Below are 72089 nucleotides of genomic sequence, written 5' to 3'. Positions count from 1 at the left end.
TGAACTGAAAAACTAGATATTAGGAATTTAAACTGGATATTAGGAATTAATTTACTGTGAGGGTGGGGAGGGACTGGAATGTATTTCCCGGAGTAGCTGTGGCTGCCCCTGGATCCCTGGAAGTGTCCAAGGTCAGGTTGGAGCAACCTGGGATAGTGGGAGTGTCCCTTCCCATGGAACTGGATGTTTAAGGTGTCTTCCAACCCAAGCCATTCCAGGATTCTGGAGCCCCTCTGCTCTGGAGCCAGGCTGGGAGAGCTGGGGGGGTTCACCTGGAGAAGAGAAGGCTCCAGGGAGAGCTGAGAGCCCCTGGCAGGGCCTGAAGGGGCTCCAGAAGAGCTGGAGAGGGACTGGGGACAAGGGATGGAGGGACAGGACACAGGGAATGGCTTTGAACTGAAAGAGGATAAATTGAAACTAGATATTAGGAATTAATTTACTATGAGGGTGGGGAGGCCCCAGAATGGATTTCCCAGAGAAGCTGTGGCTTTGCCTGGATCCCTGGAAGTGTCCAAGGCCAGGTTGGAGCAACCTGGGCTAGTGGGAGGTGTCCCTGCCCATGGCAGGGGGTGGCACTGGGTGATCTTTAAGGTCCCTTCCAACCCAACCCATTCCATGACCATTCTGTGATTCCAAACCCCACAGTTGAGTCATCAAAGGAAAAAAAAACACCCCAAACGAGCCTTTTTCTCTTCACATGGGGTGTGACAAGAGGACAAAGGAGGTGTTTGAGGGTGCAAAGCCCTCTAGACCAGAACTGAACAGCTGCTCATGGTCCCCACAGCCTGATGTCCTGAGCTGAGCTTTATCTGGACCTGGCCTAAGACAGAGCTTTGGACCAAACCAGCCCCAGTTGGGGGTTTGAGCTGTTTTCTAACTCTTTTCCCAGCACAGGCATGGTCAGCAGGGCCTTCATTTTCAGAAGGAGGGTCATGCAGCATTGCTTTTAACACCTGATCCCTTTGGAAACCTCTTTTAGACTCCAAAGAGAGGAGGCTCCTTCTCCCAAAGCCTCTGCCTAGACCTGCCATTCCCCAGAAATGTTCCTCAGCCCCAAAACTCCCTCAAGCCCCTTTTCTTTTCTCAGCCCCAAATCCTTCCTGCTCGTCAGCAACAGGCAAATAAAGCAAATAAATAATTCTTTTCCTCAGCACTGCTGAGCTTTGACATTTGAATTCAGGGTGTTTTGGTGTCTCTGAGCCCTCCCCTCCTCTCTGAGCTGCTCTGACCTCTCACAACCCTCCGGGAGCAAAAGATTTCAGGCGAGTTCTTGAGTCTTTGCAGCTTTCTCTGCTCCCAGTTTGAGCAGTAGCCAGGACAGCTGGCTCCAAATTTTATATCCAATAAATTCAATACCCCCTCCAAGCAGGTGTTCCCTTTCTGCTGATTCCCAGCCCCTGGAGCAACGAGGAGTTTGTTCATCACCTTCAGCACAAAATAAACCCTCCTCTTTACCCTGGGATTGATGATCCCTTTTCCCCCTCGGGGTTTTTTGTGATCAATGTTCAATCAGAGCTGGAATTGGCTCTTGCAGCACAGGATACAGGGAATTCAACAGATTTATCTGTCTGGATTGTAGAATTGGGGTTTTTTTTCAGCTCATGGAGAAGGACAAAGAACAATTGGCTTGTTGATGTCACCCCTGTGCTGTAACTCGTGGTTTACTCCACCTGCCATTCTCTACCCTCAAGGTGCCTTCATTTCAGTGCAGAGGAAAAATATCATTCCTAAAAAAAAATCCCCTTTTTTTTTTCCCCAGAGTAGGTTTCCAGCAGGTGAAATCAAGGAGGCAAAATCATCCTTTTACAAGCTGAGCATCTGGAAGAGTTTGCAGCCCCTTTATCCCACTTATACATGGAGGGAAGGAAGGGAAAAAGGGCCTGGATCCCTTTAATATTCAATTTTTACCCTTAAGCATCTCATTCACTGGAAATCCTTGGCAGCAAACAGATGAGAAATCAGGAGATAGGGGAGAAACTAATGGAATTTGCCTTCCTTGGATTGCACATAACATGCTCCTCTAATTAGCAGAGATAGGAATTAAAGTCATCCTTTGATAAGGTCAAATGGGCTCAGGGATTTTCTGCCTTATCTGGCAGGAAATCTTATCCAGCTTGATTGGAGCAGGAGATCAGGAATTAGGGAACATAATGAGATTGGGAAGTCTAGACTAAACATGTCAGAGAGTGTGGGCAGATGACAGGGAAGGGGGAGGGGTTGGAGCAAGGAGTGTTTAATGTGCCGTTATCCAAAGTCGGGGCCGGGATTTGGGGCTGTGGTTCAAAATATGGGATAATTCAGAGCCTGAACCCTGTTCCCCACTTGACTCCGGATCCATTCAGGGAGAGGTGGTTTTTATCCTCTGCCAGGGATTTTTAGGGGCCCTGATTCCCTATTTTTTGTTCCTGTGAAGAAGAAGGAGGAGGAGGAGGACGACGAGAAGGGGGAGGAGAAGAAGAAGAAGAAGAAGAAAAAGAAGAAGAAGAAGAGGAAGAAGAAGAAAGGAAGAAGAAGAAGAAAGGAAGAAGAAGAAGAAGAAGAAGAAAGGAAGAAGAAGAAAGGAAGAAGAAGAAGAAGAAGAAGACAGGAAGAAGAAAGGAAGAAGAAGAAAAGAAGAAGAAGAAGAAGAAGACAGGAAGAAGAAAGGAAGAAGAAGAAAAGAAGAAGAAGAAGAAGACAGGAAGAAGAAGAAGAAGAAGAAGAAGAAGAAGAAAAAGAAAAGAAGAAAAGAAGAAGAAGAAGAAAAGAAAAAGAAGAAAAGAAGAAGATAAAGAGGAAGAAAAGAAGAAAAAGAAGAAAAGAAAAAGAAGAAGAAGAAGAAGAAAAGAAAAAGAAGAAGAAGAAGAACAAAAGAAAAAGAAGAAAAGAAGAAGAAGAAGAAAAGAAGGAAAAGAAGCAGAAGAAGAAAAGAAGAAGAAGAAGAAAAGAAGAAGAAGAAGAAGAAGAAGAAGAAGAAGAAAAGAAGAAGAAAAGAAGAAGAAAAGAAGAAAAGAAGAAGAAGAAGAAAAGAAGAAGAAGAAGAAGAAGAAGAAGAAAAGAAGAAGAAGAAAAGAAGAAGAAAAGAAGAAAAGAAGAAGGAAAGAAGAAAAAGAAATAATAATAATTAACAATAATAATAATAATAATAATAATAATAATAATAATAATAATAATAATAATAATAATAATAATAATAATAATAATAATGGGGGTTTTGGTTTGCTTTTGGATTTGTTTGCTTTTTTTTTCCCCTGCAGTGTCCAACACACTTTTATGGCTCATCAACCCCGTGCTTGGAGCCATCCAGAATTCCCAGAGGATGCCAGTCCAGTGAAAACACACGATTCCTCTGCCCATTTCCAAAGGAATTTGCCACGAATTCCAGTTTATCCACAGGATTTGTGCTAAAAAAACCCCTGAGGATACTTAATAAAACCTTCACCACAAATATCTCCTTAGGATCTGGAGGTGAGACCCCTCCCAGGGGTTCCCAAACCACAACAGGACCTACATTTGCATCCAAACCAGACCAGAATTCCCAATATTTCCCACTGGCCTCCTGTCTTGGCTCCCCAAAATTAAACTGGACCTCTTCCTGTGGAAACTTCTCTTTCCCTGTCTTTTTATTATTATTTTTTGATGCTTAAAGAATAATTTTTCCCCCATTTTATCGATGTTGAAATGAGTGTTTTCTGGGAAAACAGGTTGGTTTGTGTCCTTAGTTAGAATCCAAAAGGATTTGTGTCCCTTGGGACTTTTAGTGGGATTTTTTTTTCTGGAATTCTGCCAGATCCAGTTTTTCCACATGGACATTTGAGGGCTGGTGGGGAGATGGGAAGAACCTGCAACTCTGGGACTAATTTGTGGGGATTTTTAATGAGAAAACATGTGAATAAATGAAATATATAATATAAAAATATATAAAATAAATAAATAAAATATTATATATATAATACATATAATATATATAATATAATATATAACATAACACATAATATATAATATATAATATATAATATATAATATATAATATATAATATATAATATATAATATATAATATATATAATACCCACATACCTCAGTTCTTTCCCTGACTGCTCAGCAGAGATAGAAAGAGTGGCCAAAAAGGTGATTTTTTAATGCAGAAATTGGGGTAAAATCTTCTGCTCTGGAGCAAAACTCCTGTGTCCATATTCCCACAGCTCCCCTGAGCTCACAATAGAATAATAATTTTAGATTAGTATTAGAATAATAGAAATATACCATAAATATAAAATACCATAAAATACATGATTTTTATAAAAATATAACATATAACACAAACCCCCCAATATCTTAAATAGATATTTATATAATATATACTATATATATAATATAAATAGAAAATATTTATAATATAAAATATGTTATATAAATATCATTACAAAATAAAATATTCACATAATATATTATATACAAAATAATATATATTGTGTAAAAATCCCTTTCCACTCCTCCTCTTCCTTGTTGTGTCTAATTCACGTTGGGGGGTGTGTGAAAAATATTCATCCTGAGAGAGCCAAAATATTTCACTTGTTCCAGCTCTGCTGCCAAACTCTCCTTTGCTCCAGAAGCTCGCTGGACCTAAAATCTGAGAATTTAAGGATATTTTCAACACATCTGTGGTGGTTGGTTTAATTTCAGGAGATGTCTTTTCTATAAAACATCATCTCAGGACACTTCTAAGCTTCTCCAACCCAAAGGGAGACTTTTGGGAATGTTTTGAGATGTTTTCAAGGAAGTTTTTGTGATTTTGAGGGTAATGTGTAATTTTGAGGGGTTTTTTTCTTTTATTGCACAGATAAATGTACAGAGAAAGGCAGGAATTTAAGGGGAAATAAAGAAATAAATGAAGGAGTAAGAGGAGGAGGAGAAGAAGAAGAAGAAGAAGAAGAAGAAGAAAAGAAGAAGAAAAGAAGAAATAAGGACCTCTGTGTCTGAGCTTCCAGGTTGCACTTTTGCTTCTTGGAAAATAATTTCCTTTTTCTCTCTTTTTGGGGTACAATCTCTTTTCTTTTTTTTTTTTTTTTTTTTTTTTTTCCCCAGCTTGTCCAAAGCAGAAGCAAAAGAAAGGGAAAAAGGGGGAAGGTGAAAGTCGCTTTCATGGCACGTTTTCACTGGTTTTTTCCCAGGAAAAAAATGGTCTCATCCTTAATTCCTGAAGAATAAGATGCTTTTATATCCTCAGCACTCCAGGAGCTGGGCTTGATGATCCACATGGGATATTCTGCTATAAATTTATTTATTTATTTATTTATTTATTTATTTATTTATTTATTTATTTATTTCAGATATATATATGAAATTCTACAGGATAAAGTCTTCGGGATTATTACAACCACAGCTCAAACAGCAGAACCAGAGCTGGATATTTGGTGCTAAAAACCCCAATCCAAGGGTTTAATTAAATTCTGGAACACGAAAAATTAGGGATAATCTCAGAATCAATATATGAATCCCTTGACACTCCCCTAATTCAGATGTAAGTTTTTTTGAGGAGCATTACTGGGGTCCAGTGAAATTCAATTTTCTTTGCTCTGAACCACCTAAGAAGTTTTTTTGCTGAACAGATCAGCTTTTTTATTGTCTTACACCTTAATTTTATTGTATTTCCCCTCAGCCTTTGCTCTGGACCATGGATGGCAACCCCTTCTCTTCCAAACATTGCACAAGGGAGAATTTATCTCTGCAGTTGTCTTGGGATTCCTTTTTATGACCTAATTTCTTGATCCTTCTGCACTTGAACCGATTCTCTTCTTTATTTTCTTTTTTGCTTTTTTTTTCTTTTCTTTTTCTTTTTCTTTTTCTTTTTCTTTTTCTTTTTCTTTTTCTTTTTCTTTTTCTTTTTCTTTTTCTTTTCTTTTTCTTTTTCTTTTTCTTTTTCTTTTTCTTTTTCTTTTTCTTTTTCTTTTTCTTTTTCTTTTTCTTTTTCTTTTTCTTTTTCTTTTTCTTTTCTTTTTCTTTTTCTTTTTCTTTTTCTTTTTCTTTTTCTTTTTCTTTTTCTTTTTCTTTTTCTTTTTCTTTTTCTTTTTCTTTTTCTTTGCTTTTTCTTTTTCTTTTCTTTTTCTTTTTCTTTTTCTTTTTCTTTTTCTTTTTCGTCTTCTTTTTCTTTTTCTTTTTCTTTTTCTTTTTCTTTTTCTTTTTCTTTTTCTTTTTCTTTTTCTTTTTCTTTTTCTTTTTCTTTTCTTTTTCTTTTTCTTTTTCTTTTTCTTTTTCTTTTTCTTTTTCTTTTTCTTTTTCTTTTTCTTTTTCTTTTTCTTTTTCTTTTTCTTTTTCTTTTTCTTTTTCTTTTTCTTTTCCTTTTTCTTTTTCTTTTTCTTTTCCTTTTCCTTTTTCTTTTTCTTTTTCTTTTTCTTTTTCTTTTTCTTTTTCTTTTTCTTTTTCTTTTTCTTTTTCTTTTTCTTTTTCTTTTTCTTTTTCTTTTTCTTTTTCTTTTTCTTTTTCTTTTTCTTTTTCTTTTTCTTTTTCTTTTTCTTTTTCTTTTTCTTTTTCGTCTTCTTTTTCTTTTTCTTTTTCATCTTCTTTTTCTTTTTCTTTTTCTTTTTCTTTTTCTTTTTCTTTTTCTTTTTTTCTTTTTCTTTTTTCTCACCTTTTTTTTACCTCTTCCTCCTTCTCATCTCCCTGTGCTGTTGCTCAGGAGAGGCTCTTTCTGTCAGTAAAACACCACATTCCTGCTGCACTTCTTGTGTTTTCCGAGAGTTATGAGGGAAGAAGTGAGGACTGTGGAAAATAATTTATTATTTTCTAATAAATTTTATAATAACTTATTATTTTAGCCCCTCAGCTGATGAAAGCAGATGGACAGCTGACTTGATTATCCCCTTCCCAGACACACAGGGATTGGCTGACAACTCATTTTAAGGTCTGGGTGGAAAAGAGACAAAACAAAACCCACTTCTAGAAGCTGAAGCCAGACGAGTTCAACAGGGAAACAAAAACTCCACATTTTTTTGGAGGGCAACTTGCCAACAGAGAGGAAACCCCTGGAAGAGGGGGAGGAATTTTTTCCAGTGTTTGTCATGTGGTTGAAATCTCAGATTAAGGAGCTTTTGAGATGTGTGGGTGTGACTGAGCTGCACCTTTATTCTGAATAATATAAATTAAATATCAGTTCTGAATTCCCACCGTGGGTTTTTGGCAAAATCCAGCTGCTTATCCACACATTTATGGGATGGCTTTGGAGGGGCTGGGGGAGACAGACACTCATTTTCTGAACCTCTGGGGGTGTCTGTGACACTCGGGCATCCCTCCCACAGCATCAGGTGTTAGACAGCAACTGGAGCCCAAAAGTCCTTGTTCTCACCAAAATATTCTGCTTTAGGTGGGAAGAGATGTTTTCTGAACTCCATTCAGGGCTTTGTTGTGCCTCGTGCCACCTGAGATGGTCTGAGATGTCCTACCTGTGTCCCACACCCTCCTGGTGCCACCTGAGGTGGTCTGAGATGTCCCAGCCGTGTCCCACACCCTGAGATGACCCTCCTGGCTGCCAGCTGAGGTGGTCTGAGATGTCCCACCCGTGCCAGGCTCTGAGATGACCCTCCTGGTGCCACCTGAGATGGTCTGAGATGTCCTACCTGTGTCCCACACCCTGAGATGACCCTCCTGGCTGCCACCTGAGGTGGTCTGAGATGTCCCACCCGTGCCAGGCTCTGAGATGACCCTCCTGGTGCCACCTGAGGTGGTCTGAGATGTCCCACCCGTGCCAGGCTCTGAGATGACCCTCCTGGCTGCCACTTGAGGTGGTCTGAGATGTCCCACCCGTGTCCCACACCCTCCTGGTGCCACCTGAGATGGTCTGAGATGTCCCACCCATGTCCCACACCCCGAGATGACCCTCCTGGCTGCCACCTGCCCCAGCATTTGCTGATGGATCTCCGTGCAAAAGCCCTTGGAATTTGGGATAAAGCATCTGTGTTTAGGCAATAAATTCCCCCTGGTGATGGAGCCTGGAGAGTTACTCAGCCAACCCGCTCCTCTCTGGAGCAGCATCTGGAAACCAGGCAAGGCTAAAATCAAACCAGACACCTCTATTTATTTTCCTAGGGAAGTTTTGGGATGAGAAGGGTGGGTTTGAGCAAAAGGAACTCCGGGAAAAAAACTCACCTGATTGAAAAAAACCACATGGAATTCTTATGAAAGGTTTTGCAGGAGAGGAGACAAGAAGATAATTATTCTTGTATCAAGAAAATCCAAGTAAGAGAATAAATTCCTGGGATGGGAGGATGCTGTGACTGTTTACACCTGTGGGAGGTCTGAATTTCAATCAATTTAAATCCCAAAGGTGGGATTAAGTCACTGTGTCTCTCTCAGGTCTTCAGGTTTCCCCTGGTCACCCTTTCCCAGGCCCACAGAGTTTTGTTGGACTGAAGGATTTCAGGCCTCAGCAAACAAAGCCACGTTTAAAGGCAGGGACAGGGAAGTTCAGGATTATAGGTGGATTATGGACAGTTATTCCAGCAGGGAAAAATGAGGCTCATGCACCAGGGAAAGCTGAAATCCCTCTGAAAAAGGGGGAAATAATTTCCAGCCCGTGGTACAGAGTGTGGATGTGAGAAGCAGTGCTTGCAACACCAGAGCTGGGTCTGCTTCCAGCCCTTGGGAAGTTTGATCCTTCACTGAAAGGATGAGATGGAAACACAAACTCCTTCCCAATGATTGTGCAGCCCTGGTTTCCTGGAATTCCAGAGTGGTTTGGGGTGGAAGGGATTAAAGGTCATCTCATTCCAACCCTCCTGCCACGGGCAGGGACACTTCCCACTAGCCCAGGTTGCTCCAACCTGGCCTTGGACACTTCCAGGGATCCAGGGGCAGCCACAGCTTCTCTGGGAAATCCATTCCAGTCCCTCCCCACCCTCCCAGGGAAGATTTGCTTTCTAATATCTCATTTAAACCTTCCCTCCCTCGGCCTGAAGCCCTCCCAGAAGGCTGTGCCATGTTATAACCACACCTTGTGCTGTGTTATAACCACACCTTGTGCCATGTTCTAACCCCACATTGCAGTACATTTTCTCTGGCTTCTGGAGGAAAAAAAAGGCATTTTAATTTATAAAGAAAAAAATCAGAATCTGAGTTCATGCCGATGAGATTTGCCAGTGACAGGAATTTTTTGAGTCTGAGCCATCACTGTTCTCACTCCAACATCCCAGTCTCGAGTTCCACCAGGAAATCCAACAAACCCTGATCCCAGTGATGGGAAAAAATAACTCCTGAACTTCAAAATGTGACCTCATCCCTTTTCTCCTGCTGTCTGCTGTGTCTTTCCCTTCTTTGCTAATTATTTAAATCCACTACAGAGTAAAATTCCAAAGGCTAGAGGAGCACAGATCTCCATCTCTTCAGTGAGGAGATGGAGAAATCCATGTTCTGGTGTGGAATTTTCCGTGGGGTCGTGCTCCAAGTTAATGACCCCTGGTGAGGAGGACTTGGCTTTATATCAACCCTGTGCTACTTTGAGCTTGCCCTTTTTTCCAGAGAGTGGGAAGTTCAGGTAGAAAAAGCACGTGGATTCCCACACACAAAAAAACCCCTATGGTATGATGCCCAAAACTCAGGAGGCTGAGGAAAAAGAGGTGGATTTTACCCCACCTCACTCTGAAATCCTAAAATCTAAAGAATATTTGAGGGTCATGTGGTCAGTTAGCAGCGAATAATGTGAAGGAGGTGCCTTTTTGACCTCTGAGAACTCTTTATGACCAAGAGGATTTTTCCTGGAGATACAGAAAACTCCTTCTAATGCTGTTTTCTGACCTATTTAGAAATATTTAGTGTCTCAAGGAATTCTAGTGGAAAAAATGAGAGTAGAACACAGGCCATATCTCATTCTTCTTCTTCTAATAGTCCAAATATTGGACTTTACTGCCCTTCTAGTAAAATCATGGAATCACAGAATCATCTAAGAGGGAAAAGAGCTTTCAGATCAAGCCCAACCACAAACCAAGCACTTCCAAAGCTACCTCCATAATGTCTCTTCATCCCAGAAAACAAATCTCCTGCTGGTATTACAGAATCATGGAATTGTTAAGGTTGGAAAAGACCTTTAAGGTCATCATGTCCCACCATCAACCAGCAGCACCTTGTTCACCACTAAACCACGTCCCCAAGAACCACATCCATATATTTTTGGAACACTTCCAGGGATGGTAATTCCATCACTTCCCTGAGCACCCTGTCCCAGTGCTTGACAACTCTTCCCACCAGGAAATTTTTCCTAATATCCAATCCAAACCTCCCCTGGATGAGGTTGTAGCTTGAGGCCTAAATGAAAATCTCACTCTATTTAACAAATATGTCATGAAAACCTTAGGTCAGGCCTAGAATCCTGCAGCTCCAAGGAGGGATAAAACTCCTCTGTATTTCCCAGAAATTTGCATAATATTCCACCCGAAGGCAATTTCTTCTTCCACCCACTAGATGGGAGCAAACCTTAATTTATGGGGAGGGTGGCAGAATCCCTGGAATATCTGCCGCCAACGTGTGTGGTCTCGTGGGCTCGACTTACCCTTTTTAGTGCTGTTTAACGAGGGAAATGTCGATCTTTGAGCAAATCAATTCTTGGCCATCATAAAAAGTGGAGCTTGGCCCAGGGCCAGGGGATCACTTCAGCCCAAGGAGGGGAAGGAGTGGAAACCTGGAGTGTGTTTTCCTCCAGACCAAACCAAATGTACCCGTTGGCTCGGGGAGTGGGGGGTTATTTTTAAGCCTTGACTAAGCATTGCAATTGCTTTTTTTTTTTTTTTTTTTGCAGGGAAAATATTTGGGATTCGGGTCTCTGGTTGTTCACTCATTAATTCCCCTGCCTTCACCTCCTTCTGAGCAGGAATGAAATCATCTGTCGTGGAAGGAGAAACAATTCCTAGCGTTTTATTCGGTGTAGAAATTCCAGCTTTCCAAGAATTGCCCGCGGAGAGGAATAAATTCCCCGTGGCAGCCGGGAGGAACATGAATCTGGGCAGTCACTGCTGACTAGAAACGGGTTGAGGAAGAAAAATGTCAATTCTTGAGTCATCAGGGCGAGAAATTCCAGCAGAACTCCCTGGTGGGACACGAGTCATGGGGATAACGAGGTGATGTTTGCAGAAAGGCTTCTTCAGAATCCAAAATGCCCAACGTGGGGAGAGCCCTGAAGGGCAGAGGCGGCTGAAATCCTGAGTGAGATGTTTTCCTGGAATCCAGTGTCTCAGCCAACCTATCCCATCCCACAGGGAAGGGGATTCCTGCTGGATCTTTAGCATTTGGCACCGTCATGGTAATTTTTGGGTTTCCCTCTCTCAGTTCTTAGAAGTTCTTCACGACATGTGATGACTCTTCTGGCCTCAGATTTTTCCAGGGGCCCCAGAGAGTGTTGATAAATCCCTGTGGAATTCTCCTGCTGGCTTTAAGGCAGCCTAAACCTGTTAAGTTTGATATTCAAGTGTCTAAAATAAGGGGATATCTGTGCCCCAGCTGATCACTGCTTGTGTGGGAAACAACTAATTTTGGCTATTTTCCTTTCTTTTAGTATTTCAGTGATAAATTAAGAGCTTTGCAGGTCTCTCTCCACTTGAGTGATGTTCTAATGTCTCACCCACACCGGATTAAATACTTTAATCTCAATACAAAGAAGCAGAAATTTACTCCTGTCTCATATTTTTTCTTTGGGTTTATTGTATTTCTTGAGTAGTTTGACTCAAATCATCAACAAATTAATTAGTTCAGAATCAGATACAAACCCCTGTGCTGTGACAACAAAAAGAACATGCATTAAAAAGACTGGACAAGTAGTTTGGGTTGGAAAGGACCTTAAAAATCATCTCATTCCAACCCCCTGCCATGGACAGGGACACCTTCCACCAGCCCAGGTTGCTCCAACCTGGCCTTGGACACTTCCAGGGATGGAAGAAGCATCCAAAGCTTCTCTGAGCAGCTTCTCTTTTCCCTGTTCATCTTCTGTTTCACTGAAATGAAAACCACAGGATGTTGTTTTTTTTTTTTTGGAAAACAGTTCCATACCAAACCAAAATTTTGGGAGGAGGGAAAAAAAAAAATTCACCGGCAAGAAAAATAATATATTTACAAGGAGACTTTAAAGTCTGGGATCTCAGCACAAATCAGGGAGGTAAAATCACTTCCATGCCCTAATATTTAACTGCTGAAGTGAACTCAGTTGCCTTCTTATTTTTTTTTTTTTTTGGTCTACTAGGAGAGTGTTTAGCATTTTTTATTGCTGAATATTCCATGACTTCCCTCTCCCTGCTTTCCTCCCAGTGCAGAACCCTGGGCTGATGTGTTGCACTGAATGACCTCAACTTGCTGAACAGCTTGGAAGTATCCCAGAAAATTGGAGATGCCCCTTCCCAGGCAGGGAGGAAGGAGCTGATGATGTGAGAGGCAACAGAAGGATTCACATCTGACCAGGATCAGGGGGCAGATGTCTCAGATTGTGCAAAAATACAATTTTGCAGGTGCAGGACAGAGAATTTTTATCCCAAATGAAACAGTAAATGCCAGTCCAGACTATTTTTAATGAAGATTGAGAGCTTTAAACCGAGATATGATTCTGCTTTATTTCATCTTTGGAAATGTCTTTTGGGTTGTTGGTATTTTTTTCCCCAAATATAATTTGGATTGGAAAATATAATATAATATATATAATATAAAATAAAATAAAATAAAATAAAATAATATAATATGATATAATATAATATAATATAATATAATATAATATAATATAATATAATATAAATTGGAGTGGGAAAAATGTAGAAATCACAGAATTACTGGTGAGACCATGGAATTATGGGATGCTAGAATGATTTGGATTGGAAGGGACTTCAAGGATCATCCAGTTCCAAGGGAAGGGACACCATCCACTAGACCAGGTTGGTCCAAGCCTCATCCAGCCTGGTCTTGACTATGTTCCATCAAATACTGAATAATTCAGTAATTGTGAACTGACTGGTAACTAATTGTGGCCTTCCAGGACCTGAAAGGAGCTACGGAATAATTCACATCAAACCTGAATAAATCCTAAAAGCGCAAATTTTAGTTCATATAAAAAAAACATTTTTATTAACAGCTTCACTTTACTTCCTCCTGATATTTAAAACCTCAGTGTTGGTAAAATCATCTTATCAGTGACACCAAACTCCAGCCACGTCATCACGATACCAAAAAAAAAACCAGCAAAAAAACCCAAAACTCGCTTTTCTTTCTTGTTTTAACGAGCAGAGCAAGGCAAAGGGCACCTAAAATAAACCAAGGAGACAGGAGCACTTCTTTTTTAATGAAAGCTTTGCCCAGGGCATGGCAGTGACAGCAGAGAGGGGTCATTAGCCCTGACCAAGAGCTGCCAGGAAGCACAGGGAGCCTGAAGTGAGGGAGCTTAAACTTGTCACAATTCTTCCAGCTAACAAGGGTCCAGAAAACAGTGGGATCTGCCTGGAGAAGCTCCTCCAGCAGCAACCTTGTCATTGACAGAGGCCAGAGCAGCTCTGCAGGACCCTCGGGAGGTTACGAGGTCTCTGGGCTGCTCCTTTAATTAGCCCGGAGATAATTGAGGAGGGTTTCCTGCTGCAGGTCATGGTGGGACAGGGCAGAGGCCTCGGAACGGCCCTGCAGAGGAGGGGGAGATGTTTCTGAGCCCCCAGAATGGCTGTGCTGACTCCAGGAGGAGGGTTGGGAGCCCAAAAGGAGCCCAGCTGTGCCCGGGGTTATTCGTAAGGGGGAGCAGGGGGTGGGAAAAAGGGATGAGGGAGGATGGAAGTGGAGTGAAGGTTATGAGGAATGGGATTTTAAGGTCCCTTCCAGCACAAACCATCCTGTGACTCTGTGAATGTGATGCAGGACCCACTGTGGTCCTGCCCTCCCCTTCCAGGACTGCTCAGCTGCACCGTGGAATATTTGCCCATCGCTCCCTTCCGAAGGGGAATAACCCCTTTGGGGGGGGGTCACATCCACCCACCCCCATTCAGAAGAGCCACACAGGGACTTTGATTTGATGTGGGGGCTGCAGAAACCCCAGAAGGTCTTCAAAAGCCAAAAAGAATGAATTCAAGCTAAAAGACTTTCATTTCTTTCTCTCTCTCTCCACTGTTGTCCCCTCACAGAGGAGTCCTGAGTGGCCCTGAAAGCCTCAGAGCTGGGACACAGCAAAGAAATGGCCTCTGTCTGCACCAGGGGAGGTTTAGGATGGATATTGGGAACATTTCCTCATGGAAAGGGTTGTCAAGCACTGGAATAGGCTGCCCAGGGCAGTGGTGGAGTCACTAATCCCAGAGGGGTTTAAAAGCCGTGTGGATGTGGCACTTGGGGACGTGGTTTAGGGGTGGGCTTGGGGGACAGTTGGACTTGATGACCTTAGAGGGCTTCCCCAACCTCAACAATCCCATGATTCTGTGAATAGATCCATCAAAACCTTGCTTGGAGCCCCTCACAGATTTGTGAACGCATTTTTGGGTAACTGGGCCCAGTAGAGTATTTTTTGGTCAATCATAAACTTCCCGAACTCTGTGGGTCATCTCAAGGGCTCTCCTGCCAAGTCAACAGGACTTCAAACCTAAAGAGAGCTGATATTTGTTTTACACCCCCCTTTTCCAATGAGATAAAGATTAGATAAGGATTAGACACATTCCAAATGATTAAGAAAGCTGATGAAGTCCCCTCTTGGGCAGAAAGATCAACAGAAGGAGTGAGATGCTTCTTGAACCCTGATTTGAGAGGTTGCAGAGGACAACACAGGGGAATGTGTTTCTCCATCCCTGGAAGTGTCCAAGGCCAGGTTGGACGGGGCTTGGAGCAACCTGGGATGGTGGAAGGTGTCCCTGCCCATGGCAGGGGGTGGAATGAGATGAGCTTCAAGGTCCCTTCCAACCCAAACCATTCTGGGATTCCATGAAGCTGAAATCCCTCCTCCTCCTCCTCCTCTGGGAAGTGGTAGCTCCCCAGAAAGAGGATTTACACCCATTTATTTTCCGTTCCATTTGCACTGTGGTGGGAACACACCTCTTGGGACAGCCCCTCAGGCTTCCCAGAACCTCTTAAATAAAATTATTTGTGAAGGATTAACCACAGGGAGTTGGTCTCCAACCCCACCGACCAACTGAGACTGTGGATTCTCCTTCCCTGGAAGCTGAAAAAAGGGAAAAAGGATCATTGTCCTTTGGGGACACGGGATGCTGGGCTAAACTGCCCTTTCCTCTGCCCCAGGACAGCTGTTCCTCCATCCATTCCCAGAACCAGAGGATTTTTAGCAGCTGCAGCAGCAGCAGCTCCTGGTTTTAACTCAGGAGGTTTCCAAGGGGGAGTTCTGCAGTTTGGGATGACAAGATGATCCCAGCCAGCCTTGGGATACATTTAAACCCCAGAGCAGCCTTAAGACAGATAAATCAATGACTAAATCAAAGAATCCTTGCCTCCACTAAAAATTGAATCAGAGAATTCAGAGTTTGATGAAGATTCTTATGTGAAAATGATGAATTGAAACCCTTTTTTTTTTTTGGTTTGTTTTTTTGGTTTATTTTTTTGGCAACTCTTTCCACAAGACACTCCAACTCCTGGAGTAACGAGGTTCTATCTCATAATCTGCGAGGGAAAACGTATTTTAAAAGTTGTTCTTAACAGTATTTTATAAAGTCTCATTCTTGGAAGGGGAGGATGAGCAAATAAAACATTTCCTGCACTTCCCTTTTGGTTTCCATTGCAGTGGATGCCTCAGGCTTGTTCCAGGGACTCCACGTGCAGCCACATAAGGAGTTGGGAGAGGAGTTTGGGGAAGGTGTTTCCAGACTCCTGGAGGAAATCCCTTGAGGATTGCTCCTGGTTTCCAGTGGGACATGATCTACCCTTCTACCTCTGCTCTGCTGCTGCTCTCCGGAGCGAATTCCGCAGCCATCCATCCCGTTATCCAGCACTGTGTCCAACTGTTTGGATAACCACGGGCTGGTTACCCCTCTGCACATCCATCTCCCACCTGGAAAAGGGGCAGAGGGGTTTGTCACCCCCTTGGGAACGTGTTATTCAGGGGTTGAAGTTGGGAAGCACTGTTAGGACTGGAGGAACTATCCCTAGGGATGGAGGAACTGTACCGGGAGGAAACACGGAGACAACTCGGATTGTTCAGCCTGGAGAGGAGAAGGGGTTGGGAGGAACTAATTGTGGCCTTGCAGGACCTGAAGGGAGCTACAGGAAAGATGGAGAGTGTTTACAAGGGCTTGGAGGGACAGGACACAGGGAATGGCTTCAAAGTGACATAGGACAGGGATAGATGGGATATTGGGAAGGAATTCCTGACTGGGAGGGTGGGGAGGGCCTGGACTGGATTTCCCAGAGAAGTTGTGGCTACCCCTGGATCCCTGGAAGTATCCAAGGCCAGGTTGGAGCAACCTGGGCTAGTGGAAGGTGTCCCTGCCCATGACAGGGGGTTGGAACAAGATGGTCTTAAAGGTCCCTTCCAACCCAAACCATTCCATAATTCCATGATTGAATGGAAACAACCCCTTTGGCCTCAGGTTGTGGGTTGTAGTTTGGAGCATAAATGACAACAAGGATCATCTCTGTCCTACCATTTACTCTCCAATTTTATCAGCACTACCTGCTATGAGCGGTCCTGAGGCAACATCAAGGTTTGTTCTCCTTCCATAAGAAAGATCCAAGCATGTTTGGGTTGTGCTGTCAGTGTTACCTGGTGTCCTACAGGAGCCTCCTCTTCCCAGGAAGGCTGTGAAGGGAGGCATTTGGATGGTGGAGAGGCTGTTTCTTCCCACAGGTGTAAACTCAGCCCCTTCTAGCTGGCAAAGAGAATATCTGATGGAAACATAGAAATGTGGAATATCCTGAGCTGGAAGGGATCCACAAAGATCCTCCAAGTGTGACTCCTGGCTCTCCACAGGACAATCCCAGGAATCTCATCTCAACATCCTTTGGGACTAGACAGCAAACATTGGGAAGGAAGAGGAAAGGAAACAGAGGTCAGGGATGAGGGAAGAACCTCTGGGTTCTACTGCAACAGGAACAAATCCACAAATGGGATGTTCAGGAAAGATTCTTCTGGTGACCTTTCATATGATCTGAGCACTGTGAGGAAGAGCTGGATGGGTGTGATGGACTTCCAGAATGGACTTCTTTACTTCCACCATCAAGTTTTTACAGTGAGAACAATCATTCACTGGGAAAACCTTCCCAGGAACAATTTAGAGTCCCCAGAACTGGAGGTTTTCAAGATTTGCTTGGGCAGGTTCCGAGATAATTGACCTGGGTTTGTGGAAGGGGGTTGGAACGAGATGATTGAAGGTCCCTTCCAACCCAGGCCATCCTATGATTCTATAATTCTCATCTAGACTTCCTTTTCCACAGAAGTTTGGACCAGATGATCTTTTGAAGTCCCTCTAACCTGGGTTGTTCAGTGAATTTACACTTCACCGAGGTGCTGAAATAACATCTGAGAATCAACATTAAGTGGAGAAGACGGACAAGGTTTGTATCTCCCTCCCTGTTTCCATGAATTCTGAGTCCTCTCCCCATTCCCGTTGTTTTTGCACTCGGGCTGGAGCTCCTTGTGGCAGGAATTACATTTTTATGATGTGAAAAGTGCTGTAAAGTGAGAGCAGCATTTTCTCCGTGGTGGGTGGAGACAGCAAAGAAAACATTTAGGAATCAGGAGGCTTCGGCTTTGGGGTTTTGCTTGTTTTTGTTTAGTGGTGTTTTGCTTTTGTTTTGGGTTTTTCTTTGTTTTGTTTTGTTTTTTTCTTTATTTTTTTTGGTTATTTTTATTTTGTTGCTTTGATTGGTTCATTTGTGGGTGTTGGGGTTTTTTGGTCTTTTTTTTTTTTGGTTGGTTCGGGTTGTTTTTTTTGTTTGTTTGGTTGGTTTTTTTAAAAAAATTTTATTATTATTTGTGTTTTGCTTTTGGTTTGGGTTTTTCTTCGGTTTTGTTTGGTTTGTTTTTTTCTTTATTAGTGTTGGACTGGACACACTTTGCGTGTGTGCGTGGAGATGTGCAAAACTGAGGTGTCTGCACGTGCCCAAATCCCTTTTTACTCTGGCTCAGCTCCACCGGCTTCATCCACACAACAAACTCCCCGAATCCCTGACATGTTATTCCCAGTTTTCCCAAGTAAGAACGAGCTGTGTGGTCCAACCAGAGCATAAAACAACACCTTGAGGGAACAGTAACGATGCTCTGACCTCAGCAAACCCAACTTTCTGGGTTTCTCAGGCCACATCCCCGTGACCCAAAGGTGGAAAATCCGGGATAACGCTTCGGGAGAACCCCCCCGTGTTTGGGTGAAGCAAAATGGGGGCCGTGACAGGTAAAAAAACCCACTTCATTAGTCCTTTCATTTGAAAAGCTCAGATCCCATTTGCATGTCTCTGGTTTCTATGGGCATCCTATTGAATTTGGAATTCCCTGGGCCCGTTTTAAAGGCTTGCTTTGCCTCCATAAAGCCACATCTGTTCCGGCTGGAAGTTCCCTGCTCTTGGCATGGGATTCAATTCCCAGTTTGCCACCTATACAGTCTGAACACACAAAGCTTTGAGGCTTTTGCTGTGGAGGGAGGGTTTTTTTTTCCCAGTTGTTTTCAGGAAGCAGCCCAGCATTCTCTTTCCTCTTCTCCTTTTCCTTCTTCTCCATCTCTCCCCAAATCCTCCCAATAACTTGACATGCCCCTGATCCCTTTCTGGATTGGCTGTGCCGTGAACAAACCCAGAATTTCCTCTCCCAGGTCCTTCCAGTTTATAACCAGGATACAAACAGAAAATATTTCATCATAGAATCATAGAATCAGCTGGGTTGGAAGGGACCTCCAAGATCATCCAGTCAAACCCTTGATCCAACCCCGCTGTGGTTCCCAGCCCATGGCACTGATGCCACATCCAGTCTCATCTTAAAAACCTCCAGGGATGGAGAATCCCCCACTTCCCTGGGCAACCCATTCCAATGGCAAAGAAATTCTTTCTAATGTCCCCTGTGTTTTCTGTTTGTTTGTTTGTTGTTTTTTGATTTTTTTTTTTAATGTTCTTTTTTTGGTGGATTTTTGTGGTTTTTTTTGTTTTCATCTCGCTTAGGTTTTGGGGTTTTCTGTTTAGTGGTGTTTTGCTTTTGTTTTGGGTTTTTCTTTGGTTTTGTTTGGTTTTTCCTTTATTGGTTTGTTTTTTGTTTTTGTTCTTTTTTTTGTTGCTTTGATTGGTTCATCTGTGGGTGTTGGGGGTTTTTTTTAGTCTTTTTTTGATTGGTTTGTTTTGGGTTTTTTTTGTTGTTGTTTGTTTGTTGTTGTTTAATTTTTTATTATTATTTGTGGGGTTTTTTGGAGGGATTTCTTTGGTTTTGTTTGGTTTGTTTTTTCTTTGTTTTTCATTTTTGTTCTTTTTTGGTTTTGCTTTGATTGGTTCATTTGTGAGTGTTGGGGTTTTTTCTGGTTTTTTTTTGGTTGGATTGGGGTTTTTTTGGTTTGTTTTTTTTGTTGGTTTGATTTGGTTCTTTCTTTGGTTTTGTTTGGTTTGCTTTTTCTTTATTTGTTTGTTTTTCATTTTTGTTCCTATTTTGTTTTTGCTTTGATTGGTTCATTTGTGGGTGTTGGAGTTTTTTGGTCCTTTTTTTTGGGCTGTTTTTTTTTTTGTTGTTGTTGTTGGGTTTTTTCTTTGGTTTTTTTTATTATTATTTGTGTTTTGCTTTTGTTTTGGGTTTTTCTTTGGTTTTGCTTGGTTCATTTTTTCTTTATTTGTTTGTTTTTCATTTTTGCTCTTTTTTCGTTGTTGCTTTGATTTGTTCATTTGTGGGTGTTGAGGGTTTTTTTGATTTTTTTTTGGTTGATTTGGGGTTTTTTTGTTTGTTTTTTGCTTGTTTGGTTTGGGTATTTTTATTTTTTTATTATTATTTGTGTTTTACTTTTGTTCTGGGTTTTTCTTTGGTTTTGTTTGGTTCATTTTTTCTTTATTTGTTTGTTTTTTGTTTCTGTTCTTTTTCTGTTGTTGTTCTGATTGGTTCATTTGTCTATGTTGGAGTTTTTTTGGTCCTTTTTTTTTATTGGTTTGGTTTGTTGGTTTCTTTTTTCTTTTTTAGTTGGTTGGTTTTTTTGTTTGGTTGGTTGTGGGGTTTTTTTTGTTTTCTTTGTGTGTTTTGTTGTTGTTGTTGTTGTTTGTTTTTGTTTTGGGTTTTTTTATTAATTTTTTTGTTGGTTTCGAGTTTAAATTTTTTTTATAATTATTTGTGGGTTTTTTTTTGATTTGGGTTGATTTTATTTTATCATTGTCCTGATCTCCATCAAATGTAGCTGCTCCAAACTGAGTGAACGTCAGCGTTTTCCATCAAATCCCTCACAAAGCAAATCCCTTCTGCCAAATAACATGATGATGGTGTGAAAATGGCATGAAATTGTGTCAGAAGGGATTTAGATTGGATGTCAGGAAAAAGTTCTTCCCCCAGAGGCTGGTTGGCACTGCCCAGGCTCCCCAGGGCAGTGGGCACAGCCCCAAGGCTGCCAGAGCTCCAGGAGGGTTTGGATGATCCTCTGGGGCACAGGGGGTGACCCTTGGAAATGTTCCTGTGCAGGGCTGAGGGTTGGACTGGATGATCCTTGTGGGTCCCTTCCAGCTCAGTGTAGTCTATGATATTTATTTTAAACACATCTCTTTTTTCCATCTAGAAATCATCTAAAACACATCTATTGATCTTCCAAAGGTGCTAGAAGATGTCCCAGTGCTTCCTACATAGAGCAGAATGATTTAAAAACTCACCTAAGTCGTGCTTGTTCATAATAGATGTTTCTCCCTAAGACACCCCACACATATTGCTCTATAAATACATATATATAAATATATATGCATAAATGCAGAGCATGTCACAAACACTCCATATTTATAAATATATATACATATTAAAAAAAATAAAAATATAGAGCATCACAAACACCCCATATTTATAAATATATATACATATAAAAAAACCCATATATATAAAAATAGAGAGCATGTCACAAACACTCCATACGTATAAATATATATATATAAAAAAAAAAAAAATATAGAGCATGTCACAAACACTCCATACGTATAAATATATATATATAATATATATAAATATAGAGCATGTCACAAACACTCCATATTTATAAATATATATATAAATAAAAATATAGAGCATGTCACAAACACTCCATATTTATAAATATATATATATATATATATATAAAAATATAAAGCATGTCACAGACTCTGCCACCTGCCCCCACGTGACTCAGTGCAGCCAAACCTGCCCAGACTTTTCAAAGGTCTCTCCTGCTTTGATCACCTGCCATTTTAACCAGGGAAAGGCAGTGCTGGTTTGATCCTGTTTTCCAGCTGAGCTGAGCCCAGGGCCGGCCTTGGATAAGTGTCTGAAGGAATGAAGGAAGCCCAAGTGCCTTCTTTGAACTGCTGCATTCCTACACCAGCCTGGCTCACCCGAGATCATCACCTTAGACCTGGGTTGACCTTCTCAGGAGCTTTCACCACTAAGCTGAGCTTCAACAAGCTTCAGTGAGGTTGTGGGGCTGTTTGGAGGTAGGACACAGAAAACTGATGTTTGAACAAGGAGAAGCACCCGCTGTACAAGGTCCTGTTTGCTTGCAAGAAGCCTCAGCAGCTCACCTGGCACTGGTGGCACCCAGAAATCATAGAATCATAGAATCAGAGAATCAGCTGGGTTGGAAGGGACCTCCAAGATCATCCAGTCCAACCCTTGATCCAACCCCGCCGTGGTTCCCAGCCCAGGGCACTGATGCCACTTTCACCACCAAGCTGACCTTCAACAAGCTTCAGTGAGGTCGTGGGGCTGTTTGGAGGCAGGATTGTTGGGCTGTCTGTGCAGGGCTAAGGGTTGGACTGGCTGATCCTTGGGGGATAATTCTGGGATTTGGGCTCAACAACGCCCCCGGGATGAGGACGCGACTCCAGAATTAGGAGGCGAGAGGTGTGGAAGTCCAGCAAGAGTTAACCCCGGTGCCTCCCTGCCCCTCCTCTTCGCTCCCTGCCTTCCACCCTCTCCAAATGCCGCCCCGTGTGTCCATTCCCAGCCCCCGGCGCTGACAGTTCGCGCCGCTGGCACGGGAATGTTTTCCCCTTCCCAGGGGCTCCTTATCTCCCTGCTTTTCACGGGAGCTCCTCGCAACCAGGCTTCCAGCTGGGTTTGGAAAACAAAACATCCCCGAGGTGCAGAAACAGGCCCACCCGTTTTAACGAGCCTGTTGTTTTGCAGGTATTGCCAAAACAAACAAACAAACAAAAAAAAAAAAGCCGAGGAATATTTTGTGTGCTGGGATCAGCGATGCAATAACGAGATGAAAAGTGTAGGGATGGGAATGTTTGTACATAAAACCATCCAAAACTTGGGAAGAGGCGAATAGGACATCATTAATTTTGCCTTTCTTTGAAAGAAGTTGCTCTAAGAGAGGAAGAAGTGCCTGTGATTGCCATTTCTCCCTTGGGACTGGAGTGCTGGGAGACAACCCCTGGCTGGAGGTTTGGTGGTTGCAACTCAAACCCACCTTGTTCCACCCGCCAAAAACTGACTCCAGGCCTCTGTGCTTCCCTTGCCATCACATTTAATGACTTTTCTGATACCTCCAGTGAGTGAAAACCTCTCCCTGCCCTGTCTGATGTGGCAGGGATGCTGTGGGGCTGCAGGGGAATGTGCAGCACAAGCGTGACCTTGAGCCTCAGCAGCTGGAGTTTCCTTCCTAAGAGAGTAAATAAAAGCAAAATCAAAGCTGGGAAAAAACAAAACAAACCAACCAACCCCACAGTTGTGCTTTTCTGCTCTTTACAGTCCCAGGATTTTGAAGCTTGAAGGCTTCTATGGTGAATATAGATGAGGGATGAGTGAGTGCCTGAAAAATAAGGTGTAGTTTCCCACTAAGGTGTAGTTTCCCACAGTTTTACCCTCAGAAACTCTTGCATTTTCATTGGAGACATCCTGAGGGAGAACCCAAGGGCCATTAGGATGCAAGGGAAGGACACAAAGCCGTGTCAGGGAAGGTTAGGTTGGGTATCAGGGACATGTTGTGCTCAAAACATGGTGAATACGGATGAGGGATGAGCGAGGGCCTGGAAGATGAGGTGTGGTTTCCCACAGCTTTTCCCCTCAGAAATTGTTGCATCTTTGTGGCAGGACAGTCCACCCTAACAGACCTAAAACCCAACACTGCACACTCTGCAGCCCATCCTGCCACTTCAGCTGCTGGCCCAGGTCACTGCCTTGGTGTTCATTCATGCTGAGACCATCCTGGTTCCCCAGATTCCCAACACACATCCATTTTTTGGCACTAGATGTGGCAGATAAGCTTGGCTGAGAGCTCATCAATCCCTGACTGCCAGTCCATCACTCCACAGCCACAACAGCCCAGTCCAAACTTCCATATGGAAGATTCTTCCACAGACTTCCTTGGAGTGTGGAGCCTCTCCCGGGAAGCAGGGACAACTCTTCAGGGTCACTGCCCAGGGACTGAGAGACAGAGAGAGACCTGCCCTCTGTGCCCTGGGGTGAGTGACAGCAATCTCTGCTTAATGAGTGACAGCAATCTCTGCTTAATGAGTTATCTCAACCTCTACTTGAGTTATAGTAATCTCTACTTAATAAATCATATCAATCTCTACTTAATGAGCTATATCAATCTCTACTTAATAAATTATATCAATCTCTACTTAATAAGTTATATCAATCTCTACTTAATAAATTATATCAATCTCTACTTAATAAGTTATATCAATCTCTACTTAAGGATTGTTTCTCTTGCTGCCTTCCCTACAGTTGCTTTAACAGAATTGTTTTGTTACAGTCCACTCTGTTACTGTGCTGTTTAATACTCTACTAGTAGGGGTTTTTTAGCTTTTACACCTTGTAGTAAACAATTCTGATGAGGATCCTCCATCTGATCACCTGTTTGTTAATTTGTGGTAATAAATCATTCATTTATATGAATCTTTCTGTTTTGCCATCGTTAAAACCTGCGGGACAAAGTGGTTTAATAGCTCTATAATTTCTTTAAATTTAAACTGCTAACACACTCTGGGGCTAAAATGGGATTCAGCTGCACCCAAATCCTTCCCTGAGGAGGAGTTTGGGAAGCCAGGAGGTCCTTCCTGCACCTCAAGACTTGCCAGCAAGGCTTTGTTTTTAAAACTTTATCTGAGCCTTCCACTCTCCCGTGCCAATCTTTCATGGGAGACATCCTCAGGGAGAACACAAGGGCCATTAGGATGCAAGGGAAGGGCACAAAACTGTGTCAGGGAGGGTTAGGGTGGATGTCAGGGACATGTTGAGTTCCAAAACATGTGGATATTCCACTAAAGAATATTTTTAGTGGTAAACGTGGTGGTGGTGCTGGGTTGGCTCTTGGACTTGATCTTGGAGAGCTTTTCCAACCTTAATGATTCTGTGATTCTTCATTGAAACAATGAAGGTTGTGCCCCACTACAAGGGGAAAAAGAAGGCAAGCACAGTCCAAAGTTAATTCATAAATTACCTGAAATAATTAAACTGAAATAATAAATAATTAACTGAAATAATTTGCCTGTAGGGGCGTTGAATCCTCCATCCTTAGAGGTTCAGAGAGTCCTGACTGAACAAAGCCCTGAACTCAGTGAACCCTTTTAAACTCCCCAACCCAACCTGACATAAATGGAGAAAATCATGGGTGGAAATGGGACTGAGGAGAATGGAGATTAGATGATGATTATTATCCTATAATATACACAATTTCAAAAAGATGCTCGTTTATATATGTTTATTTCCCCTTGCATTTATTTCTTTCAGATGTATAAAGAGACAAGGACAATCTGAGAATTAATTTGTGGGAACAAACCAAAAGATTTATTTCTGTATCTTTAGTTTACAGAATATATTAATAAACCACCAGTGGTTTAAAGATATGTGTATAATCAATAGCTGCTAGCTAATTAATTGAATAACAGACTTTTATTTTAGTAATAATTATTAATAAAAATAAATAAAATGTGAAATGTTTAAATAATTAATTTATTATCAGAATGTTGGAACTGCAGATTTTGGGGGGTTTTGAATATTTTTTTGTGACTTCTGATGAAACTTTCAGTGACTGGAAGATGCTGGACAAAAATTAAAGCTAATTTTTAATTGGATGGGATGGGTTGTCATTATCCCTGGAGTAAGACTTCGGTGCACTGAAGTTTCAAAGATCATCAAGTCCAACCATTAACCCAGGACTGGCAAGTCCACCCTAAGTCATGTCCCCAAGTGCCACATCTCCATGTTTTTCCAGGGATGGGGATTCCAGCACTTCCCATCCTCTTCCAAAGCCTGACCACCCTTTCTGTGATGAAATTTTCCCTCAAATCCAATCTAAACCTCCCCTTGGTGCAACTTGAAGCACCTCAGAGTTACCTCAGAGAGGAGACCAACTCAGTAGGCTACAACTTCTTTAAGGGACTTGTAGGGAGCAGATGGATCTCAATCCTCCATGGAAAACAACCACCTCCTTTAAGGGACTTGTAGGGAGCAGATGGACCTCAATCCTACCTGGAAAACAACCACCTCCTTTAAGGGACTTGTAGGGAGCAGATGGATCTCAATCCTATGTGGAAAATGTTGCAAAAAATTCCCAGCTGTTTTTTTTGCAGCTCTATTCCCAGTGATCCTGAGTGATAACACACTTGAGATCTGATTGATCCTCTAAAATCAGAGATTTTTGGATCAACAGACTAAGAAACTCTATGAGATTTTCCTCAATCCTGGATTTCAGGCCTGACCACTCTTTCCGTGATGAAATTTTCCCTCAAATCCAATCTAAACCTCCCCCTGGTGCAACTTGAAGCACTTCAGAGTTACCTCAGAGAGGAGACCAACTCAGTTGGCTACAACTTCTTTAAGGGACTTGTAGGGAGCAGATGGATCTCAATCCTACCTGGAAAACAACCACCCCCTTTAAGGGACTTGTAGGGAGTAGATGGATCTCAATCCTACCTGGAAAACACTGCAAAAAATTCCCAACTGTTTTGTTTGCAGCTCTATTCCCAGTGATCCTGAGTGATAAAACACCTGGGGCCTGATTGATCCTCTAAAATCAGAGATTTTTGGATTGAAAGAGTAAGAAACTCTATGAGATTTTCCTCAATCTTGGATTTCAGACCTGTCCACTCTTTCTATGATGAAATTTTCCCTCAAATCCAATCTAAACCTCCCCCTGGTGCAACTTGAAGCACTTCAGAGTTACCTCAGAGAGGAGACCAACTCAGTTGGCTACAACTTCTTTAAGGGACTTGTAGGGAGCAGATGGATCTCAATCCTACATGGAGAACGCTGCAAAAAATTCCCAACTATTTTGTTTGCAGCTCTATTCCCAGTAATCCTGAGTGATAACACACCTGGGGCCTGATTGATCTGCTAAAATCAGAGATTTTTGGCTTAACAGAGTAAGAAACTCTATGAGATTTTCCTCATCCTGGATCTCAGGCATTCAGGATCCAGCAATCCCAGGCAGGGATTGTCTGGTCTGAGTTACACCAGTGACCACAATTGCTCCTTCCAGTCCTCCCCCAGCTAAATCCTAAAATAAACAACAACTAATGATAAAGTCGAAGGAAGTCTTAACAAAAGGAAATCGAATCAAAGGAATTTCTTTTTTTTTTTTTTCTCTTGCCTTTTTTTTTTTTTTTTCCCCTCTCTTTTCATTTTCCTTTAACCACAAGAGAGAGGCAGCCAAGGAACTCTCAGTGCAAACAGAAGTTGGAAAAGGCCCTTCATCAACTCTGGAGGGGGAAGGAACCACTTCAGAAGGCTCCTTCAGACGACCTTCTGCAACCCAAGGGGCTGCACTGCTTCTCATTTAGGGAATTGCAGCTTCAATGGATGCTTGAGGTTCTTCCAAAAGCTTTTCCAGCCTCTTTATTCTGCTATTCCTTATTCCTTGAGGAGGTGAATAGATTAAGTTTTCAGTGCCCCCGTTTTACCTCTGTAGGCAGGGAATGGTTTATTCACCAAAAACCCAGACAGAATCAGATCCTTCTATGGTAAAATCCCAACTTTCAGTGGATTGGGAGGACCTTGAAGATCCACTTCCAACTCCCTGTCATGGGCAGGGACACCTTCCACTATCCCAGGCTGCTCAGAGCTCCATCCTGCATCAATTAAATCTATTTATGAGCCAAATCTGGGGCAGATATTCCTGTGGCAGCCCCTGGGCCTGACCAGGGCACCCTGACCAGGGTCAACATTATTTTTGGGGGGAGGTAGTTTCATCCTCTTCTCTCATATCCCCTTTCACTATCCCAGGTTTCTCAGAGCTCCATCCTGCATCAATTAAATCTCTTTGTGAGCCCAGCCCAGTGGAAACATTCCTTGGGCCTGACCAGGGCACCCATCTGGGTCAACACTATTTTTTGGGGGGTTATTTTCATTTTCTTCTCTCATTCTTCTTAACAGATACATAACTATCTGTGTTGGGAGTAGGGAACTGGAGCAGCCACTGGTGAGGGGAGACAGAATCAGCTCTTTCTGTGGTAAAATCCCAATTTACAGAGCATTTAAAGCTCCTCTCTGCATTCAAAGGCCTTGCCAAAGCCAAGCTCTGCTGCTCAGTCAGGTGCCTCTGTAGCCAGGGAATGGTTTATTCACCAAAAATAGATTAAGTTTTCAGTACCCCCATTTTACCCTTGTTGAAATCGGTAATAATTTGAATTTTAAAACCAAATCTGGGCAGAACTGGAGCCTTGCTGAGGAACTGAGGCTCAAAACTTTCCACTAAGTGATCTAAACCAACAAGATGTTAAAGCAAAACCACCTTTTGGACAGAGCAAAGCTCAGAGCCAACAGTCCTGATGCTTTTAAAGCAGAAATAACTGTTTGATGTGGCAGCACATGAAGATGCACTCACAGAAGGTACAGAGGGAGTTCAGTGTTCCCAGCACCAAAGGTTGAGCTTTTGTGTTCTCAAACTCACTGTAAAAGTCAATGGAAATGGAACAATTTGTCTTGGCAATCTGAGTGTCACTCACCCAGTTATTATTAGACTGAAAATCCAGTTGTTCTCATGAAGGGCATTAATATTGGAAATGAAAGTGTGAAAATCAGAGGTCAGAAACCTCCCCAGACAGCAAAAAATACGCAGAAAGGTTTGATATGACTGGCTCCTAATGGAGTTTTTGGAGAAATTGGGACTTTTTCCAGAAGCATTTGCTCAGTTGAGCTCATTGCAGGGTATGGGTAATCCTAAAATAAACATTGACAGTCCCTCATGTCCTAAGTTGAGTCAGATGCTCAAAACAAAAAAATAAAAATCAGTAGAAAAATAATTCTGTTTTCTATTTCTATGATTCTATTTTCTATTTCTGTGATTTCTATTTTCTATTTCTAATCTTGTCAAGTGGAAGGTTCTCTGCTCGTGGCGTGGGGGGTTGGAACTTGATGAGCTTTAAGGTCCCTTCCAGCCCCAAACCATTCTGTGATTTCATAATTCTAAATCACCAGCAACAGTAGGAACTCTTTTATTCGAATTTTGATTTTAAGACCTTTAGGGAATCATATTTTCGAGTGGTTCTTTAGTCCTGTAAGGAAGAAACATGGAAATTTGGAAAAAAACAAGTGGAAGTCTTGCACAATCACATGATTCTTGTAGCTGGAAGCTCAGGAAATAAAACACTAAACAGGGGACCTTGTAGCAAAAAACCCACAAGATTTACCACAACCACCAGGCTCACACTGGGATATATGTTGTGATAGCAGGATATTTTACAGCTCCTAACCAGAGGGAAAAAAACCCAAATCAAAATAACCAGAAAAGCTTCGCTCTGTTGGGCAAGTTCTGGTTCACCAAAAGGCAGGGCTTTAATTGCCCTCTTTATGTAAAAAAACACTGTTATTTCCCCTCCTATGCCCCTGAAAACTCCTTTTGCTTGTAACCCAAGGGCTAAAATATCATTTTGCACGTAACCTTTGCTTTGCAATTTACAGCAAAGGCCTTGGTTGGCTGCCAGTCCAATAATCCCCAACCCTGCAGACTGAAATGAAGACGTTAATATTGGTTTTTATGAAGCTGGTAATAAGGCAGAATGAAGCAGAGCTTAAAGCAAGTGCAGGTGGAGGAGATTTTATGCCAAAGAATTTAAGAATGTTTCTCAAGAGTGGCCATTCCCAGCTCCAGGCAAGACACTCGGAAAGTGCAAGGGGAATTCCTTCTTTTTGGGTGTTAATTTTGAGATTTAATCAGAGCCCTTCCTTTTTCACTGCAGGCACAGGATCCCAGGGTGGGGCAGGTTGGAAGGACCACAGTGGGGCATCTGGTGTCACCTCCCTGCTCCAGCAGGACCATCCCAGAGCACATGGGTTGTGTCCAGATGGTTCTGGAATATCCCCAGAGAGGGAGACTCCACATCCTCTCCAGATGATCTGTTCAGTGCTTGGTCTCTGCACATCTTCCTCAGGTTCAGGTGGAACTTCCTGGGCAATCCATGGGAGTTTGGTCCAGTTGAGCCTTGGGAAGATTAGTTTTCAGGAGTCTGGTATCCTGTGAGCTCCCTCCATGCTCTGTGTCATTCCTGAGGAAACTCCTGGAATTTTCATGGCTTCAATTTCGGGATATCCCTCAGAAAAAAAGCCAGCACAGACAGAAAGATCAGATCTAACAAATTCCTTCAGGCCTGTGAGGTGACTTTGGTGAGTAACCATTGCCTTTTGAGACAACCTGGGTATCATAAAATCATGGAATGCTTTGGGTTGGAAGGCACCTTAAAAATCATCTCATTCCAACACCTTCCTCTAGCCCAGGTTGCTCCAAGCCCTGTCCAACCTGGCCTTGGACACTTCCAGGGATCCAGGGGCAGCCACAGCTTCTCTGGACAACCTGTGCCAGGGCCTGCCCACCCTCACAACTAAGAACAAATCTCTCCCCTCTGTCTCACCTGCTTTCCAAAGTCACACTCCTTGCTGGGTCTGGAGTTACATCTGGCACATCTTTTCATGTGGGACAACTTCTTTTCACGGGGACAACTCAAAGGTTACTTCTTGATTTTTCCAGGTACCTGAATCTCCCTTTTGTTCTGTTGCCTGGGTATGAATTCCCATGGAATTCCTTTTGCTTAGTGCTGTTTTCTGGATTCGGGCTGTGGGTTCAGATGGCTGAATATTTTAGATGTCCAGGTGTAGGAGCTGCTCCTTCTGGCAGACTCTGAGCTTGGAGGGAACAGTCCAGCACATGAACACAGCTGGTGCCACATGAGAAGGCAAAATACAGGTGTCCCCCTGACCCCATTTCACATCCCAGACCCGTGTGGATGGCTGGGATATCCCCACAGCACCTCCAAAGCACCTGGTCCCTGCTGTTGTGCAAATAAATCCTGCCATGATCAGGGGATTCATCCCACCCTAAAGCTGATCCCTGCACTGGTGTGTTCTCCTGGGGTCTCTGAGACATTTCTGGTGACACAGGGTTCCAGTTGTCATCGTGGTGACATTTAGAGTGACAGGATCTGACATGGGAGCAATAGTAGATGCATATTCCCTCTGGAGACCAGTGGGATACCCTTCCCTGCCAGAAAGGGAGGACAGACCCATTCACATGCCTGAAGAGGGATCTGAGAGCCTTTTCCACAATTATCAGTGAAAAATGTCTCACACCACCTGTCTAAATCCTTTATGGATCAAGACAGAAAGTAGGATTAGTTGTAGATGACTCCAATTGGAGCCATATTCCTTCCTGGAGCCAGTGTGGCTATACCTGCTACAGTCACCTGAGTCTAATTCATCTCATCCCAAAGTAAATAATTCCTCCAAAGTGTCCCCACTTCTTTTAATTCAACAGAAAGGGAACCCAGGCTATGAGATTCACCTTAAGAAGTCTTCATTGCCTAAAGGTATTGGGGGAGTTTGATCTAGAGTTAACAAATCTAGATTTATACAACAAAAAAAAAATATAAAAGAAATCCAATTCTGGCTTATTTTTAGACTCTAGGTTCCATTTACATGATGGAATCCACATCCCTTTAGAAAGATATCATTTCAGAAATGTCCCAAATAACAGATCAGCTTTGCACATCTGTAGCTTTGTTGCCATCCCCATCTCATCAGAAAGTGTTGGGATATACAAGGTTTTCCCCTCTTTTAGGCTTTTAATCCAAGGTCTGACCTGAAAAAGCAATCCCAGGTGATCAGGGGCACAGCATTTAATTTATTCAGTTTATTCAGCATTTAATTCATTCAGTTGCTGATGGCCCACGAGGGAGTGAAACCCCGGCAGCACGTGCAGATACTCGAGTTCTGAAGGACCATCAGCCCCTCAACATGTGGGTGAAACCAAACCAGCTTTCAGCAAGTCTTCAGCTCAGAATTCCCAAGCTGTGGCAGCAAAATTTAGCTGCTCATCTGAGACAGTTTAAGGACGTTCTGATCCTTTATGTGGCAAATGAAACCACCAAAAAAAGGGCATTTCTCTTCTATCATATATTTTTCATGGGGTTCATACAGCCAAGATGAATCCCAGAAGTTTTGGCTCCCTTTTGAGTGCCCTCCCTCTGTTTCAGGGAGCACAGGGATGGCACAGAGAGGCTCCCTGAGGTCCCCCAGAGCTCTGTGATCCTCCCCTATCTGTGCCCTGACGCGCCGACGCCTCTTTTGGGTTATCTGCGGGTCATGGGAACCACGGCGAGTATTTAAAGCCCAGCAGGTCTCTGGGAAGCTGAGGGGAAGGAGTGAACCAAGGGGGGGATTGTCACAGCCCCCTAATCTCCACTGACAACGTTGATTTGAGCTGCTCTTTCCACTGCCCCACCACTGGCAGTGTGGTACCAGGTCAGGGTATTTATATCGCACTCCACACACTTCACGTGTCATGGAAAGAGGCTCCAACATCTCCTCGCCACCCCTCCTTCCTTGGCCTTGATTTTTTGCTTCTTTCCTCCCCCTCCTCCTTCTCCTCCTGGTTTCCCTCGACTCCTTTGAGCTCAGGATGGTTTTAAATAGAAACCCCCTCAGCACAGCACGGGATAAAAACTCTTCCAGAGGACGGAGAAGGAGCTTTCTAGAGCAATTTTTTTTTGTAGGGAATGCTTCAGGCCAAAGCAGGACACTTCTGTTTGTGAGCAATTTAATTTGGGAAATTCCTTCTAGGAAGAGCATGAGGTAGCACCACTGGGCAGGAACCAGCCAGAGTTTTGTCAGCAAGAGAATCACAGAGTTATCCAGGTTGGAAAAGCCCTCCAAGACCACTGAGTCCCCACCTTGTCACCCAGCCCTGTGCCCTGGGGTCATTTTCCCAAAATTTGAAAATAAATAACAAAACAAGGAGAACACTGATAAAACATTCCCCTTGGAGAGTGGTTTTCCTCGAGCCCAGCTGGGGAGAACCCAAATTTATAATGCTCTGGGTGCAGTGTGAAAACTGCCACGAAGCTGCATCCGGCTCTGCAGCGCTGGGTTTGGAAAATGTTGGGTTGGGATACCATGGGTAACATCCAAGCAATGTGGATATAAATGAAATGGTCTGGAGACAGAGAGAATATCCTGGCACTGATGTCTTCAATGTCCTGGGAAGGTCAGGAAAAGCATCATGGAAGTCACTGTATACCCAGAGCAGTCTTGCCTGTAGTTCCATCAGAGAACCATGGGATGGTTTGGGTTGGAAAGACCTTAAAGGTCATCCAGTTTCAATTGGTTTATTCACCAAAAAAACAGACAGCATCAGTTCTTTCTGTGGTAAAATCTGGGTTGGGAGGACCTTGAAGATCCACTTCCGACTCCCTGTCATGGGCAGGGACACCTTCCACTATCCCAGGTTGCTCAGAGCTCCATCCTGCATCAATTAAATCTATTTATGAGCCAAATCTGGGGCAGATATTCCTGTGGCAGCTCCTGGGTCTGACCAGGGCACCCATCTGGGTCAACACTATGTTTTGGGGGGTTATTTTCATTCTTTTGTCTTATTCTTCTTAACAGATACATAAATATCTGTGTTGGGAGTAGAGAATTGGAGCAGCCACTGGTGAGGGGAGACAGAATCAGCTCTTTCTGTGGTAAAATCCCAATTTACAGAGCATTTAAAGCTCCCCTCTGCACTCAAAGGCCTTGCCAAAGCCAAGCTGTGCTGCTCAGGGCCAGTCAGGTGTCTCTGTAGCCAGGAGATGGTTTATTCACCAAAAAACCAGACAGAATCAGTTCTTTCTGTGGTAAAATCCCAACTTTCAGTGGGTTGGGAGGACCTTAAAGATCCACTTCCAACTCCCTGCCATGGGCAGGGACACCTTCCACTATCCCAGGCTGCTCAGAGCTCCATCCTGCATCAATTAAATCTATTTATGAGCTCAATCCAGTGCAAATATTCTTGTGGTATCCCCTGGGCCTGACCAGGGCACCCATATAGGTGAACACCAATTTTTTGGGGGATAGTTTCATCCTCTTCTCTCATGTCCCCTTTCACTATCCCAGGTTTCTCAGAGCTCCATCCTACATCAATTAAATGTCTTTGTGAGCCCAACTCAGTGGAAATATTCCTTGGGCCTGACCAGGGCACCCATCTGGGTCAACACCATTTTTTGGGGGGTTATTTTAATTTTGTTCTCTCATTATTCTTAACAGATACATAAATATCTGTGTTGGGAGTAGAGAACTGGTGCAGCTATTGGTGAGGGGAGACAGAATCAGCTCTTCCTGTGGTAAAATCCCAATTTACAGAGCATTTAAAGCTCCCCTCTGCACTCAAAGGCCTTGCCAAAGCCCAGCTCTGCTGCTCAGGGCCAGTCAGGTGCCTCTGTAGCCAGGGAATGGTTTATTCACCAAAAAACCAGACAGAATCAGTTCTTTCTGTGGTAAAATCCCAACTTTCAGCAGGTTGGAAGGACCTTAAAGATCCACTTCCAACTCCCTGCCATAGGCAGGGACACCTTCCACTATCCCAGACTGCTCAGAGCTCCATCCTGCATTAATTAAATTTATTTATGAGCTCAATCCAGTGCAAATATTCCTGTGGTATCCCCTGGGCCTGACCAGGGCACCAATCTGGGTGAACACCATTTTTTTGGGGGGTAGTTTCTCATATCCCCTTTCACTATCCCAGGTTTCTCAGAGCTCCATCCTGCATCAATTAAATGTCTTTGTGAGCCCAACTCAGTGGAAATATTCCCTGGGCCTGACCAGGGCACCCATCTGGGTCAACACCATTTTTTGGGGTTATTTTCATTTTCTTCTCTCATTCTTCTTAACAGATACATAAATATCTGTGTTGGGAGTAGAGAATTGGATCAGCCACTGGTGAGGGGAGGCAGAATCAGCTCATTCTGTGGTAAAATCCCAATTTACAGAGCATTTAAAGCTCCCTTCTGCACTCAAAGGCCTTGCCAAAGCCAAGCTCTGCTGCTCAGTCAGGTGCCTCTGTAGCCAGGGAATGGTTTATTCACCAAAAAAAAAAAAGGAAAAACAACCCAGAAAAAATGTGGATGCCTGAGTGTGTGCTTAAAACCTTTCTCCAAACATCCTGCATTAGAAAAACACGTCCAAGCCCTGCCCCCAGAGAGCCAACAACCCAGATTTTCCACGAAAGCGTTTGATCCCAAAGATGAGAAACGTATGGGGAGTTTGTTCTCCTGTTTCCCTTCTAGGGGAGGAAAAAAAATAAAAATAAAATAAATAAATAAAAAAAAAAAGCCCAGAACGCACATATATCAAATAATCAGAATAATTACCAAATAAATACAAAGCAGCCAGTTGGCAAAGGCAGTCACTCAAGAGATATTTTCCCCCCTAATACCATCCAGGACCACTCATTTAATGGTGTGTATTAAAAAAGAAACCGAACCAAAAAAGCTCAATTTTTGTGACCTACTATGGTCCTGTTGCTGCAGAGAATGTCTCCACATTTGCTTTGAATTATTCTGTGCTTGGTCTTTTATTTTTCCCCTTTTTTTCTTCTTTTTTTTTTTTTTTTGTGCCTTGTTATTCTATGTGTTTCATATTGTTTTTATGTTTTCTTTCTTGGAATGTTTAATCCTTCTTTTTCTCCTCCAATCCTCTGACAGTAATGGGCTGCTGAATGGAGCTTTTTTTTTTTTTAATTCAATTTATAGCTAATCAACAAATGTTTTTCTCTCTCTCTCCAGCATTTGTGATAAAGCAGCATGTCCTGTGGCAGGGAATTATGGAGGAAAAATCCTGTGGTATGTGTATTTTGTGCCTCACAGATGAAGGGGGCACACCCTGCCTGCAGGGACTTTTCCTCCTCAGCATCTCACATCTTCTCATTTAAATTTAATTTAAGAAGCAGCTGAAAAATGCAGCAGTTTTTTTCTTCTGTATTTTCTATAAATCCATGGAAATGGGGGATTTTACAGCCTGAACAGGTATTCACACAGAATGCCATTAACTGCTTGAATTTCAGAATCTCTTGACATCCTTTATTCCCTTAAAGTTCAGGAATGTTCCTGCTGCTCTCCAGGTGTTACAGATGATGAAATTTGGGGAATTCATGGCTCTGACTTAGTTTGTACCACTCATAAATCAGAGCTCTGGAGCTTTCCAGTCCCTTCCTCCATCCTCTGAGCCACGTGGCCTCCCTCTAATTCCTTCCCAATTAGTCAAAGTGCTTAAGAACATAAGGATGGCAATAATTAGCCTTTGTAGCCCACTGTCCTTTTTTTTCCAGTGAACCACAATAAACTATTTCAGGGAAAGTATATAAAAAACATGGAAAACATGGATTTCTTTCAGGGATCCACTCAGGCTGTGATTCCATGGGATACATTTACAGTCAATAGCTGGATTTCCCTCCCTTTAATTCCTTCCCAATTAGTCAAAGTGCTCAAGAACATAAGGATGGCAATAATTAGCCTTTGTAGCCCGCTGTCCTTTTTTTCCAGTGAACCACAATAAACTATTTCAGGGAAAGTACATCAAAAACTTGGAAAACATGGATTTCTTTCAGGGATCCACTCAGGCCGTGATGCCACAGTAAACTATTTTGGGGAAAGAATATCAAAAACATGGAAAACATGGATTTCTTTCAGGGATCACTCAGGACATGATGCCACTGGATACATTTACAGTCAATATCTGGATTTCCCTCCCTCTAATTCCTTCCCAATTAGTCAAAGTGCTTAAGAACATAAGGATGGTAATAATTATCTTTTGTAGCCCACTGTCCTTTTTTTTCAGTGAACCAGAGTAAATTATTTCAGGGAAAGTGTATCAAAAACATGAAAAACATGGATTTATTTCAGGGATCACTCAGGACATGATGCCACTGGATACATTTACAGTCAATAGCTGGATTTCCCTTGATGTTGGATGTCTTGCCTAAAATTATGCAACATCTGAACTCCAACAGAAAGACAAAAATTTGGGGTAAAATTCCAAGATTACCAGTTTACCATGGGTTTGTATTTCATGGATACAAAGACAGGCTTGTAACTAGAGTAGTCCCCAGATCAGGAATGTTTCTAATGGAATATGAAGTTAAACTCTGGGGTTGTTTTATTCCTCTCTCTGTCTTATAACACCAGGGAGCTCAGGTGCTTTTTGGCTCTCTAAATCCCAATGGATTTCCCCATGCAAGGGAAAATCTTCTTCCTTCCCACACTCCTCAGTCTTTCACGACCAAGGCCTTGCTTAAATGCTTTGGAAAATTTGATCCTGGTTTCCCATGGACCTGAGATCAACCCTGCTTTAATTCCAAGGCAGAGGGAATGAGGAAATAACAGGACTTTGCTGTTTGGGAAAAGGGGGGAGAAGAAGAGGACAATTAAATGGGAATTATTTTGCTCCCAGGGGACTGCTCTGATTTCACAATCTCACTTCAACCTTGACCTTCATGTTGTCAATGCAAAAACCCAAACATATTAAACATGGCCTGGGGTTCCTGTACAAGATACCAGAAATTGAGGAAGAGAAGGGAGAGAGATGGAACATTCTGGGGCCAAAGGAAAAGCCTGATTGATAGATGAGGCCCTGGGGAGGGCAGTGTTAAGATTTCCTGTCTTTTCTGAACATCTCAGTGTTTCTGCCTTAAAAAAAAGAAAAGAAATAGGGATATTCCTCATTTTTTCCCTAATTTTTTTTTGTTTTGAAAGAGAAAGGGAGGGGGGGAAAAATCCTGCTCAGATTTTTTATGGGGCACCTTGCCAGGCTTCTGTCAGCACCAGGAAAACTGTGCCTTCAGCAGACACATCTGGGCAACTTCACGCCCATTCCTGATGTCAGCTGTCAAATCCCATCCCAGATAAAAAGGAGAACAGTTCCCCATTCCCAGAGGGAAAAAAAAGGGAAGGTTTATTTAATTGGAAAGCGGGTGTTTAGGAGGAGAAGAGATAATTCCTTAGAGGCAACATCTTTAATGGCCCATCCCTGGTGTCTCTTCCTTATTTTTCCACCTTCTGACAAAGCTGCTTTTTTTTTTTTTGTGTTTTTTTTTTTGTTTGTCGTTTTGTTTTTGTTTTCTGTTTGGTTTAGGTTTTTATTTGGTATTGGGGTTTTTTTGTTTTGTTTTTGGTTTTTTTTTGTTTGGTTTTGTTTTTTTTTTGGTTTTGGTTTTTTTGTTTGGCTGATTTTTTTATTTTGTTTTTTTTTGCTTGTTTTTTTTGGTTTTGTTTTTTGTCTTTTTGTTTTTTTGTTTGGTTTTGGGGTTTTTTTGTGATTTTTTTTGTTTGTTTTTTTTTCTTTTGTTTTTGTTTGTCTTTTTGTTTTTGTTTTCTGTTTGGTTTTGGGGTTTTGGGGGGTTTTTTTTGTTTGTTTTTGTTTGGTTTTTTTAGTTTTGTTTTTTGTTTTGTTTTGGGTTTTTTTTGTTTTGGTTTTTTTGTTTGTTTGGGGGGTTTGTTTTGTTTTTGTTTGTCTTTTAGGTTTTGTCTCCTGCTTGGTTTTGGTTTTTTTGGGGTTTTTTTGTGGTTTTGGGGTTTTTTTTGTTGTTTTTGTTTTTTGTTGTTTTTGTTTTTTTGTTGTTTTTGGTTTTTTGGGGGTTTTTTTGTTGTTGTTTTTTGGGGGGTTTGTTTTTTTGTTTGTTTGTTTGTTTTGTTTTGTTTTGCTTTTTTGGATTTTTTGGTGTGTTTTTTGGGTTTTTTTGGGTTTTGTTTTGTTTTGTTTTGTTTTCTGTTTTTGTTTTTGCTTTTGTTTTTTGTTTGGTTTTGGGTTTTTTTTGTTTGGTTCGTTGGTTGGGGTTTTTTTGGTTTGGTTTGGTTTTGGTTGTGTTTTTTTTTCCTCTATACCTGGAGTCACAAAATAAACATATTCCTTTAAAAATTTACAGATTTCTTGCCCTCTCAGCATAACAATGTGTTCTGTGTCCAGACTGAGATGCCAGGAGACACACATATATAAATAAATAAATATAAACTGTATAATGGCTGTGTATATGCACACAAACACACATAAAGTTGTTTCAAATCAGAACAAGGATGGCAAATGGTCACCCTTCCCATGCAGCAGTAATTAAAATTAAAATTAAAATTAAAATTAAAATTAAAAAAAAAATTAAAATTCTGAAGAATTTGAAACAAAACAAAAAAAAAATCAACAAATCAAAATAACTTCAGGTTTTCTGAAGGCAGAAGAATTCTGGCTCCTTTATCACAATTTCAACTAGAGGAAGTTGCTCAGTAACCAGTTGTGTTTTGAGTCTCTCCAAGGATGGATATCCCCGCAAATCCTCTGGCCAACACGTTCCACTGCTTGACATCCTGACAATAAAGAAGCTTTTTTTTCCTTACATTTTAACATTTTAACATTAAAATTGAAATTATTTCCTAACATTTTAACATTAAAATTGAAATTTTTCCCGTACATTTTAACATTTTAACATCAAAATTGAAATTTTAACATTAACATTTATGTATTAACGTTCACATATTTATGGTGTTAATTTACACAAACAGGGGGGTGTAAAGCTGGATAATTTGTGTTTGTAGCGTGTGGAAACTGTGTTTGTGCAGCTTGAAGAGCTGAAATACTCTGACCAGGTGCTTTCAGCAGCACTTTGGGGCCCTAATTGAAAATAGATGTATGAAAATATCATGTGACTATTATTATAATCCCTTTTATTGGCATTTACTTCCCCCATGGAACAGCAGAATAATAAGCCACAGTGTATTCCCACTACGTGGCAAAATGGATTTCCACTCATTGATCATTTCTTGTCTCTTGTTTCAGAAAAAAAAAAGGGAAGAAATCGTTCAAATTATCATTTTAAATGTCTATTAAAATAACACATTTCGTCTTCTTCAGGTTTGGAGAAATAATTCCGTGGTAAAATGGATTCCCACTCATCGGTCATTTCTTGTCTCTTGTTTCAAAAAAAAAAAGAGAAGAAATTGTTCAAATTATCATTTTAAATGTCTATTAAAATCACACATTTCGTCTTCCTCAGGTTTGGAGAAATAATTCTGTGTTTCTCCAATGTAAATAAGGGACAGACAGACGTGGCAGATGCTCGTCCTTCCCTCCTCACTCACCCAAAAATTCTCTTGGTGGAGGCCAAGGGAGGAAATGAGGCTTCCTAAAGGAGGCTTCCATTGCTGTTCCCTGAAATCCAGGGCGAGGAAAGAAACCTTGGAAAGACCAGGATAATCCAGTGGAACCTCACCTTAGGCTCAGTTGAACCCTGGATAGTTTGGAAGAAGCTTTCTGGTCAAATCCACACTGAGATTTCCTCCTCACATCATTCCAAACTCCCTCAGACATTAAATTGAGGCAAGTCCTTGGGGACAGTTTGAAAACCCCCTGAAGCCCGTGGGAATGTTTCCATGGATTTTTTTTTTTGGGGATTGAACCACAATCCCTTTCCAGGACACAGCTTTGTCCTGGAGCTCTACGCTGGGAATTCAGCTGCGTTTTTTGAAGTGTTTCAGAATCTCCCCAATAAAAAAAGACAGATTCCAGCCCAGCCTTTCAGATAAGCTCTGCCACGTCCCAGCTCGATGGAACTCCTAAAAAAACCCCTTCCTGAATATTTCAGGGAAGTCATAACCGGGATTATTGCCCTTGTAAGTTATTTTTCCCGGCGTTGTTACAGCGCACTTGGGGGCCATAAAGCCATTTATTGCAATAAATAATGTATGGAGAGCGATGGAAAAATGTCATAAAAATGCCCCCAAAACGTAGGACATAAAAAATACAGGAGGGAAAAAAAAAGAATTCTACCACTGAAACATAAAAGGAGTTTGAAAGAGAGACAAGAAAGTGAGTTGAAAAATCCCAACATTATAAGAAAAGAGTTGCTTAAACTGGAATATGAATTATATCTGGAATATGAATGGAAAAATGGTATCAAAAGTCATCAAAATTGTCCAGAAATAATAATAATAGTAGTAGTGGTAGTAATAATAATATGGTATAAATATATAATAAATACAATATATAATTATACTAATATATTAACTACTGAATGATGATTTCTTGCTATTATTAATAAGATCTAATATATTGATAATATTAAAATATCACATGACTATTATTATAATTTATTATTGTTATCATTTATTGTTATTAATTATTCCTTCTTTTAAGGTACAAGAGGGGGGTGAGAAGTTTAATATTTTCCCCTCTCAGACTCAGAACTTTCGAAGACTTTTGTGTCAAGCAATTAATAAATTTGTAATGAATAAATTCGTAATTTAAAAATTGTAATTAAAAATTTGTAATTAATAAATTGTAATTAATAAATTTGTAATTAAAAATGTAATAAAAATATAATTAAAAATTGTAATTAATAAATTGTAATTATTAAATTTGCAATTAATAAATATAATAAAAAATTCATTTGTAATTCATAAATTAATACATTTGTCCAGCAGTTTCCAGCTACTAAGGGACCTCTCAGGAAGTTTTATTTCACCATCCCATCACTTAATTTCTATATATTAACTTTTCTTTTATTTTGTTTTTTTCTACCTTTGAGCATCACTTGACATTGGAGGGAAGAGGAGAAAACTTCCAAAGAAAGTGAATGGAGATTTTTCCTGAGGGCACTTGGTGTGTTCAGCTGGAGAAGAGGAGGCTCAGGGGAGACCTCAGTGCAGTTCCAACGTCCTGGGGAGGAGCAGGAGAGCTCCAGGAGGGTTTGGATGAGTCCCACCATGTCCCTGAGGGTATCATCCCAACCTTGACGTGGTGAACAGCTCGTCACATGGAAGTTTCTCCTCTCAGGAGCCTCTTGGTAAGAGCTGTTCAAAAGATATCATTTTTCATAATATCCTTGTTTCGGCCTCGACGGCAAAAGCAAATTATTTTCTCATAATTCAGATTAAAGATTCTTAAAAATACATTTGATTTGTTTGCATTTCATCCAGTTGTTATTGTAAAGCCTGGTTCTCTCACTAAGACACATTTCTGCAAAGAAAGGGAGACCATGAGTGGCACAGTTATGGTCAGTTTAGGGATAAACTGGGTTGTCATTCCATGGATGGAAAATCCGAACAAAGGAGACTGGGAGGTGCCAATACCAGTTTCCATATATAATAATAACTTATCCAACAGCTAATAATTTATAATAATATCTTATCCATAATAATAAGTTATAACAATAAAAACTTATAATAATTATAACTAAAAATATAGATAAATATAAATAATAAAGAAAATAAATGAAATCTTTTAAATATTTAATTATATTTATATATTCATATATATATTTGTTCATGTATATTTATATTTTTATTTCACTCATATATATTTATTCATATATATATTGATATGTATTTATATATTGATTATATATGATATCACTAATAATTTCTAAGTTATCCATAATAGTAAGTTATAATGATAACAACAACTTATAATAGTTATAACTAAAAATACAGATGAATATAAATAATAAAGAAAATAAATGAAGTATTTTATATATTTCATTATATATTTAATATATATTTAGTCATATATATTTATATTTCTATTTTATAAATGTATATTCATATGTATTTATATATTTATTATATATGAAATCACTAATAATTTATAATAATAACTTATCCATAATAATAAGTTATAACAATAACAACCACAACTTATAATTATAACTAAAAATACAAATAAATATAAATAATAAAGAAAATAAATGAAATATTTTATATATTTCATTATATTTATATATTCATATATATTTATTCATATATATTTATATTTTTATTTTATGCATATATATTATTTATTAATATATCTTCATATGTATTTATATATTTATTATATATGAAAGCACTAATAATTTATAATAACTTTTCCATAATAAGTTATAATAATAACAACAACAACAACTTGTAATAGTTATAAGTAAAAATACAGATAAATATAAATTATAAATAAAATAAATGAAAGAAATATATAAATAAATAATGAATAATATAAGTACTATAATATCATATAAATATAATATAATGTAATATATAAATATATAAATACAAAATAAAATAAAAAATGAAATAATAATTATTATAATAACTCATAATAATAACTTGTCCAATCTCTAATCCAACTACTTATTCAAAAATACAACCCGTATCTGCCAGAAAAAGTGAGTTTTCTGCCCAAGGCAGGACCAGCTTCTGATCACAAAAAACATTCTCCTGCATTTAAGGTCTCCAAGATATCTACATTGTCCACGTGGGACACCTAGATCTGACCTAAAATATCTGCACTGTCCACATGGGACACTTAGATCTGACCTAAAATCTGCAGAGGCAGCAAGAGGTGAGGGGAGGTCCCACCAGGATTTAGTGATCCCAGCTGAGCCCCACAACTCCTTCACTCACAGGCCTTGGAATTCTGAGGCTGTTTTAATTGGAATTAAATTTCAATTTAATATTGAAATATTTTTAAATATTTTAAATATTTTTTGTACCCTGGTCCTCCAGCTCTGCTCCCGAAAGATGCAGGTCTCCCAAAGATCCTGTTTGGGAGCCCTGTCTGGGTTACTCCATGTGTGTTTGGAGAACATCATCTTGCCTGTAGTAAGTTTAATTCCTGTGATATGAGGTCAAAATTCAAGTCATCAGCTGGTAGGTGTCTATTTTAGGCTCCCCTGTGTTTCTGCTCAGGATCTGACCCAAAGCTGGGCTTTACTGGAGAGGCAGCAAGAGGTGAGGGGAGGTCCCACTGGGACTTAGTGATCCCACCTGAGCCCCACAACTCCTTCACTCACAGTCCTTGCAATTCTGAGGTGGTTTAGCACTTAGGATTTCATATTGAAATATTTTAAATATTTTAGTGTACTCTGGTCCTTCAGCTCCGCTCCAGAAAGATGCAGGTCTCTCAAAGGTCCTGTTTGGGAGCCCTGTCTTGGTCCCACTGGGACTCAGTGATCCCAGCTGAGCCCCACATCTCCTTCACTCGCATTCCTTGGAATTCTGAGTCTGTTTTAGCACTTAGGATTTAATATTGAAATATTTGAAATATTTTATTGTACCCTGACCCTTCAGCTCCACTCCAGAAAGATGCAGGTCTGCCAAAGGTCCTGTTTGGGAGCCCTGTCTTGGTTACTCCATGGTCTCCACCCCAGCTGTGTGTTTGGAGAACATCCTCTTGCCTGTAATAAGCTGAATTGCTGTGATGTGAGGACAAAATTCAAGTCATCAACTGGTAGGTGTCTATTTTAGGCTCGTTTAGGATCCACCTGAGTGGTTCTCCAATGATTACAATGAGAATTTTCACACTTAGCTCACAGGAAGACACCAGAACTGAAGACAGCTTGACTCAGGCTCTGAACCAGCACCTAAATTCCAGTCTGGCCATTCCCAATCCATCTCCCCTCCCTCTCTAACAGCCCTGCTTCCCACATGACATCCATATCTACCCAATAAATCCTAAAACAGATCGGCCAGATTGTCCTCTGGATGTGCCTGTCTCTTTTTGTTGGCTGTAAAGGAACCCAGAAAACTAGTCCAGGCTTAACATTTTTTTACTTTCAGCGGGTGAAATGAAATTCCTCCTGACTGAAATGAGATTCCACCTTAAACACACGGGGATGTTCTGAGCATGAGTTCATATTTTATCAATAACAATCTGCAGCTGAACTCTGGGGAAAATTTACGTGCAAGAGGATGGTGATTTATGGATATCTGGGTGAAGGGTTGTAAAATACATGTGTGGGTGTGCACACTTGAAAATCCACGTGTGTGCACACATTCATCTCTACCTGTATATTTATAGAGGCAAAGAAGGATGAATATTTTTCCCTGTGGTGCATTCAGGGAATATTTTGGAGCCCGGGGGGGATTGGTTATGACCGTCTGGGCTGGTGTTAAACGCAAGATCAGCTGTAGATACGGGGCAACACGAGCCAAAATATTGCTCTTTTCACCATTCCTGTCTCCTGTGGAGCAGTTTTGGCTCCCTGGCCTGAGCGGCGGCGATGACGCCGGTGCAGACAGCGAGGAGGGCAGGGATGTGATAAATGAGGGATGGGGAGGTGGGGACTTCTGGCTCCTCACGCTCACAGTGAGTCACCAGCGTGCTCCCAGCATCCAAGGCAGGAAGCCTTCCATAAAAACACGAGCCCTGGGATCAGCCCAGGCCTTCAGGCTGCTGCTCTTTGCTTCGGTGCCTCTCGTGCCCCGTCATTTGGCCACAACAACCCCCGGCAGCTCCAGGCTGGGCCAGAGGGGCTGGAGAGCAGCCAGGCAGGAAGGGAGCTGGGAGTGGGGATGGACAGGGAGCTGAACAGGAGCCAGAGTGTGCCCAGGGGGACAAGAGGGCCAATGGATCCTGGCCTGGCTCAGGAACAGGGTGGCCAACAGGGCCAGGGAAGTGATTCTGCCCCTGGACTCAGCGCTGGGGAGGCCACCCCTGGAGTGCTGTGTCCAGTTCTGGGCCCTCAGCTCAGGAAGGACATGGAGGGGCTGGAGCAGGGCCAGGGAAGAGCAACAAGGCTGGGGAAGGGACTGGAGCACAAGTGCTGTGAGGAGAGGCTGAGGGAGCTGGGGGGGCTCAGCCTGGAGAAGAGGAGGCTCAGGGGAGACCTCCTCACTCTCTGCAACTCCCTGACAGGAGGGGGGAGCCGGGGGGGGTTGGTCTCTTTTCCCAGGCAACCATCAGCAAGACAAGAGGGCTGGGTCTGCAGCTGTGCCAGGGGAGGGTTAGGTTGGACATTAGAAAGAATTTCTTTGCAGAGAGGGTGCTCAGCCATTGGAATGGGCTGCCCAGGGAAGTGGGGGATTCTCCATCCCTGGAGGTGTTTAAGGACAGACTGGATGTGGCATCAGTGCCATGGGCTGGGAACCACGGTGGGGTTGGATCAAGGGTTGGACTTGATGATCTCGGAGGTCCCTTCCAACCCAGCTGATTCCATGATTCTATGATTCTATGATTCTATGATTCTATGATTCTAGGATTCTATGATTCCATGATTCCATGATTCTATGATTTCTGGGTGCCACCAGTGCCAGGTGAGCTGCTGGGGCTTCTTGCAGCAAACAGGACCTTGTGCAGGGGGTTCTTTTCCTTATTAAACATCAGTTTTCTGTGTCCTGCCTCTAAACAGCCCCACAACCTCACTGAAGCTTGTTGAAGCTCAGCTTAGTGGTGAAAGCTCCTGAGAAGGTCAACCCAGGTCTAAGGTGATGATCTTGGGTGAGCCAGGCTGGTGTAGGAATGCAGCAGTTCAAAGAAGGCACTTGGGCTTCCTTCATTCCTTCAGACACTTATCCAAGGCCGGCCCTGGGCTCAGCTCAGCTGGAAAACAGGATCAAACCAGCGCTGCCTTCCCCTGGTTAAAATGGCAGGTGATCAAAGCAGGAGAGACCTTTGAAATGTCTGGGCAGGTTTGGCTGCACTGAGTCACGTGGGGGTAGGTGGCAGAGTCTGTGACATACTTTATATCTATCTATCTATCTATCTATATTTATAAATATGGAGTGTTTGTGACATACTCTCTATTTATATATATATTATATATATATTGATAAGTATGGAGTGTTTGTGACATGCTTTATATTTATACACATACATATTTATATATATATTTATATATATGTTTATAAAGCAATATGTGTGGGGTCTCTTAGGGAAAAACATCAATTATGAACAAACACGACTTAGGTGAGTTTTTAAATCATTCTGCTCTACGTAGGAAGCACTGGGACATCTTCCAGCACCTTTGGAAGATCAATAGATGTGTTTTAGATGATTTCTAGATGGAAAAAAGAGATGTTTTTAAAACAAATATCAGACTATGCTGTGTTGGAAGGGACCCACAAGGATCATCCAGTCCAACCCTCAGCCCTGCACAGGAACATCCCCAAGAGTCACGCCCTGTGCCCCAGAGGATCATCCAAACCCTCCTGGAGCTCTGGCAGCCTTGGGGCTGTGCCCACTGCCCTGGGGAGCCTGGGCAGTGCCCAACCAGCCTCTGGGGGAAGAACCTTGTCCTGAGATCCACCCTGAGCCTGCCCTGGCACAGCTCCAGCCATTCCCTGGGTGCTGTCCCTGGTCCCCCCAGAGCAGAGCTCAGTCCCTGCCCCTCCTCAGGAAGCTGTAGCCTGTGTCCATAAACACCTAATTAAGCAGGACAAGTAATTTGGGAAGCTGTGAATCCTGTCACGGGGCAGCTGTTTCTCCTCAGGATTTTCGGGATGGAGGGTGACAAGCTGAGGACACGCCGGGTCACTCCAATCTCCCCGGGGAAGCCACGGCAGCTCCACACCGAATCCCTGGGGTCCAGTGGCAGATCCCACAGTGCCTGATCCTCATGTCAAGAGCAGGGAGTGAAAACATGGAGTTTTCCACCTTCCAGGAATCCCCAGGAGCCGAGTGTCCCGGCACATCCCTCGGCACTGACAGCACCCTCCAAGCTTGGCTGCCACCCTCCTGGTGTCACAAATCACCTGCCAGGACGTGGAGTGGGAGGCCCTGCTGGCTCTGGGAAAACACTCAGCAGAGGGAAGGTGCTTGGAACAGGCTGTTCCTGCCATCAGGAACTCCGGGAGATTGTGGATCCTCTCTGGTGCCGGAGGAGGGCAGGAAGATTTGGCAGCTTCAACTTAAAATCCCACCTCAAAGCTACAGATTACAACTGAATAAGGAGAGTTGGCCAGGGATTTTTCCTTTTCTTTCGTTTTTCCATGCAAAATGCTGTTAGACTTTCATTTTTAAAAACAGGAAGAAGGAAAAAAAGAAGGAAAGAAGGAAGAAGACAAAGTTTCGAAAGCTTTAAAAATAGAAAAGTTCACATTACTGTTATTTCGTTATTATATGAAAACATCATTATTCACTATTATTGAAATGATATTATTCATTTTTATTAAAAAATTGTACAATAAGTCACCTTTTTTTTTTAATTAATCAGTAGAAAAATATCCCAATAAATGCCAAGAAATAGCCCAGATTGAGGATGGGGGGGGGAAAGGGTGACAGCAAGCAGAGGGTGACAAGTGGAGAAGTGATTGCCCAGGGGAGAAGTTGTTTCGGAGCTTCGTGGAGCTGCAGGTCAGAGGAGGTGGCTCAGTGCTCAAGTGCTTCTCCTCGGGTGAAATCAGCTGCTACATTTCATCAAATACCCTGCCCTAAACCCAAAGAATTCCAGTTATCTGGGCTGGGATTTGTGGGCCTTATTTATCCACACACAAACTGTGGTGGATGAGCAGAACGAGCCCCTGGAGGTGACTGAAATTCTGGTTCAAACACTTCAGTTCGGGGACGAATCGTGGAATCCCAGAATGGTTTGGTTTAGAAAGGATCTTAAAAATCATCCAGTTCCCACCTCCCTGCCATGGGCATGGAAACCTTCCCAGGCTCAGAAAACCTTCCCAGGCTCAGAAAACATTACCAAGGAAGGGAAGAACAAGTGACTCGAGGTGGGAATAAGACCTGTTTGTAAGAGGGATGTGGGTCAGCAAGAATTGTCCAGGAGTGCTTTGTAAAGGCACCATCACCACTTCTCAGAGGAAAGAAATGCCTTTTTCCCAATCAGGATTCTTTCCTTCCCAGTTTTTTACCTGTGGAAAAGTTCTCCTGGTCCCAAATCAGGCTGCAAGAGAACAGGACATCCAAAGCTGGGGGTGCAAATGCAAGTTACTGTTAAAAGTTAATTTGACAATTTGAACCCCATTGGATCACAGAATTGTGGAATGGTTTGAATTGGAAGGGACCTTAAAGATCATCCAATTCCCACCCCCTGCCATGGGCAGGGACACCTGCCACTAGCCCAACTTGCTCCAACCTGGCCTTGGAATTCCAGGGATCCAGGGGCAGCCACAGCTTCTTTGGTCAACCTGTGCCAGGGCCTACCCACCCTTCCAACCAAGAATTCCTTCCCAATATCTCATCTAAATCTATCCTCAGTACTCATTTTTGTCTTGGGGAAAACAAACAGGACAAAGAAAAAGGCAATATTTATATTTCTCCTTATTCTAGACCAGAGATATGCTCAACTCTTCTCCTAAAATTTGGTATTTCAGCAGCTGTTTTATTCCTCCTGGTCAGTGGGTGGGGGCAGGATGATGCTGGTAAATCAGAGAAATTCAAAAGGAGAAGGTTTGAGGCTAAAAAAAATAGTAGAAAATAATAATGTCGACCATGAAACAAAGAGCAGGATTGAGTGGAAGGACATCTCAGAGGAAAGTGGGGTTGGGTATACTCAACACCCTGTGGAACCCCTGCTCTGTCACACCCAGAATTTCAGAGTTGAATGGTGGGTTCTAGAGTACACTCTTTTACCCCTTTAGAATTCAAAATCATAGAATCAGAGACTCAAACAGGTTGGAAGGGACCTCTGAGATCATCCAGTCCAACCCTTGATCCAACCCCACTGCGGTTCCCAGCCCATGGCACTGATGCCACATCCAGTCTGACCTTAAAAACCTCCAGGGATGGAGAATCCCCCACTTCCCTGGGCAGCCCATTCCAATGGCTGAGCACCCTCTCTGCAAAGAAATTCTTCCTAATGTCCAACCTAACCCTCCCCTGGCACAGCTGCAGACCCAGCCCTCTTGTCTTGCTGATGGTTGCCTGGGAAAAGAGACCAACCCCCCCCGGCTCCCCCCTCCTGTCAGGGAGTTGCAGAGAGTGAGGAGGTCTCCCCTGAGCCTCCTCTTCTCCAGGCTGAGCCCCCCCAGCTCCCTCAGCCTCTCCTCACAGCACTTGTGCTCCAGTCCCTTCCCCAGCCTCGTTGCTCTCCTCTGGACCTGCTCCAGCCCCTCCATGTCCTTCCTGAGCTGAGGGCCCAGAACTGGACACAGCACTCCAGGGGTGGCCTCCCCAGCGCTGAGTCCAGGGGCAGAATCCCTTCCCTGGCCCTGTTGGCCACCCTGTTCCTGAGCCAGGCCAGGATCCATTGGCCCTCTTGTCCCCCTGGGCACACTCTGGCTCCTGTTCAGCTCCCTGTCCATCCCCACTCCCAGCTCCCTTCCTGCCTGGCTGCTCTCCAGCCCCTCTGGCCCAGCCTGGAGCTGCCGGGGGTTGTTGTGGCCCAAGGGCAGGACCCGGCCCTTGGCCTGCTTGAACCTCATCCCCTTGGAATCAGCCCATGGATCCAGCCTGGCCAGGTCCCTCTGCAGAGCCCTCCTGCCCTCCAGCTGATCCACACTCCCCCCAGCTTGGTGTCATCTGCAAATAAAGTCATAACCTCTGCCTCATTTGCATGGAAAAAAACCTTTCCCCAAACCCACAGCTGTTCTCACCCCACTCTTTGGACTTTTATGACTCAAATATCAACTTTTGTCCACCTTCCAAGCGCAACGAAAACATCGTATTTAAATCTAAGCCTCATTTACCTTTCAAGGAGTTTTCCTGTCCAAAAAAAAAATAAAATAAAAAAGTCCTGGTAATTTGTGTCTAACCCAGGCCCTGAGCTCATTTTTCATCTTTTCTGGGTGCCTGCTCATATTAAGAGGTGCTAATTCTCCCCCCCGTGACATCATCACCGTTGCCAAGGCAACGGGGCCGTGATGTCACAAACACAAGACAATAACCCCGGGTCAGGAATTATGAGTGGGAAAAGTGAGTAATGATTTCGTTGGAAGGCTCAGGGACCGTAGCAAAATATTTCGGGCTCCAAACTGGCCACGAAATGTTTTCCCACACACGTTACCAGCCTTCATTTTCCCCGGATTAGGGGTTGGCTGAGAGCACTGGGTGGGGGCCACTCGTGCCTCCTTGGATTCCTGATGGATAATGTTATGGTAGGTGAATGGGATTTAGTCATGCTGGGCTCTGATGGTTGTCATCTCAGGAGCTTTTTTTTTTGGGGGGATTTCGTTCCAGAGCTGAGTAGAATGTTCTCTTATCCCAGTCTGGGGGAAAAGAAATCAGCGTGGTTTTGTTTAAGAAGGGGGGGGAAAAAGAGAAAAAATAAAATCACAACCATTCAATTGGTTTTCTATGTTTTTGATTATGTAAATAGTGTATTATAATGTATATAAGTTGAATATTTAGATGGATTTATTTAAGCTGAATATTTAGAGATATTTAAGTAGATTTAGATCAGATTTTAGGATGAAATTCTTTAATATAAGGGTGGGGAGGCACTAAAGGAGGGTGCCCAGAGAAGCTGTGGCTGCCCCTGGATCCCTGGAAGAGCCCAAGGCCAGGTTGGAGCAACCTGGGCTAGTGGAAGGTGTCCTGCCCATGGCAGGGGGTGGAATGAGATGATCTTTAAGGTCTTTTCCAACCCAAACCATTCCAGGATTCCATGGATAAATTGCATTCTTTGAGAGACAGGAAATTTTAGTGTGGGGCAACAAAGAAGGAAGATGTTTTTTCCTCCCTGCCTGTTCAGGTCCCTCTGCAGAGCCCTCCTGCCCTCCAGCTGATGGACACTCCCCCCCAGCTTGGTGTCACCTGCACATTTGCTGATGATGGACTCAATGCCCTCATATAAATCATCAATAAAGATATTAAACAGGACTGGGCCCAGCACTGATCCCTGGGGACACCACCAGTGACCGGATCCCAACTGGATGCAGCTCCATCCCCACCACTCTCTGGGCCCTTGAAATCCTTAATTTTCCCTCCCAGGCTTTGCTTGCCACAGAAGAACCATCTCCACCTCCCTGAGGGCTTTGCAAGGTCTTGAAACAGATGCAGAGCAACCCCAGGCAGCAAGTGAAACATCAGCTCACGGTTCCTTTGGACATCTGTCAGGGGGGAAAAAAAAAACCCAGAAACTCCCCTGGCTGCCAACAAATTCAGTTTACAATTCCCAGACAGTGCCAGAAAAAGGGTCGGAGGTCTGTCTCGACCCAGATGGCCAACTGGGCTGGTGGGGCTTTCTGTGCCAACAGCCCAGAAGAGAGTGATTTGGCCCCAAATTAGGACCATCTGCCTCCAAATCCTGAGCCCAAATGACCGGATCCCCCGAGCAGCTGAATCAACAGTGCAAGTGCTCGGCACAAGCTCGGATTGACGGAGCTGGATCTGCATCGAGGAGCTTCAAAACGGGCTGGGAAGTCCGAGATAGATGGGCCAGATGTTGGTGGGACCCCTGAAGTGCCCCGTGGATGGTTGTCCTCCCCGAGTGTCTCCCCATCAACCTTCTTGGGGGACATCCTGGGAAATTCCTCCTGCTCTGGCTCCAGCCCCCAGGGATAAGGATTGAGAATCTCCTTGGGATGGGGACTGGGAATCACCTCAGGATGGGGACTGGGAATCACCTCAGGATAGGGATTGGAGATCAATCTGGAATTGAGATTGGGGATCACCCATGGATAGGGATTGGGGATCACCCTGGGATGGGGATGGGGAATTACCCTGGGATGGGGATTGGGGATCACCCATGGATAGGGATTGGGGATCAGTCTGGAATTGGGATTGGGGATCAGTCTGGAATTGGGATTGGGGATCACCCATGGATAGGGATTGGGGATCACCCATGGATAGGGATTGGGGATCACCCCGGTATGGGGATTAGGGATCACTCATGGATAGGGATTGGGAATCACCTCAGGATGGGGATTGGGAATCACCCAGGGACACTGGGAAGTTGTGGAATCCCTGGGCGGGAACAAACAGGCACCACCAGGATGCAGATCCCGAAAAACCAGGAGAGGGCCATCCAAGGAAATTCCTCCTGCTCCATCTCCATCCCCCACCCCTTGGATAGGGACTGGGAGCCCCGGAAGCTCATCCCAAGGTTTCTCCCCTTCTCCCAGTGCTGCTGAAGAAGCTGGACCACCCCAACATCATGAAGCTCATCGGCATCGCCAAGGACAAGCCCACCTGGATCGTCGTGGAGCTGAATCCCTATGGAGAGGTGACTCCCAATCCTTATCCCGGGGTTTTGTTTACAGTGATCCTCTGTGGATAATATGCAGTCCCATTCCAAAAAATAAAAAATAAAAAATAAAATAAAAAATAAAAAATAAAAATAAAAAATAAAAATAATAAAAATAAAAAAAAAAATAAAATAAAAAAGTAAAATAAAAAAAATAAAAAATAAAATAAAAATAAAAATACAAAAAGTAACATAAAAAAAATAATTAAAAAATTTTAAAAAATAAGGAAAGAAACACCAAACCCCAAAGGAATAATTCAGGATAAAGTAGAAGCTGAGTCCAAGCTTGACAATGCTGGGATATCTCAATGATGCAGGACAGTGATAGAAGATGTTGTTTTTGTGGTGTGTTCATGAATTTCTTCAGTGTTATTATGCTTTAATTTGGTTATCCTGGAAGATCCATGTGTGGAATTTATCCCAGCTTAGAGTGAGATATCAGCCACACTAAGGGGAGGAGATTCAGGACAGTGATTGAAGATGTTTTTGTGGCGTGTTCATGGGTTTCTTCAGCCTTGTTGTGCTTTAATTTGGTTATTCTGGAAGATCCACGTGTGGAATTCATCCCAGCTTAGAGTGAGACATCAACCACACCAAGGGAAGGAGTGAAGGGAGAGGTACAAGGTGGAGTTTTGTAGGTCTGGAATAATCAATCCACTCGTCCTCTGTGGCTCCTTAAGGCCTTGGCATCAATTAGTGAAGCCCAGAGAGCCTAAATTGTTCTAAAAAAACCCAGTTCTTCTTTTATGATGGAAGGGTATGGAATGTCTCACTTCTTCGAGGACATTTATGCTCCTGAAATTAAAAATTAGGGGAAAAAGAAAAAACACCCTTTCATCTAAAAAAACCTTTGTCGCACTTTTGAAAATAAGTAATAGAGAGCTGGGATGTTCAGACAAACTGTGGTTATTTCTCTGAGATTTTTTTTTTTAAATGCCTCCAAATCTGACCAAAATAACCTTCAAGCAGCTTATTTCTGAAAGAAGGTATTTGGAGACACATCAGCTCACACCAAAAAGCTCTTTAGGACCCAAAGATTAGGAGATGCCTGGAAATAAATACTAAAAAAGGATATTATCCCTCACATATTCTCATTGATCTTCCATGGGAATAACTCAGGGAATCTCACAAGAACCAGGGCTGCTGACTTTGGACATCTTTAATTTCAAATGTCCAAAGATTTTTGTCCAGAAATCTTTTTTTTCAGGTTTTAACAACTCACTTTCCATTCTCAAAATCCGCCCAAAGGACCAATGGGAGAGCTGATTTGTCGGGAATTTTGCCTTTCAGGAAGGGAAAAAAAAAATATTTGGATGCAGTTTCCTGACCAGTTCTAAGAATTACTGGGGAAAAAGTCTGTTTAAAGGCACAGCAGAAGTTTTTAGGTTTCTACATTGATCTCCTTGTAGGAGAGATTCTCCAGTTCCTTCCTCACCCTTCACTTCCCTCGCTCCAGGTCTTTCTTTAGAGAAATACAATTTGGGGATAATTCCCCAAATATATATATAAAATTATATATATATAAAAATATATAAAATATAACTATATATAAAAATATATATTATATAATTATATATATAAAATTATACAGAATTATATATAATTATACATATTTTATTTATTTATATATATATAATTCCCATAAATATAATTCCCATATAAAAAAGTGTCACCTAAAAGTCTCATTATGTACATTAGATAAAAGTCTCATTATGTACATTTGGGAATTAAAATCATGATTGGCATCAACTTCTTGACTGATGGAATGACCCAACAACAAATATGATGGAGATCAAACTTCATCACAGCGTTTCTTCTCCTGGGACATTCTGTTGCCAGAAACCACAATAATTCTATTTTAAAATGTCATTTTAGGTGAAAATCCTGCTCCTCCTCTACCTCCAAAAAGCATATCCTGAATAAATTCAAGGTGATGGAGTTTAGAGATAAGATTATAAAAGGAAAGAAGCAAAGCTGGTACGAGGAACTTCCAGGCTCCACCTTGTATTTGTTCCTCGAGGGAAAATTGGAAAGCAAAGGAATTTGATGTATTTAATTAGTTGGTGCAAAGGAATGCCTTGCATAGCTGGAACCACTTGGATTTGCTGTCGTAATTCCAGATGGTATATTTTGTTCCATGGATGCTGATTTTATTATGATTTCTTTTCCCCCCCCTCTGGAATTTTATATGATTTTATTTTTTGGGATTCTGCCCTTCTGTCACCAGGAAATTCCATTAAAAAGGAGGAGTTTGATGATTTTATTTCTTTATTTTTATTTATTTTTCTTTCACTGTGAGACTGTGGTGGGTCTCTGAGGTTCACGTTTGGCTCTGAGAGTTCAACCCCAGTCAGCTCTGATGGACCCAGTTCCTTTGGCCAACAATTTCTCTTCCGCAAATTCGCCTCTGGAAGGGGGAAAAAAATAGGAGAAAAATAAAAATAAAATAAAATAAAATGAGTAAAATTGTTCTAAATCCCTCCCATCCACTGAATTCATCACACAGACACATTGGGAATGGAATTCATCCATCCTCCAGTACCATGAGTTTGGTTTAAAGTGCTGCACGGATGGGAAAGTTTTATAATCACATTCCCTGGCCTGGAGTTCTGTGGGAAAGCTCAGGTTAACCTGGGTCTAAGTGGCTGCCAGAAAACACAGAAAATGCCTCAGGAAGCCAATCCTTCTGCTCTGCCTGAGCTTTCAAACCCAGAATGTGTGGGGATGTGTCTGTTTGTGCAACGAGAGAGAGACACACACATATAAATGACACACACACATAAATGGACGCACGCATGAACACCCCCAAAATATTTAACCCTGCTGGGAATTTCATTGCTGATAAATGGGAAAAAAATCAGATATTTGTCTTAATCAACAGGTAAAATATGCCACAATATTTGGAATAAAAAAAAAGCTTTTTTGTTGTTTTTTTTTTACTTATTTGACATGGGACAAAAAACGGAGCGAAATTTGTAAGAAGCGATTCCTCGGAGTGGTGAAACTTTGATTCCTTTCTCAGCTGACTCAGCCACTGAGATTTCCTGTTGTCAACAAATAAGCAAATTCAGATATTTGTCTTAATCAACAGGTAAATTATGTCACAGTATTTGGAGTAAAAAGACCTTTTTTTAATGGTTTTTTTACTTATTTCATATGGGACGAAAAACGGGGCGAAATTTGCAGTAAGTGGATCCTTAGAGCAGCAAAACTTTGGTTCCTCTCTGCTGACTCAGCCACTGAGATTTACTGTTGTCATCAAATAAACAAATTCAGATATTTGTCTTAATCAACAAGTAAGTTATGTCACAATATTTGGAGTAAAAAAAGCTTTTTTGTTGTTTTTTTAATTTTTTCATGTGGGATGAAAAAAGGAGCGAAATTTGTAAGAAGCGGATCCTCAGAGCAGCAAAACTTTGTTTCCTTTCTCATCTGACTCAGCCACTGAGATTTCCTGTTGTCAACAAATAAGCAAATTCAGATATTTGTCTTAATCAACAGGTAAATTATGTCACAATATTTGGAGTAAAAAAAGCTTTTTTTGGTGGTTTTTTTACTTATTTCATGTGGGATGAAAAATGGAGCGAAATTTGTAAGAAGCGGATCCTCAGAGCGGCAAAACTTTGGTTCCTCTCAGCTGACTCAGCCACTGAGATTTCCTGTTGTCAACAAATAAGCAAATTCAGATATTTGTCTTAATCAACAGGTAAATTATGTCACAATATTTGGAGTAAAAAAAGCTTTTTTTTATGTTTTTTTTTACTTATTTCATGTGGGACGAAAAACGGTGCGAAATTTGCAAGAAGCGGATCCTCAGAGCGGCAAAACTTTGGTTCCTTTCTCAGCTGACTCAGCCACTGAGATTTCCTGTTGTCAGCAAATAAACAAATTCAGATATTTGTCTAAATCAACAGGTAAAATATGTCACAATATTTGGAATAAATAAAGCTTTTGTTTGTTTGGTTTTTTACTTATTTACCGTGGGATGAAAAATGGAGCGAAATTTGTAAGAAGTGGATCCTCAGAGCAACAAAACTTTGGTTCCTCTCAGCTGATTCTTGCTCCCTCTCCTTCTCCTCCTTCCCATGAATTGTGGTGGAAGAGCAGGGGGTGAAAATCTCCTCGGGGGAGTCTCCGAGGTGTCCGATCACATCCCAAACGGGCAACCAGAGCCGGTGAAAAATGGCCAGGCTGATGTCGTGGACAATTTCAATCTTGGCACCTGATTACCACCTCCTGGTGCTGAAAGTCAATCCCCTTTTTTTCTAATAAACTCTTTCCTAATATCTTTTCTATTAAAAATCCTCCTGCCTGTTTTTTCCCTTGCCTTAAAACTGCTGTAATTTTTTTAATTTTTTATTCTTTGCTACTGAACCCCCCCTTTTTTATTTTTTTTTTTTTTACTTCTTAGGATGTAGATTTGAAGCAAACCGAAAGGTTTGACGGCTTCTAAAATTATTACGAACAGAAAATACTTTATGGTTTGTGTTTTTTTTTTTTTTTTCCTTAAAAACTGTAATATTTTTATGTGAGTTTAAGAGCAGAAAGTTTCACAGTCATTATGTTGTTTCGGCGTTTTTTTGAGTTAATATCAAAGAAAATATTAAATCAAAATAATATAAAAAAATGCTAAGTATGTTATAAAGCAGTAACTCCACACATTAAAGAGCACAGACCACCAATAATTCATACAGGCCATTGTGGTGGTCCACAAAAGAAACATTTTGGAAAGAAAGCAGCAGGGGATCCGAATAATTCCATGAAAAATGGTCCGACAGGAGTTTTCTCAGCTATTCAAGTCTTCATCCAGAGGAAAAATCCAGTGAACCAGTGCCTTGGGGAATGGCTGTGGGAACACACCTAGTTCAGCTCTGGGCTCTACTTAATGGTTTTAAGCTCATAGAGGGCAGGTTTGGATGGGATATAGGGAAGGGATTCTTCCCTGGGAAGATGGGGAGGGACTGGAATGGGTTTTCCAGAGAAGTTGTGGCTGCCCCTGGATCCCTGGAAGTGTCCAAGGCCAGGTTGGTGACAGGAGAGCAGAGGGGGCTACAGCCCTAAATCTAAACCTGAGGTGACCTGGTCAGATCCTGAGCATCTGAAGATGTGAAGTTGTTGATGCAATTCCAGAGGAGGCCCCGGGGATGCTCTCAGGGCTGGAGCCCCTCTGGAGCCAGGCTGGGAGAGCTGGGGGGGTTCCCCTGGAGAAGAGAAGGCTCCAGGGAGAGCTGAGAGCCCCTTGCAGGGCCTAAAGGGGCTCCAGGAGAGCTGGAGAGGGACTGGGGACAAGGGATGGAGGGATAGGACATGGAGGAATGTGACTTTGAAGCCAGAGGGCAGGGATAGATGGGATGTTGGGAAGGAATTGTTGTCTGGGAAGGTGGGGAGGGACTGGACTGGATTTCCCAGAGAAGCTGTGGCTGCCCCATCCCTGGAAGTGTCCAAGGCCAGGTTGGACGGGGCTTGGAGCAACCTGGGCTAGTGGAAGGTGTCTCTGCCCGTGGCAGGGGGTGGGAATGAAATTATCCTTGAGATCCCTTCCAACCCAAACCATTCCATGATTCCACGACTCGGGTGGCAACAGAAGCTCCAAAGGATAAACTTCAGCAGGACGAGGGATCACACATTGGGAGGGAAAAATATATCAGCAGGATCAAATTTTGGCTCTCAGGGAGACCCAGGGGGTGTGTGAGGGGGGCTGTTGTAAAAAGGATCATTGTTGGTGCTGTTGAGGGGGTTTCTTCTCCCAATAAAAGGTAATCCAAGAAAACTCGTGGCTTGTTTGCCTTCACACTCCGTTGTCCCAGACTGAGGGAAAAGTCTCAAGTTTGAAAGTGCATTGAGCAGAGCATAAACAGAATTCTTCAGGAAGAGGCTCAGCTGGTTTAAGAGCGTTTGGAGGTCTCCGAAGGAAAATATAAGGAGGGATTTGCATCCAGCAAGTTGGAATGTTGGGTTTTTCGGAGCGGCACTGAAAGTGGCAGCTCGAGAAGGGCTGAGCTGTGAAATTCAGACTATCCACATCTGCACATCCACGGGAGCTTTGGGCTGTGTTTTACTTGGGCCCTTCCAGAGACACAGAATCCTGCTTAGAAATAAAGCCCAGGGTTTAACTTTGAATCTCCTGGGGGAAGTTCTGGTGTTTGGCATCAGAATTCCATGAGCTGATGTGGTGAAAATCCATCCTTTGTGTGCTGTGTGGACACAAGGAGGGTGTCTTTGCTGTCACAGAAGGTGATGGGAGGAAAGGCTGGGAGAGCTGGGGGTGTTCAGCCTGGAGAAGGTTCTGGGGAGACCTTTTTGAGGCCTTTCAGTGCCTGAAGGAGCTCCAGGAGAGCTGGAGAGGGACTGGGGACAAGGGATGGAGAGACAGGATGAGGAGAATGGATTCAAACTGACACAGGCAGGGTTAGATGGGATATTGGGAAGGAATTCCTGGTTGGGAGGGTGGGGAGGCCCTGGCACAGGTTGTCCAGAGAAGCTGTGGCTGCCCCTGGATCCCTGGAAGTGTCCAAGGCCAGGTTGGGGCAAGCTGGGCTAGTGGAAGGTGTCCCTGCCCATGGCAGGGGGTGGAACAAGACAATTTTTAAGGTCCCTTCCAACCCAAACCATGATCCTAAAAGGGACAAAGGTCCAGAATCTGCTCTTCCAAGGTCATTCCTAAGGCACATTTGTCTGACCCACTGTCAGGGATCACCCCTGGTGGAAGTTCTTCACTACCTGAACCCTTCTCCCTCAATCCAGCTCAGGGTTCCTCCACATTTCCCAGCCTGTTCCCACATTCCCAGATGGTCTTTGCCATGCTGGCCACAGGCAAACAAAGTTGGTTCTCAGTTATGATCCACCAGAACTCCCAGAATTTACTCTGCAGAAGCTCCACAGAATCACTTTCTGAACCTCTTGTATTTTGGACAGATTTTACCCCCCACCTCTCATATTTTGGACAGATTTTTATTCCCACCTCTCACATTTTAGACAGACTTTTATCCCACCTCTCATATTTTGGACAAACTTTTCCCCCCACCTCTCATATTTTGACATATTTTTTACCCCACCTCTCATATTTTGGACAGCTTTTCCCCCAACTCTCATAATTTAGACAGACTTTTATCCCTACCTGTCACATTTTAGACAGATTTTTACCCCACCTCTCATATTTTGGACAGATTTTTACCCCAACTCTCATATTTTAGCCAGATTTTACCCCACCTCTCATATTTTGGACAGATTTTCACCCCAGCTATCATATTTTGGACAGATTTTTATTCCCAACTCTCATATTTTAGACAGACTTTCCCCCCCATCTCATATTTTGGACAGATTTTATCCCCCCCTTTCATATTTTAGCCAGATTTTTATTACCTTTTTTTATATTTTGGACAGATTTTACCCCAACTCTCATATTTTAGACAGACTTTTCCCCCCACCTCTCATATTTTGGACAGATTTTTATTCCCACCTCTCACATTTTGGACAGATTTTTACCCCAACTCTCATATTTTGGCCAGATATTACCCCCAACTCTCATATTTTAGACAGACTTTTACCCCCACCTCTCACATTTGGGACAGAATTTTACCCCCAACTCTTATATTTTGGAAGGATTTTCCCCCCACCTCTCATATTTTGGACTGATTTTCTCCCCAACTATCATATTTTGCATAGATTTTTACCCCCAACTCTCATAATTTAGACAGACTTTTATCCCCACCTGTCATATTTTAGACAGATTTTCCCCCCAACTATCATATTTTGGACAGATTTTTACTCCCAACTCTCATATTTTAGACAGACTTTTCCCCCATCTCATATTTTGGACAGATTTTATCCCCTCCTTTCATATTTTAGACAGATTTTTACTCCCTTTTTTCATATTTTGGACAGATTTTGACCCCACCTCTCACATTTTGGACAGATTTTTACCCTACCTCTCATATTTTGAAGAGATTTTTATTCCCACCTCTCATATTTTTGATAAATTCTTACCCCAACTCTCACATTTTGGACAGATTTTCCCCCCACCTCTCATATTTTAGACAGACTTTTCTCCCACCTCCCATATTTTGGACAGATTTTTATTCCCACCTCTCATATTTTGCATAGATTTTTACCCCCACTCTAATATTTCAGACAGACTTTTACCCCCACCTCTCACATTTTGGACAGACTTTTCCCCCCACTTCTTATATTTTGGACAGAATTTTACCCCAACTCTCACATTTTGGACAGACTTTTATCCCCATCTCATATTTTAGACAGACTTTTACCCCACTTCTCATATTTTAAAGAAACTTTTACCTCCACCTCTCATATTTTGGACAGATTTTAGCCCCCACCTCTCATATTTTAGGTAGATTTTTATTCTCATTTGTCATATTTTGGACAGATTTTCCCCCCACCTCTCACATTTTGGATAAATTTTTACCCCACCTCTCATATTTTGGACAGATTTTTACCCCAAATCTTATATTTTAAACAGTTTTTCCCCCCAACTCTCATATTTTAGGCAGACTTTTCCCCCAACTTTCACATTTTGGACAGACTTTTACCCCCATCACTTATATTTTGGACAAATTTTAACCCCAATTCTCATATTTTGGACAGATTTTCCCCCCCTTATCCACCCCACCTTGTATTGACCCTTCATGATTACTATTTTATTTTTTCTGAATAAATAACCAGATCATCCCAAATTCCTGCTGATCCCTCCTTTCTCAGCATTCCCTAAAATCTTCCCTCAGCAATTTTCTCTCCCTCCCTGAATCCTGAGGACGAATCCCCCCCTCTTTTCATCATTTATTATTTCATTATTTAGCATTTCATTCTTTATTATTTCATTATTTAGCATTTCATTATTAATTCCTCGTCAGAAATTCCCTCTGCAGAACCCACTTCAGAGAAATTTCCATTTATCCCCATTTCACCAGTGGTTTTTCTAGCATTTTTGGAGCCTCCATTTTTTGGCAGTTTAATCTAAATTACATTTTCTCCTTTATTTCTGAGAATGTCATGGGAGACAGTGTTAAAAACCCTCCTAAAATCCATGTATGGATTGGCAGCTCCTGGAGCTACAAACTCACTCCTGTCTCTAGTAAGACATAAAATTGGGGGTTTTTTGTCAGCTTTTACTTATTTTTGCCTTTTTTTTTTATGTCTTTCTGGTTGAGTTGGGTTAGTTTTTTTTTGGTCTGAATTCTCCTCGTGTTTGAAATAAATAAATTATATTTTCTCCCTCTTTACTCATTGATTTTTGTCATCAATAATGTAGTTTATTGACTTATCTCTCTATTTATAGAATGGAAAATTTTCTTTTACTGGAATTTATCATTTCAAAATTTAATAATATCGAAATATTTGTTATCTTTTACCCTTTTTTACTCTTTTTTATCCAAGAAGGTTTTCTCAGAGAATTTTCTGAATGTTTCTGGGTTGATTTTGGTTTGAATTTGAGCTCATCTCTCCCTCAGGCAACTGAATTTGCAGTTCCTGAATATTTAAAAAAAAACTGTTTTCCCTCTCTGAGTGTTCTTTGTAAGAAATTATGGAAAATGGAGTTTTGGTGGGATGTTTTTCTGATATTCCTTTTAATCTGAATTATGTTATTCTCCTAAGATTTTGGTGAAAATAATAAAAATAAAAAGATAAAATAGTAATAAAAATAAAAAAAAATAAACATAATACAAATAAAATTAATAAAAATAATAAAAATAAAAATTAAAAATAATAAAAAGAAAAATAACAAAAATAATAAGAAGAAAAATAATAAAATAAAATTAATAAAAATAATAATAAAAATAAAAATAATAGAAATAATAATAAAAATAAAAATAATAAAAATAATAAAAATAAAATAATAAATATAATAAAATAAAAATAATAAAAATAAAAATAATAAATATAATAAAAATGAAAAAGAATAAAAATAAAAATAAAAGACATAAAAATAATAGAAATCATAAAAATTAAAATAAAAATAATAAAATTAAAAATAAAAATAGTAAAATCAGAATAAAAATAATAAAAGTCTGGAAGTAGATTTTGAGGTGGAAAAGGCAACTACTGGGATGGAAAAGGCAACTACTGGGATGGAAAAGGCAAATATTGGGGTGGAAAAGGAGATTTGGAGTGAAAATGGGAGATTTTGGTGTCTGAAGGGAGATTTTGAGGTGGAAAAGGCAACTATTGGGGAGGAAAAGGCAGATTTGGGGCGAAAATGGCAGATTTGGTGGCCTGGGGGGCATTTTCCCAAGAAAAAACCCAAGGGAATTGTAAAATAACTCCTTGTTTGCTTTGCAGTTGGACCTGAGGGCTTTGGGCAGGAGTAGGGGGCTCCTTCCAAACAAATAGTATGGAAAGAATGATTCCTACTGGGAATAATTCACAATAAAAGTTGGGAAGGGGTATTGAAAATTACCAAAAAAAACCTACAAAAAGATTACAAAAAAATGACCAAAAACTTACAAAAAGATTACAAAAAAATGACCAAAAAATTACAAAAAGTCACTCAAAAATGACAAAAAACTATGAAAATATTGTGAAAAAATTACAGAAAGTTACACAAAAATTATAAAAAAACCTATGAAAATATTACCAAAAAATTACAAAAAGTCACACAAAAATGACAAAAAACTATGAAAATATTACAAAAAACTACAGGAAGTTACACAAAAATTATAAAAAACCTATGAAAAAATTAAAAAAAAATTACAAAAAGTCACACAAAAATTAAAAAAACCCTATGAAAATATTACAAAAAAACTACAGAAAGTTACACAAAAATTATAAAAAATTATGAAAATGTTGCCAAAAAATTATGAAACTCATCAAACTTTTATAATAAAAATGCTTAAAACTACAGAGTTGACTAAAGTTTAGGTTAGAAACTGCCTTCCACATTTCTTAACTGGTTCATGGCAGCAAACTCAGAATTTTGTCTCCCCTTTAATAAAGGAAGGAGTTTGTGTTGTGCTTCTGTTTGGACTGGGAAAAAATTAAATGTTAAAATGAAATATTATTAAAATATTTATTAAATATATTATTATTATTATTTATTAAATAATATTATAAAATATTATTTTGGGGGGGGTTGTTTTATAGAAATGGATGATAAACTTGGACATAATTCTGCATCTGATGCTTTAAATAGCTCTCAGAAATACAGATTTTTTAATCTGAAAAGAAATTATTTTAGGGATAGAGAAGGAGTGAGTTAATTCCAGAGGGAACAGCTAATTCCAGGGATCCTGGTGTGTGGCCCAGTTGTTCCTGTCCACTTCAAAATCCGTGGATTTCTGGATCCTGACGGTGCAGTGACGTAATATAAGATCATCCCTCACAAAAAATGAAAGGTTTTCATCAGAAAAAAGGCTCCAGGCTTCGACTTCTCAGCTGAAAAAGCAAAAAAAGCAACAGCTTCTCCCCCCAGAAAAAATATTTACGGGGGGAAATTTGAAAATTCCCCCTTTCCTGAAAAGAAGCAGAACTTTTCGGCCTTAATTACAAACGTTTCCCTCTTATAAAAGTCGCTTATTAAAAAAAAATAAAGCCAGAGGAGTTCCCTCAAATAGAAAATTTCGCAGCGAAACATCATTTCCTCCCCAGGTTTTTTGAGTCCAAGTTGAAGGAAGGTCGTTCTTCAGCCTGGAAAACCGTTTTTTGCCTGCTTAATTTTAATTTGGATTAAGGAAAACTGATTTGGCATCTCTAAAACCCCACCAGTTTCGCAGCCAGGGTGAGTGTTCAGCAGCTTCTCACTCATTTTTATTGCTCACTAATATTTTTCCCAACTAAGTGTTGGTTGGGAGGGTGGTTTTTTTAGGTCCTTTTTGTTGTCTGCAGGATGAGGGATTTTGGGGTGAAAATGGACCAATTCGAGCAAAAAAAAAAGAGGGATGGGGGAAAAAAACCTCCAGAGTTGATCCAATTGATTCCAGGAGGTGTTTGAGGCTGGAATGAATTCCAGCTGCTCTGTGTAGGTAAATCTTCAATGACTATAAGAGGAACTATAAGACTCTGGGTGAACATCTCAGGTTGGCAAATCCCATCCTGGATGTTCCCAGTTGGTCACCAGGGAAGGAATGACGTGGGAAAAACATTTATTTTTGTTCCCTTTTGTTGGTTAAAGATCATCTGCAGGATCAAAGATTTTTGGATGGAAAATGAGACAATTAATGCAAAGAAAAAAAAAAGTTATGGGGGGAAAAAACCCCTCACAGTTGATCCAACTGATTTCAGGAGGTGTTTGAGCATGGAATGAATTCCAGCTGCTCAATCCTCAATGACTGGAAGAGGAACTCTGGGTGAACATCTCAGGTTGGTGAATCCCATCTTGGATGTTCCCAGTTGGTCACCAGGGCAGGAATGACATGGGAAAAACATCTATTTTTGTTCCTTTTTGTTGATGAATGAGATTCTGAAGGATGAGAAGTTTTAGGTTGAAAATGTGCCAATTAGAGTAAACAAAAAAGAGGGATGATTGAAAGAACTCCCCAGTTGATCCAACTGATTTCAGGAGGTGTTTGAGCATGGAATGAATTCCAGCTGCTCAATCCTCAGTGACTGGAAGAGGAACTCTGGGTGAACAGCTCAGGTTGGAGAATCCCATCCTGGATGTTCCCAGTTGGTCACCAGGGCAGGAATGGTATGGGAAAACCATCTATTTTTGTTCCTTTTTGTTGATGAATGAGATTCTGAAGGACGAGAAATTTTAGGCTGAAAATGGGCCAATTAGAGCAAAAAAAAAAGAGGGATAATTGAAAAACCTCCCCAGTTGATCCAACTGATTTCAGGAGGTGTTTGAGGATGGAATGAATTCCAGCTGCTCAATCCTCAGTGACTGGAAGAGGAGCTCTGGGTGAACATCTCAGGTTGGTGAATCCCATCTTGGATGTTCCCAGTTGGTCACCAAGGCAGGAATGACATGGGAAAACCATCTATTTTTGTTCCTTTTTGTTGATGAATGAGATTCTGAAGGATGAGAAGTTTTAGGTTGAAAATGTGCCAATTAGAGTAAACAAAAAAGAGGGATGATTGAAAGAACTCCCCAGTTGATCCAACTGATTTCAGGAGGTGTTTGAGGATGGAATGAATTCCAGCTGCTCTGTGCAGTTCAATGCTCAGGGACTGTAAGAGGACTGAACAACTCAGGTTGGTGAATCCCATCCGGGATGTTCCCAGTTGGTCACCAGGGAAGGAATTACATGGGAAAAACACTTATTTTTGTTCCCTTTTGTTGGTTAAAAATCATCTGCAGGATCAGAGATTTTTGGGGTGAAAATGGGATAACTGGAGAAAAAAAAAAAAGAGGGATGGGGGAAAACCCTCCCCAGTTGATCCAACTGATTTCAGGAGGTGTTTGAGGATGGAATGAATTCCAGCTGCTCAATCCTCAGTGACTGGAAGAGGAGCTCTGGGTGAACATCTCAGATTGGAGAATCCCATCCTGGATGTTCCCAGTTGGTCACCAGAGCAGGAATTACACGAGCAAACAATCTGTTTTTTCATTCTGAACACTAATAAAAACATAAAAACTTGGAATTTTTTGGGTGGAGGAACACTGGACACGAAGATAAACTCATATATGTGGACAAAAAATAGACATATAAACACAAAACTTCAACAAATCTGTCTCTGGGTGTTCTTTAAAATAAAAACAGTTTTACCATGACTTTGAAAATGTTTTGGTTTATTCCCATTCTGGGAGTTATTCCCAGAACTCCTTATCTTATTCCCTAATTCCCCAAAATTTGCAGTGAGGTTTATATGCCCAGAAAGGTAGAGCCACCCCAGGGGCTCATCTTTAGGCTCACAAAACCCGTTATTTTTTAAACATTCTTTTACTTTAATTACATTCTTTGATTTTCATTAAAATCCATTGGTACATGAATACATTTTGGGTTTAAAAATGTCACTCTTTTCATCAGAAAATGATGCTTTTCATCTGCTTTTTAAGACTCTCAGTGGTCACTCAGGAACACAAACTGCTTGAGGACAGAGGGAAGTCGTGGGATGTGAAATACAGATATTTTTGCATGTAAAAAATCATGAGCATCTAAATCAACAGTTTTAGCCTTGTTTCTGCTGGATTAATGTAAGATGGAGATCTTTTCCTTGAAATCTGCAGAGCTGGGGCAATAAAGTGACAGAAAAATGGGAGGGAGCACATCCTAAGCAGCTCCTTGTTCCAACTTAATCCTAAATTAAATATCTTGTGAGCCCGCAGCTCCAGCCAGACAAACACAGATACGATTTCAGGTCTTCCCTGTCTGGCTTGGGAGACATAAAATGTGACATGTTTTTTACCAAGGCTGGTGCCAAAACTGCCTTTCCCACTTCCTGGAGTGCCAAAGCTCCTTTGTATTGGATGGCCCAGCGATGCAGAGCTTCCCCCTTCATAAATTTATTAATTTGTCCACGTGGGAGATCCAAACTCTTGGGTGGGGGGGACGTTGAGCTTGTCTGGAGACACCCAAATGAGGCTTCCTGTTCTGGTCTGGGCTTCATCCATCCCACACAATAAGGCAGGAAAAGAAGAGAGGGTGTTAAAAAAAAAAAATAAAATTAGTGGAAGAACCAGAGAGGGTTTTTCAGGCGACAGAGAACTCCCACGAAATAATTAGGGATGATGTTTGAAGGAAAACTGGCTTGGAAACTAGTGTTTGAAGGAAAACACACAGGGATTTCAGGCTGTGGGAGGGATACTGTGAAACCCTGCCTAGGTTTAGATGTTTTAAACTAGAGGGAATTCAAGCAGCAATTGGTCTGACAGGGGCTTAAAATGTTCTGCTGGGACTCAGTTGCTGCATCAAGGAGCAAACTGGGGAAGCTGAAGGTCAAAAACTCGTAAAGCAGCACCTGGATTGAGGGTTAAGATCATCCTCATCTCCTAAATGTCACAAAACATGGGGGAATATAAAACAGAGAGTTGTGGAATGGGTTGGGTTGGAAGGGAGCTTAAGGATCATCCAGTTCCAGCCTCCCTGCCATGGGCAGGGACATCTTCCACGAGCCCAGGTTGCTCCAACCTGGCCTTGGACACTTCCAGGGATGAGGCACCTGCAGTTGAGGTGGTGAGAAATGTCCTGGGAATCACAGCCATGAGACAAGGAACATCAACACGAGGTGTTCATGGACATCCATGGCTGGGAATGTGCTGATGCTCTTTGTGTGGGATCAGCTGCAAGGCTTTAGGATCGACTAAATTCAGGATTTACTTTCATTAGGATTGACTAAATTAAAATGTGATCTTAGTTTGAGATGCTTCAAAGGACCTGGAGGCAAAGATTCATCTCTGCAGACTTGAAGAGCTTAAAATCCCCTCCAGGGATGGGGACTCCAACACTGCCCTGGGCAGCTGTGCCAGGGCTGGACAGCCCTTTCCAGGAAGGAATTCTTCCTGATGTCCAACCTGAGCCTCCCCCGGCACAGCTTGAGGCTGTTCCCTCTCCTCCTGTCCCTTGTTCCCTGGGAGCAGAGACTGATTCCACCCTTCTCCCCCCTCCTGTCAGGGGGTTGCAGAGCCAGAAGGTCCCCCCTGAGCCTCCTTTTCTCCAGGCTGAGCCCCCCCAGCTCCCTCAGCTGCTCCTGCTGCTCCAACCCCTTCCCAGCTCCCTTCCCTTCCCTGCACACACTCCAGCCCCTCAATGTCTCTCTTGTCCTGAGGGCCCAAAACTGCCCCAGGATTTGAGGTTTGGCCTCACCAGGGACATTCTCTGCCCTGCTCCCGTGCCCACACTGTGGTTGGCACAACCCAGCTGCCCTTGACCTTCTTGCCCACCTGGACTGTCACCAGCACCCCCAGGGCCTTTCCCACTGGGCATCTTTCCAGCCACCCTTCCCAAGCCTGCACTGATGCTGTGGTAAACAAAGATGGGTCTAATTGTTCCTGGTACTGTGCCAGCACATCCATGAATCCCAGGCCTGCTATGACTTCCTTGTGAGAGGAAGAAGAGGGGCAGGGACTGAGCTCTGCTCTGGGGGGACCAGGGACAGCACCCAGGGAAGGGCTGGAGCTGTGTCAGGGCAGGCTCAGGTTGGATCTCAGGAAAAGGTTCTTCCCCAGAGGGTGGTTGGGCACTGCCCAGGCTCCCCAGGGCAGTGGGCACAGCCCCAAGGCTGCCAGAGCTCCAGGAGGGTTTGGATGACACTCTGGGGCACAGGGTGGGACTCTTGGGGATGTTCCTGTGCAGGGCTGAGGGTTGGACTGGATGATCCTTGTGGGTCCCTTCCAGCTCAGCATATTCCACGATTCTGTGACTGTGATCCCTCATTTACAGCAGGATAACAGAGGCTCACTGAGATGCAGCCACCAGCAGCTCTGTGGTGTTTGGCATCTGTGCTGCCCCATCCCTCTCTGACACAGCAGGAGGGGATGAGTGGCACAAAAGGATTTTTGCCAGCTTTTCACTCCTCCCATCCTCTGCCAGCTATTCTTGGATGGATCCAAAGACTCTCTCCTGTCCCAGTTCACTGATGTAAAAAGGTTTGATTGTATCAGGGACTGTGGCTGCAGGAACTTTGTCTCCCAAAGCAGTGTCTGCTCCCCTGCATGGGGCAATCCCAGGAATTCTGCTGTGTGAAGCAGGGAGTTTGTTTTAGCATAAACTTACAGGGAAGAGGCTTCAGTAGAATTTATGGGAGCTTTCTTTCTATGAAAGGGATTCTGTTTAAACTGCTGAGCAATCCATTACACAGCAAACTCCTGGGGGCTGTTTCAGGAATAGAATCATTGGCTTTGTGGGATTTTTTCCATCACCTTCTTCCAGCTTTATTGAAATAATGTGCCTTTGACAGAGACCTTTTCTGCACAGCAACAGCCAAGAGATAATGCCACCATCAAGGAAAAAACAATCCTTCCTCTAGGGATATTATGGAAACAGGAGCAGACAGGCAAAGCTCTTCCAGGGAAAGGGGTGCATGTGCTGAGAGGTGGGAGAAAATGCTTTAGGGGAGTGTGGGTGTGATATAATATTGAGGCTGTTGAACCTTTCTGGTTTAAATAGAATGAAAATATATGGACTCCTGAATAAGGAATTCCCCATAGTTTGTCACTCACTCTGGTGACCAGGGACAGGGAATAGCCTGGAGCTGTGTCAGGGCAGGGTTAGGTTGGATCCCAGGAAAAGGTTCTTCCCCCAGAGGGTGGTTGGGCACTGCCCAGGCTCCCCAGGGCAGTGGGCACAGCCCCAAGGCTGCCAGAGCTCCAGGAGGGTTTGGATGATCCTCTGGGGCACAGGGTGGGACTCCTGGGAATGGGCCTGTGCAGGGTCAGGAGCTGGATTGGATGATCCTTGTGGGTCCCTCCCAACTCAGGGTATTCTGTGATGAGTCCTTTTGTGCCACTCATCCCCTCCTGCTGTGTCACAGAGGGATGGGGCAGCCACAGAGCTGCTGGTGGCTGCATCTCAGTGAGCCTCTGTTATCCTGCTGTAAATGAGGGATCCCAGTCACAGAATCACAAAACATGCTGAGTTGGGAGGGACCCACAAGGATCATCCAGTCCAACCCTCAGCCCTGCACAGGAACATCCCCAAGTGTCACACCCTGTGCCCCAGAGGATTATCCAAACCCTCCTGGAGCTCTGGCAGCCTTGGGGCTGTGCCCACTGCCCTGGGGAGCCTGGGCAGTGCCCACCACCCTCTGGGGAAGAACCTTTTGCTGAGATCCAACCTGAGCCTACCCTGACACAGCTCCAGCCCTTCCCTGGGTGCTGTCCCTGGTCCCCCCAGAGCAGAGCTCAGTCCCTGCCCCTCTTCTTCCTCTCACAAGGAAGTTGTAGAAGGCCTGGGATTCATGGATGTTTATAGCCTTTATTTTGGAGCCACGGACTCGCCCCTGCCTCTGCTTTTTCATAACTCTGTCCCATCAAACAAAGCTGTGATTCACTCTCATGGATGGGCTTTTGCCTCACCTCAGGGCTGGGAGACATAAACATCCCTCCTCACTTTTTGGGTGGGCTTAGGCCCAAAAAATACCTGATGAGCACCACTGGAGAAGAGGAAAAATGATTCTATACATCGCTAAAAATGTCCATTTTGAGAGCAATAATGGCCTGCCCGGGGAGTGTAAGGCAAGAGGTGGGTGTGACATGCAGGGAGAGGGGAAGAAAAACTAAGTCAGCTGGGTGTGTTGGTCCCAAACCTTAAACAAACACAGAGAGGCTGTTGGAATGCTGTCACCTTTCACAGGATCCTGGGGATCCCCAGGCCAAGCAGACACACAACGAGGTTTGCTCTGCCTCGAGAAACTCCAGGGAAACTTTCCAGAAATTTGCTTCACGTCTCTCAGGTTTGGGAGGAATATCCAGGAATAACAAGCCCTACAAACACGGAGCACTTAAAACTTTAATGCTTACATAAAACACTCTGAGCCCATTAATTACTTGTTCTTTTCTGACAGTGGACCTGTTCTTCATCTGCTCCACACAGAGGAACCACTTGTGTTCCTCCAACATGGCACCAGTTTAGTCCCTGAAATGTGGTGAGGCAAAAGAAAAGGTTGTTAGTCATCATTTCCCTGCTTTCCTTCCTGATATCTCATTGGTAAGTGTGTCCTACACCTCTTCAGCGAGGCCTGAAGCTCAGAATTTAGGATTTCAGATTGAAAATTCTGCCTGGGGGAGCACGAGCTCACCTTGTAGCAAACCCTGAGTTTAATTCTGGAGGCCACTTGTTCAGCAGGAATGGTGGCCTGGCAAACTGTTTACACAATTCCAAGCTGGAAAAGCGTTTCCCCAAGGCAGCAAAGAAGGGTTTTCGTTTATTCCATTTAATTTTCCCATCTCCTCAGCTCAGCAAATGAACTCCCCTCGTGATGCCACACATAAAGCTGCAGAAGCCAAATGATTTTTGCCTCGAGGCTGGAGAAGTTGGAAAACAAAAGGTGAAATCTCCCAAAGATTTGGGTTACAGGTTGAGCAGAGTTGGGGATTCATGAGCATGTCAAGAATGTTTTGCTTTGTGGGTAAAGCAGGAGCTTCTCAGAGATTATAAATCTCGTTTGCCACTTTAGCTGGGTTTTTATGCATATTAAACTCAGAGTAATGTGAGATAATTTACAGAGGACTTAGGGAAGGGGATCATCAAGCCTTAGGGAGCGTCAGGTTTTGGGGAACATCCCTGGCCAAGCAGACTTTGCAAGCCTGAATTCTTGAGAATGCCAGAAAAAAAATTAATTAGTAGAATCACACAATCCCAGGATGGTTTGGGTTGGAGGGGACCTTAAAGATCATCTCATTCCTCCTCCTGCCATGGGCAGGGACACCTTCCACTAGCCCAGGTTGTTCCAAACCCTGTCCAACCTGGCCTTGGACACTTCCAGTGATGGAACAGCCACAACTTCACTGTTCTAGTGACTCACCACCCTCACTGGGAAGAATTTCTTCCCAATATCCCATTTAAACCTCCTCTCTTTCAGTTCTAAGCCCTTCCCCCTTAAGGGATGGCTCACCTGGCTCTGCTCTCTGAGCACTTGAAGGACTTGACTTCAAGATAAGAAGAAATAATTATTAAAGAGATCTTATCCCTCTGGTTGGGCAGAGAGAGACTTGGATCTCCTGTTTCAAACAAATCATGGAGAAGTAGAAATGAAATAACCTTTACTTCTGAAGAGGGATCCTCTTGAAAAGAGAATTTAAGGGGTAATCAAATGAGGGAGAAGAGCTGTAGTTCATTTATTTACGTGTTTGCCAATGGTCTTAATTAAAATGAAGTGTCTTTAGTTGGAAGCTCCTGCAAAAGCTGAGTCCTTCAACAGTCTGGTGTCCTCAGGGAGGTGACTTCTCCACCAGGAAACCCCAGAGAATGGAGCAAAGAGAAACCAGGCACTGAATAATGGAATCATGGAATGGTTTGGGTTGGAAGGGACCCTAAAGATCATCTCATTCCACCCCCTGCCATGGGCAGGGACACCTTCCACTAGCCCAGGTT

General features: G+C 42.3%; 2 long non-coding RNA genes across 2 annotated transcripts; one reads left to right on the top strand and one right to left on the bottom strand.

Annotated features, from left to right (window-relative positions):
- Nucleotides 1-49870: 49870 nt before the first annotated feature.
- On the top strand, nt 49871-54283 carry LOC127461339 (uncharacterized). Its single transcript, XR_007900038.1, has 3 exons — nt 49871-50078; nt 52043-52143; nt 54040-54283. It is a non-coding gene; the product is annotated as an uncharacterized LOC127461339 (long non-coding RNA).
- A 3426-nt stretch (nt 54284-57709) lies between these two features.
- On the bottom strand, nt 57710-59690 carry LOC127461340 (uncharacterized). Its single transcript, XR_007900039.1, has 3 exons — nt 59592-59690; nt 59313-59343; nt 57710-59125 (listed from the first exon to the last, which is right to left on the bottom strand). It is a non-coding gene; the product is annotated as an uncharacterized LOC127461340 (long non-coding RNA).
- Between the last annotated feature and the right edge of the window lie 12399 nt (nt 59691-72089).

This window comes from Manacus candei, unplaced genomic scaffold (genome assembly GCF_025592945.1).
Source record: "Manacus candei isolate 608988 ecotype Guabito, Panama unplaced genomic scaffold, ASM2559294v1 h1tg000100l, whole genome shotgun sequence".
NCBI lineage: Eukaryota > Metazoa > Chordata > Aves > Passeriformes > Pipridae > Manacus > Manacus candei.
The sequence above is the reverse complement of the archived record's forward strand: the minus strand, read 5'-3'. Positions and strand labels throughout refer to the sequence as shown.